Below are 68043 nucleotides of genomic sequence, written 5' to 3' on the forward strand. Positions count from 1 at the left end.
TAAATGCATTCACAAAACCACATGGACTTCACCGGATCACACAACACAAAACCAAATCGATTATATCTGCATCAACAAAAGGTTCAGGAGGACGATGGAAGACGTGAGAAACAAGAGAGGAGCTAATATGGCATCAGATCATCACTTGCTGATCACCAAGATGAAATTGAAACTCAAGAAGCACTGCACAACGGGGCGGACAACACAGAAGTTCAATACGGCCTTTCTTCAGGATACTGACAAACTCAACAAATTCAAGATAGTCCTCAGCAACAAGTTCCAAGCCTTTCATGATCTACTCGATGGAGAAGGAACTACTGTGGAGAGCAACTGGAAGGGGATCAAAGAGGCAATCACTTCAACATGTCATGAGGTCCTGGGTCACAAGAAGTACCATCAAAAGGAATGGATCACTGTTGATACACTGGATAAGATTCAAGAAAGAAGGAACAAGAAGGCAGCAATCAATACCAGTCGGACAAGAGCAGAAAAAACCAAGGCACAAGCTGAATACACAGAAGTAAACAAACAATTGAAGAGGAGCATCAGAACCGACAAACGTAAATATGTGGAAGATTTAGCAACGACGGCGGAAAAGGCTGCAAGAGAAAGAAACATGAGACAATTGTATGACACGGCAAAAAAACTCTCTGGAAATCGCCGCAAACCAGAACGACCAGTGAAAAGCAAGGAAGGAAAAGTAATCACAAACATTAAACGACAACGAAACAGGTGGGTAAAACACTTCAAAGAACTCTTGAATCGACCAGCCCGACTGAACCGACCCAACATCGCAGCAGCACCCACGGACCTACCAATTGATGTTGGCTCACCAACAACTGAAGAAATCAGCATGGCCATCAGACAAATCAAGAGCGGGGCCAGACAGCATTCCAACAGAGGCACTGAAAGCAGATATAGCAGTAACTACAAAGATACCTCAAATTCTCTTCGGCAAAATTTCGGATGAAGTACAAGCACCAACAGACTGGAGAGGACTCGTGATCAAGATACCTAAGATCGCAGCAAGTGTTAAAACCACAGAGACATCACTCTTCTCTCAATACCAGGGAAAGATTTCAACAGGGTATTGTTAACCAGAATGAAGGACTCCGTAGACGCCCGAGTCCAATCGCAATCGACAGGAAAGATTTGGAAGATGTAAAAACCTTTAAACATCTGGACAGTATCATTGATGAAGGCGCGGACCGGCAAAGCAAGAGCAACATATTTACAACTGAAGAACATCTGGAACTCAACACAAAGGTCAGGATTTTCAATGCAAGTGTCAAGACAGTTCTACTGTATGTGGTGGAAACCTGGAGAACTACGAAAGACATCATCCAGCAGATACATGTGTTTGTTAACAGCTGTCTACGCAAAATACCTCGAATCCGTTGGTCAGACACTATCAGCAGCAACGTACTGTGGGAGAGGACAAATCAGATCCCAGCGGAGGAAAAAATCATGAGGAAGTGGGTAGGACACACATTGAGGAAAGCACCCAACTGCGTCGCAAGGCAAGCCCTCACTAGAAATCCCCAAGACTAGAGAAAACACCACGTCGAGAAATGGAGACAGATATGAAAAGAATGAACAAAAATTGGATAGAACTAGAAAGGAAGGCCCATGATAGAGTGGGTTGGAGAATGCTGATCGGCGGTCTATGCTTGACTGGGAGTAACAAGTGTGAGTTATTTGATATGTAGTTAATCATTTAGTGAGATCCTAAAACAATATTGAGCAGTTGATGACACTAAACGGCAAACGTTTGGACCGAACATTGAGGGATTTGATGTGCATCATGTTGAATAAGTGTTTACACTGTGACAGACAGAGCTCAACAAGAACAAGATTTTGGTGTGTAAACATCTAAGCAGATTTCATAAAGCATTATATATGTATGTTTCTCAGTAAAATAAGCCGACTTTTTTCCTCAACTATTTTTCCTATAATTGGTATCCTTTAACTTTGTATGAATAGTGTATTACTATTCAAACAAATCCGTTGGCCAGACACTATCAGCAGCAACCTACTGTGGGAGAGGACAAACCAGATCCCAGCGGAGGAAAAAATTAAACAAATACATATACATTGAATCATTCAAAGCATTTATCATTTATTTAATGCATAAATTGTTTCTTGTTATTAAAATATTTAATCAAAAAAAAATAAACAAAACTTTATATTAAAAAAATAAATCAATTAAAAATAAAATGATGCATAGATTAGATTATTATCATTTTGAAACAATAGTAACATAATATACTACTAACGAAGATCCACTTGTTTTTTTTTTATTAAATCCATCACATTAACTAGAACAGGGAAAGTGACACATAGATACATGACATACGAAAGAGAAAAAAAAAATATTACCTAACGAAAAATATCGATTGAGTGTGAAAAGTTAAAAGAAAAATGCACAAAATGAGTTGTATCTAAATGATGATAAGAATAATAATTATTAGGGGTAATAAGATTACTGTTTTTTCCCCTCCATAACAACCAATTCATTAAGTGACATATGAAAAGGGGAAACAGAATTAGCTAATTGAATTAACAATATCCGTTTTGTAATTGCACCCCCCGCCTGAAAAGTTATATAAATTGATTGATAGAAATTACCAGAAAATATTTAAATAAAAAAGATACTCATTGGTTTTACAGAACTAAAAAGAAATGAATACAAATACAACTTTACTAGTAGGCAGTCAACTGTAGAAAAAAAACAATTAGAATATTTACAAATAGATAGTAGTCAGATGACATACATTAACGAAGTGAATATATGCAGGAGAAATGATTGAATTGTTTAACCCATTATTTGTTTAAATATTAACTACATGTGGATTGTGTAATTTCAGTTGAAAACTTTTTGAACACTCGAATACAACCATTACAATCAGCTGAAACGACTACTTCACCTAAATAAACAAATGTTTCCCGATTTAGATCAGTAGTAGTAATTGATGATTGATTTGGATTTAATAGTCTATGACGAGGAATACTACTGCTACCATCATTAATATAACCACCAGCACAATTGCTATTACTCAAATCAGAATGATTTGAAATAGTGAATGAATTCAATGGTTTTCTTGTTGAACATGATTTATTCAATACTAAATTTGGATTTGGACTGAACACAGCTACTGTAACCATTGTATCATGGGCTTTAATCGCTTCCCAACAATTATTTCTATCTTTACGTATACGTGAAAATCGAGATATTTTGTCAACATCTAAAGATTTTTGCCAAATATAAAAGAATGCATTTTCGGATCCTGAGATTAAATAACGACCAGTTGGACTGTTGTTAATTGTCAAACAAAATGAAAACAAAACAAATAAATAAACATAAAATCCTTAAGAAAATATGAAAGATATAACTCACTATCAATAGACTGAAAATTGAAAATAATATATGAAAAAGTAACCTTTATAAATAATATCAATAAGCATGATCACGAGATTGATCTTTAACTTACATTTGGTCATTGTTATTGATATGGGTAATCGAGAATAAAACCAGATACTAAGGTTATCTACTGTGTGAGTGACCTGTTAAAATTCACATTCTCCAATCGATTAAATTTCAAATGAATTCTAATAATGTTTATTTTAAAATTTGTGTTTATGTTTAGATCTCGATTGAAAAACCTATTCTCCTAGTCAATTGTGTTGTATTTAACTAACATTTTAGGTATGACTTACAATAATAATAATTCAGTTTTACGAATAGTTATCAGTCAGCCAAATAGTATCATTACTTATGTGGTGATTTCAATTCGTGTGACTGTAACTTCCTTACATCACTAGGTCACCGAAATGTAGTAGATTTTCCTACTCGTTTGGATGCTCATTTGGACTTCGTTTTCATTATTGATGTGGGTATATATGTGACTCGTAAACGTGCTTTATTGTCTAGCTCGGATCACTGCATAATTCGTGTTCTATTTAAAGTATATGGAAAGCATGAAAAGAGTACACTCTTACATCAAACCAAGAAAGTCAAATATAGGAATTACTCAGAAGAAAATATCCGAAATCTGAAAAACATGTTTCATACGACTAACTGGGAATTATTTACAGATGACTTACTGGAAATCACTACTGATGTTATCACTTATTACCTTAATTTCTGTTTTGATATTTGTTGTCCCACTGAAACCATTTTTTGTAAGTTTTGATCGACTTCCATCTTCACAACTAAAACGACTACGAACGGTGGAAGAATGTACGAGGATAAAAATTCTAATGAAGTTCGTAAGCTAAATGGTCTAACAAACCTAGAGATTAGACGTCTGAACTCTATGTTTACTCAAAAACTCTTGTCTTGTAAAAACTCTCCAAGTATGTGGAAACTCTTCAAAAAACTTACAGGTGACAGACAGTTTAGGAGCGATAACTAGCTGAATGCTTGTGACTTAAATAAGTCTTTTGTACGTCAGTCATCTGATGTAATGCTCCCTTCATCCACAGGTTTAAAGAATAGCTGTGTTCCTAGTTTCACTGAAACTGATGCACGAAGATGTCTCCAGTCACCTAATTCATCCCGATGTTTAAGACCTGATGTTATCCCAAACCTCCTTTTTAAAAAGTGTGCTGACGTCCTATGTTATCCATTCACGACTATCTTTAACAGATCCTCTTCATCTAATCTCATACCAAAAATGTGGAGAAAGATGAAGATAATCCCTGTACCCAAGAAAGTATCTGGTGATAAGAATGTGAAATTTAGACCTATTGCAATAACTTCACCCTTCCTCAAAACAATGGAAAAATTATTAATACTTCCACTTCAGCCTGCGATAAAAGAGCATATTGATCCTTATCAGTTTGCCTACAGATGCAAAAGAAGCACTTTAGATGCTGTTGCTGTTCTGCATCACAATATAGTGTTCAACTTAGAAAAGGGTGAGAGGTATGTTCGGTGTGCTTTTCTGGGTTATACTTCAGCTTTTGATTCCATACCAAGATAACGTTTAATTAACAAGTTAATCAGCGTCAACACTGACAGCTGGATAACCAACTGGCTATTTTCTTACCTCTCTGGAAGGGAACAGTACACTGTGTTTGGAGGAAAGTGTTCAGAGTTTCTACTGTCTCATGAAGGTGTACGACAAGGAGCTGTTCTTTCACCTCTTCTTTTCACTTTTTTCCTGCATGATCTGCCATCTTCCACAGAAAACACTTTTGTGAAATATGCAGATGATCTCAATGTATGTATACCTATCTCTACCTCTTTACATCCCATAGAAATGAATAAGTTTTTGTCTCGTATTGATTGTTGGTCTGTTGTTAATGTTCTCATACGTAATCCGTCTAAATGTCAAGACTTTAACTTGAGCATGGGACATGAACGGCATCTAAACTCAAATTTGGGATCCCATAATGCTTGTGCCATTGGAGACCTTGATAAACACAATATCGAAGGTCAATGATCTAGGTGTTACCTTTCCTTCTGATCTCTTGATCTTCTCATGTTTTATTGTTATCGAAGAAAGTTTTCCGTCTGACTTACTAAATCTTTTGAGGTCATAATTAATATGGTTGTGGATAGACATCTGAAGTCATGCAAACTCCTGGTAGGTGTTATCTTATAAGATACTAACCATCCCCTTCACTCTGATCTTTCTCCTTATATATCTTCTGGTAGAACGAGACATAATTACATTAAAATCCATGCACGCAAGCAAAAGTATAAAATGAAAATTCCCATTTTGCCATTTGGTAAATAAAGAAGGAACGAATTGAGCGAAGAAATTTCTTTTCAATTAGTTTTTCATCATGGCTCTACACTAATATATATACGTTTTACAATAATAATATAATACTCATCGAGTGGATACGTTACGTAATAATTACATAATGACATTTAAATTAACATTGATTAATTGGAAGGAAGAGGATTATTAATATTCAAAGTGATCAAGAAGTTGCTAAGTTGCGTAATGTAAGAAACAAAGAAGGAACAGAATTTTAACGGATGGTCAATCGGATGGTAGTTACGTAAGAATCAAGAGATGAATGTTGAGAAGTTATTAAGTTCAAAAGCAACAGAAATAAAATTACAAAAGTTAAAAAAATGGAAGAAGTATGAAAAATAGTTCTTATGAAGGAAATCTTAAACTGATGGCCAGGGCAGGGAAAGGAACCTACTTAGCATGAATGGGTATCCCATGAAATTCATCGACAAGCATATGATGGAGAAGAAAACAAGGACAAAGATACCCACCGTCCACAAGAAGGTACTATTCATAAAACTACAATTCATAAATGACACCATTGAAGAAACCTTGACTCAGAAACTAAGAAGAGCCGTACAAAAAACATTTAATGCTGCCAGATTAAATGCAATCTTCTACAACTATCCCAAGATAAGAACAGCCAACAAAGACAGACTGCCTGAATTCGCCAAATCTATGTGTATCTATCGTTTCAACTTCTCTTGTGGAGCCAGTTATATTGGGCGTACAATTCGGCAAGTCCGTCATCGCATTACTGAACATCATCCGTCGTGGTTAAACAAAGGACAGGTAAAAGTGATTAAAAGTTCTATTCTCTCTCTCACTTGGTTGACATAGGTCATCAAGTCGAATTGAATAAAGCTTTTAAGGTTACCTACAATATCCCATCTAATTTGCCACATGGTTTACGAGTGAGCCTCTTGCATATTGCGGAAGCCATCGCAATCCATGTTCACAAACCTGACCTTTGCATTCAAACGAGATTCGTACAACCACTTTCCCTGCCCTGGCCATCAGTTTAAGATTTCCTTCATAAGAACTATTTTTCATACTTCTTCCATTTTTTTAACTTTTGTAATTTTATTTCTGTTGCTTTTGAACTTAATAACTTCTCAACATTCATCTCTTGATTCTTACGTAACTACCATCCGATTGACCATCCGTTAAAATTCTGTTCCTTCTTTGTTTCTTACATTACGCAACTTAGCAACTTCTTGATCACTTTGAATATTAATAATCCTCTTCCTTCCAATTAATCAATGTTAATTTAAATGTCATTATGTAATTATTACGTAACGTATCCACTCGATGAGTATTATATTATTATTGTAAAACGTATATATATTAGTGTAGAGCCATGATGAAAAACTAATTGAAAAGAAATTTCTTCGCTCAATTCGTTCCTTCTTTATTTACCAAAAGTATAAAAGTTCTATAATACCTTACCTAGCAAATATACTCTGTGACGAACATGTTATTAGAGTTAACTTAGTCAATAACCTGCATTCTTAACATGTCTCTAATTTGAAAAGTTGTAGAGTTTCTCGGTTTTTTTTTTAAACATTTTTTTCCTTTCTTTTCTGTCTTTTTGTAAAAAAAACTTGTTGAAATACCTTGTGCTGAGAATTCTGTATCGTACCAAAATATAATATTGAATAAAGCCATTAATAATCCATTGAGAAACTTTTTATACATGGTTTTAAACAATTTGAAAAACGTGTACTATTATATCGATATCTTAAAAGCATCCTACATAACAATTAGAAATATATGAACTCAAAGAGGAAGGTTAACTTTAGTAACTATGAAATGACTCAGTTATGGAAAGAATCACTTTTCACTTAAGATATTGCAATTTTTATAACCATTAAGAAGTTAGTTTCATTCACACTTCAAATAATTTAATACAGATTATCAAATGGTATTTTCTCAACTACTTAATTCATACACTGTATACTTCAATAAGGAAGCTCAATATCGTACTTATATATACACATAATTGTGAAACGGAGTACATAGCACCTAAGCAAATAAAAGTGTTAATTTAAACAAACCTTAAACAGCATAAATCAAATAACAAATTACAGTTAATTTACGATGATAGTAAAAACCAATCAGGAAACCAATGAACACCAATCTCTAAGTGCTAAAAGTTGAGTTGAGAATATTATGATTAATCTAAATTGAAGAAATAACTATTTTGAAGTGCTTGATATTCCTCTTCCCCTCCATCGAATTATCTCCTAAAATCATTTACACAATCAAACGAGAGTCTTCAAACGTAACACGAATAAAAAACGTGCAAATTGTATATGATTTAACAATTCAGCGCTTCAAGCCTGAACTCTACGTGCAAAAACAATGCATACTTCTGATCAGTGAAATGTTTTGATTCTACTACTGTTTTTCATCTTTGAACTATTTATGCAACCGTTTTGATGTACTTGAATTTCTCAAATATTTAATGACAATCTACTTCTATTTTTCAATAGACTGCTATTATAAATACAGTTTCAACAAATGATATCTTCGAAAACGAAATTATCTTCATTGAATCGGTTTTAATCCTTCAACATTCATATTTGTAAACCATTCTAACCAAAATGTATATATTGTTTATCTCAAGTAAAAAATTAGACGATAAACAAAGTATATACTATTTGTATCTTCTCTTTGTTTAATTAAGGTATGTGACAGTTGAATGAGTTTTCATATGAAATTATTAACCAAATATGGATGGTGGCTAGCAGCGGAATTCAGGGTGCTCGTTTCTTTTTATTTGGGACTGGTCAGTTGCATGTATATGCACCCTAGAGTTGATGTTCACCCTGGGACTCGAACCCAGTACCGTTAGCTCAGTACATGATGGACAAATGGCAAGAAGAGACTGATCAAATGGAGCCCTATACATTGGTGGGAGGATCTAAACAACCAATATATATATACATTAACCAAATATTTTAATCATTCAGTCTACTAACTATAAAGCTAAAAGTTCAAAACTGATCAAAAACCAATCTCCATGGCATTAAATCATACCATATAAACAGAGCAATTCAATGTTTAGGAATATGAAAATATATGCATATATTCCGACTTTTGAATTGTAAACGCTGAAAAAGATGTTATTTAGGAAAAAAACAATAATATAAAACAGAATAAATAAGCTAGCAAAGAAGAAAAGACCAAAATAGAAATAAAAATATGATAGAAGAAGAACAACAATAAACTGCCTACTTACCTGAAAGATGCACGTATTTGACTAGTTTCATTTAGAAACCCACGATATTTACATAATGTATGATAGTCACGAGCATCGACTAAACGTAAACGTGAATCATTTGATGTGACTAAAATCTAGAGATAAGCAACAATAATATGATAGTTACAGAATCCTAGAAAACATTTCATAGTACTGGTTAAAATTCAATACTAGTTGACAACTTTTGGGGGGAATCCTATGAAACCTAGTCACATAGATTATTAATAGACTTTCTAGGATGATCGAATATACAACAATGTTTTTCTCTATTAACGATGTATATTTTTAACATTTTGGCACGTTTATTGAATGATATTGTATGAAATTTATCAAATCCTATGTGTATGCCGCGTCTATAGTAATCTGAACTGAAAGTAATGTAGAAAGTAGTTAGTATGCCCCCAAATGCCCTGGTACAACCGAGAGTGGGGAGAGTCAGCTCTCCCTCTCAACATGCTCTCACATGGCCACGTGCATACAAACACTGCCAGGGAAGACCTACTCATTGCCTTCTCGTGGTGGGGGTGTTGTTTACGAAATTGAGAGGACGAAGAGGAAATGTCCGGCGCTTTAACCGGGTTGGTGGATATGGAGGACCTATCTAGAAGAGTTAGCTGGAAAACTCGAATTTTAAACCAATGATGCACATGGGCTCCAGGATCCTAAGGAAACAAATAGCGTATGAACCAGTCGTTGGTCACCGACTACCATGGAACTGCATCTCCTTACGATGCTCCATTGCCTTGTGGATCAGACCTTCAGGTCGAAGGCTCCGAGTGTGGCTCCCTAAGAAAACCACCTGCTTCGGTTTGTGCACCAGGGCAGTATCACAGCCCACACACAAACAAAATGAAAATGACGATTTGTGTGGCGCATATGTATTTAGTGCCTCCTTGTACCAATATTTATGTGTTAAAATAAATAAATATACAATAATAGTAGTTAGTAATGTCATATCCCTAGGTGATTTATTTTAACTTATGGTCAGATGAATGAATTTAATTTTTCCTAATTATTCTGTCACTCATAATATTTCCCCTTAACAATTATTCATGTGCAACTCTGAACATGTATTATACATCTGTGTATAAAAGTATGTAGGCTTCTATCCCCTTTCTGCATTTTTTTATCTGACTTATAAAAATTGAATCACATCACTAGCCTCGGAGTCTATGTATATTACTGAATTGCAAAGCTTTATACAACCGCTTCATCTTTTACTTCCATGTCTGTCATTCAATTTCAGTATGTCTAAAATATACGTAACATAAATACAATTTGTATTCGACACTTGATTAATCGTGTTAAATTGACAGAAAATAATACAAAGTCCAGTGGGATAAAATACACTTCATTAGAATTAATATCGTTTTGTCTAGAATGGAGTCAAACAATGAACATCAAAATACAGCTTATCAAAAATTTTAAACATGCATTCATTGATTAAGAAAGAAAAATCCCTATTTCTCAATTGTCACACTACGATGATAACACATGACTAAAAATCAAATTAAGATAAGACAAAAGTGTACACATCTAGATTCTATTAAAAATAACTGAAATAGTAAGTTATTTGTTGTTACCTTGTTAACTAATAAATAATTCAATACAGAAGTAGATATTATCAATGGAAAATGACAAATTACATTGATTATATATATCATAATCATTAAAGATATGTTTACATTTTCAATGAATTACTGTCAATGTATCAGCTCTTAGCATTTTCTATGTGTAAGACAGAGTGATAAAACACAGGTCAAACCCATCCTTATATTTTATTTGAGCAATTTTGATTGTTACATTTTTATTTTGAAGTGGCAAAATCAAATCAACTTATAAGCAGTATCATTAAAAATAACAAGAATAAGATGAAATAAATTAAAACATGAATACAGCATATATACATACACTATGTACGTACACACATCTACACAGTATCTAATTTATTGTAAATTTCAATAATATTTTTGCCGCCAGTAAACAGTTCATTTAAAAAAAATATCAAAAGATATGAACAAATACTTATTCAATTAAATTGAGTAATAAACAATATTTAAAACAATGTGTATTTATGTGTGTACTTATGAAACATAATGAATTGTGACCTCATATAATTTATAGCAGAGATAAGATTGAATGATTATTATCATTATTATTGTATTTATTATTAATATTATGAGAACCTATAATAATTAATAATATTAAAGATTAATACATTTATCAATCATTGAACAATGAACAAGCAATAGACGTGAATATCTATATAAATAAATAAACTGTAAAATGAATATCAAAATAGACAATTTAAAAGCGTCGAATACAAATGACATTGTACATTGAGACGAAAAAAAATGTAAAAGCAATATCATAAAAGTTTAATCAAGTTAGAGTAGTAGTAGAACTACTATTATTACTGTTACTATTTTTAATACTAACTCCGCCTGTAGCTCTTCTAGAGTTACTGCCGGTCCCAAGCCCGGGTAAAGGAGGAGGGTTGGGCATGGGGTTAGCGTCCCCATCCCGTAGAAAACTAACTCGCTAAAAAAACGCTTACCAGAAAAAATATTTCAAACCATTTTAACTCTGCCCTGAGAGTTAGAAGGTCTTCATGTAGAAGAATTATGACGCTTCATGGTGAAAGCCGAATTCCTTCGGAAGCCACGAGGCCGATGCCCCTTCTAACAACCAGAGCAAAAATTTTTATAGGTACATGGAACGTTAGAACAATGTGGGAAACCGGGAAGACCAGTCAAATAGCAACGGAAATGAGGAGATACAACTTAGCAGTACTGGGAATCAGCGAAACCCACTGGACCCAAGCTGGACAGAAAAGGCTAGCTACGGGAGAGATGCTGCTATACTCCGGTCACGAAGAGGATAATGCTCCACACACACAGGGAGTTGCTCTAATGCTGTCCAAAGTAGCACGAAATGCACTTGTAGGATGGGAATCCCACGGATCCAGAATCATCAAAGCATCATTCAAAACAAAGAAGGAGGGGATCTTAATGAATATTATCCAATGTTATGCACCCACCAATGACAGCAACGACGACATTAAAGATCAATTCTACGAGCGGCTGCAGTCAATCATAGAGAAATGCTCAAGAAAGGACCTCACCATTCTGATGGGAGATCTAAATGCCAAGGTCGGAATAGACAACACTGGATATGAAGATATTATGGGACGACATGGACTGGGAGAGAGGAACGAAAATGGAGAAAGATTTGCAAATTTGTGTGCATTCAACAAATTAGTCATAGGAGGCACAATATTTCCACACAAACGTATACACAAGGCTACATGGATCTCACCGGACCACACTACAGAGAACCAGATAGACCATATTTGCATCAAAAAAAAATTCCGAAGGACAATGGAAGATGTGAGAACCAGGAGAGGAGCTGACGTAGCTTCAGATCACCACCTAGTTGTAGCCAATTTAAAACTGAAGCTAAAAAAGAACTGGACAAGTGGACAAACAGCAATACAAAGGTTCAATACAGCCTTCCTTCGAGATACTGACAAACTCAATGAATTCAAGATAGCTCTCAACAACAGATTCCAAGCCTTTCAAGATCTACTGAAGGAAGGACAACTGGAAAGGCATCAAAGAAACATTGACTTCAACATGTCAAGAGGTTCTGGGCCTAAAGAAACACCATCATAAGGAATGGATCTCTATAGAAACACTGGACAAGATCAAAGAAAGGAAGAACAAGAAGACAGCAATTAACAACAGCCAAACACGAGCAGAGAAAGTCCAAGCACAAGCTGAATACATAGAAGCAAACAAGCAAGTGAAGAGGAGCATTAGAGCCGACAGGAAGAAATACGTGGAAGAATTAGCAACGACGGCAGAAAAAGCTGCTAGAGAAGGAAATATGAAACAGCTCTACGATACAACGAAGAAACTATCAGGGAAATACAGTAAACCAGAGAGGCCGGTCAAAGACAAAGAAGGCAAGCCAATCACTGAAATTCAACAACAGAGAAATAGATGGGTAGAATACTTCGAGGAACTCCTGAATAGGCCGGCTCCAATGAATCCACCGAACATCGAAGCAGCACACACAGATCTTCCTATAGATGTCAACCCACCAACGACGGAAGAAATTAGAATGGCCGTCAGACAAATCAAGAACGGGAAAGCAGCAGGACCCGACAACATACCAGCTGAAGCACTGAAATCAGACGTCGAAGTAACCACAAGCATGCTTTACCTTCTATTCAAAAAGATTTGGGAGGAGGAACAAGTGCCAATGGACTGGAAAGAAGGACACCTCATCAAGATTCCAAAGAAAGGAGATCTGAGCAAATGTGAAAACTACAGAGGCATTACACTACTGTCAATACCAGGGAAAGTCTTCAACAGGGTGTTGCTGAACCGGATGAAGGATGCAGTAGATGCCCAACTTCGAGATCAACAAGCTGGATTCCGAAAGGATCGGTCGTGCACAGACCAAATTGCAACACTACGGATCATCGTCGAACAATCAGTTGAGTGGAACTCGTCACTATACATCAACTTCATTGATTATGAAAAGGCATTCGACAGTGTAGATAGGAGGATATTATGGAAACTTCTTCGACACTACGGAGTTCCTCAGATGATTGTCAATATTATCCGGAACTCATACGACGGACTACAGTGCAAAGTAGTGCATGGAGGACAGCTGACAGATGCATTCCAAGTAAGGACCGGAGTCAGACAAGGCTGTTTACTCTCTCCCTTCCTCTTTCTTCTGGTGGTCGACTGGATTATGAAGACCTCGACATCTGAAGGAAAACACGGAATACAATGGACAGCTCAGAACCAATTAGACGATCTGGACTTCGCAGATGACCTAGCCCTCCTATCACGTACACGTGAACAGATTCAGATAAAGACAGCCAATGTAGCAGCAGTCTCTGCATCAGGAGGCCTCAGCATACACAAAGGGAAAACCAAGGTCCTCAAATTCAAAGCGGAGAATAGCAATCCAATCACCCTTGATGGCGAAACTCTGGAAGATGTAGAATCCTTCACATATCTGGGAAGCATCGTCGATAGACATGGAGGTTCAGATGCAGACGTAAAGGCGAGGATTGGCAAAGCAAGGGCCGCATTCCTACAATTGAAGAACATATGGAACTCAAAACAACTTTCAACCAATATCAAAGTGAGAATCTTCAATACGAACGTCAAGGCAATTCTACTGTATGGAGCTGAAACTTGGAGAACTACAACAACCACAATCAAGAAAGTACAAGTATTTATAAATAGCTGTCTACGCAAGATACTCAACATCCATTGGCCGGATACCATCAGCAATAGCCTTCTGTGGGAGAGAACAAACCAACTTCCAGCTGAAGAGGAAATTAGGAAAAGACGATGGAAATGGATAGGACATACATTACGCAAATCGTCAAACTGCATCACGAGGCAAGCTCTAACTTGGAATCCTGAAGGGAAGCGGAAAAGAGGAAGGCCAAAGAACACATTACGTCGGATAATAGAAGCAGATATGAAAAGGATGAATTACAACTGGAAGGAGCTGGAAAGGATTGCCCAGGACAGGGTTGGATGGAGAATGCTGGTGAGCGACCTATGCTCCTTCACGAGGAGTAACAGGTGTAAGTAAGTAAGTATTTTTAATACTATTGAAGGAGTATTTTGTTTGAGTGACAGCGAAATTCGACCTAAGGCCTCCTCATGGGACTGCTGAGTAGTACGAGCAACCTTGCTAGGCAACTTAGACGGCCGATGAAGATCGGACTGATCACCCACTCTGTTTTATCTTTGGTCGACTCGGGATCCACATCGAGGTTCACTTAACCGCACCGGGCCACCCGATATGTGTGTTTATGTATAAGAATTGCAGAAGTCCTCGGACCTATGTAGTCCATGTATGTATGCATATGCAAAGGGTGCATGCGTGGTGTTGTACAAAGGAAACGCTAGCTAAAATACTGTCTATCCTATGCCTAATAAAATCAGCGGTTTAATATATCGGCTGAAAGACATAATAAAAATTATGGCAGCAAATACTAGGGAGAGACGACCAACAATCTCCCCGAGAGAATGCTTATGCTGTGTGTCAGGATGTACTGGGGCGGTAGCCATATGCTGAATGATACTCGTGTAATGTATAAGAGATAGTCTGGTGTAGTGAATACGTTTCCAAGGGAGTGGTGAACATCTACCCTACCAGGTGGGTGAATACACTTATATATATATATATATATATATATATATATATATATATATATATATATATATATATATATTTGCTATGGGATGCATGGGGTAAAACCTGTATGCATATAAAGTATATTTGTTAACAGGGTAGGTATACCTGTAGGTAAACCAAGGAATATTCGGATGAAAATCCGTGTGTCACATCCTATGTATGTAGACTATACCTATCCAGGGTAAGTAAAAACCAAAAATTCCTTTACTTGCTCTTATTACGATGCTGGGATACACGTACAGACCTGCGGAGCCGCAGTTCTTCACAAAACGACATTCGCGCGGTGTGTTTGCGAGTCGTGAAAACCCGGAATACTTTCCAGAAGGGCCTATATGCTTTACTGGAAAAAGCTTTACCAACCAATCTAGCTGGAACACCATTCTGTTTGAGTATGGCAGTATTAATAAACTGTGATTGGATTTATGTCTATTGGTCAAATAGACAACAATGGATCTTCTTAGCTTAAACAGTCAGTTAAAAAGTAAATAATATAAAACAAAAAAACTACCAAGTGTTTAGTAGTTTTAAGTATTTTATAAAATAGCAGATAATGATCTTAGATATCTATATACGTCTACCGATCGAAACATTTTGAATAACTGTAACTGTCTACTCTAATACAGAATGATTTACTCAGCATAAAAACAACTGACTTAATTAGTAGATTGGAAAATTAGTCCCTAGAGAATTTAATGTGACTAGACCTTGTACATCTAGAATGACCAAATATTTTATAAAGCTTTCCCCCCTTTTGTTAATAAATTGTAGTTCTACCGAATAAGCAAGCAATCAGTAATAACATTCGATTCATATAATCATACTAAACTTTTCTATTATCTGATTAGTTATTTCATTCAAATTCATATGGTGTATTAATTGTACGGAAAATAACCACCCCAGATTTGTGACAAATATCACCCACTGGCAGCGGATGATGATTGTGCAACTTCAAGAATCAAGTGAAATTAGAACTGCTAAGGATCAGATACTAACACAATCGTTTGAAGGTTGACCGCTCCTCGTTAGGCCAAAAAGTCCTGAGTTAGACTTCTGGTGGAGTTGTGAATGCTCACTTCAGAAACATCTCATACTAGGACAAAATAACCGTTCACTGTTTCCTAATTTTTAATGTGTATCTAACTAAAGTCAATCTACGATGTAAAACTAATTTGTTGTTATTAACATAATTACTATTAATAATATTTAATTTACCTTATTTGAATCAGAAGGATCACATTCAATCGCCGTAACACGACAGTGACGACCTTTTGCCGTACCAGATTTGATCGTTATAAAAGTTATATACGATAGCTGTGAAATTCAACAATAAAACACAAATAAACATAAAATTACCCAGATAGAAAAAAAAGGAAGCTATAAAGTTTCATAAAGATAAGTGAACATTAATGGTTCAATATCACAGAATTATTTAACAATGTTACCCAGGAAAAAATATACCAGGTTAAAGGTAGTTGATCATCTATCTCTAATACTGTATTATTGCATGAAGTTACGTTTTAAAATACTACTTAAAAACAACAATGGCAATTTTTATGTGTGGAATTGTGACTGGATTTAACCCCCTCTACCCAGACCAAAGAACTTTATGATTTCAATAAAATTCAATAATCTCCACAACCCCATACTGAAAGCATTATTTTGATCGAAAGGTCACCAGCGATTAATCATGCAATCAAAAGGGGGGAAATAATGTAGATTGATACAAATTGTAAATTTAACTTAAAAGTTAAGGTAAAAACCGCGAGATCTCAAGGTCCTACATCCCATCGTTAACAGAATTACGAATGTAAATGCTGACATGTCCTTCCTAATATTTATCAGTTATTTAACTAATATCAATCAATGATGAAATTCAACATTAATCAAAACATAATGATATTTTTAGAAATGGTAAATCATTAAAAGGCATAAAGTATAACTAACCTCACTATTAAAAAATAATACACGACCATCATATGTGCCGACAACAACTTTAGTGCCTTCACAAGCAAATGTTGCACAAGTGATCACTGTTTTGGGTCCAACACCACCACCACTTCCCTTTGATGATAGACCCGGTAAGGATGTTGTATACTGTGAACCAGTATATGGATTAGAACGTGTAAAAAAGTTAGCGACAGTATTTGTGGACGATGAATTAGTTGACACTGGTAAAGCACTAGGCACGGGAACTTCAACCCAAAAACGAACTTTTTTATCTGGTATATTCCATAGCCGAAGTTTTCCATCCAGACTACCAGAAAGGAAATAACGATCATCCTAAGAGGGAGAGGGGACAATTGTTAAAGATGAAAGAACGCTAATTAGTTTAGTGATAGTATATGCTTACGAAGTAACCACTTTAAATACCCGAACAGCTCAGCTGAACCTATCGAACTTGAAGCATTATATGCAAACTTACCCAAAGATCATACTCCAACAATAATGGAATAAATTGGCAATGCCGTCGGACAAATCAAAAGTGAGAAAGCAGAAGGACTAGACAGGATATCAGCTGAAGCACTGAATCCAGATGAAAAGCTAACTACAGAAATATTTCACATTATCTTCAAACGGGTTTGGGAGCAAAAGAGGGTACCACGGAACTGGAAAGAGGGATACCTCGTCAAGAAACCAAAGAAAGGAAAGCTTAGTAAGAAAACTTCATTGATTATTAGCATGGAATGCAGTAGACACTTTGGGTTCAGCTGGATGATTCGGATTTTGCCGATGACTAAACTGTACTATATTGTACATAGAAATAAGTTCAGACGGATGTTTCCAGTGCAGCAGGATTTTCCGCAGAAGTAGGCCTCAACATTCAAAATAAAAAAAAACAAGGTCCAGAAGTGCAAGGTAGTGAGCAACAACAAAAACACACTTGATAGTAAAGTTCTGGAAGAGGTAGAAACTTTTGCGTACCTGAGCAGCATGATTGGTTAACAGGGGGAATCTGATACAAGGATTGGCAAAGCGAGGGCAGTGTTCTTGAAATCGAAGGATATCTGGAACTTAAAATGGCTGTCAGCCAACGCCACAGTCAGGATTTTCAATACAAACGTTAAAAAAGTTGGAGAATCACTATCATCATCAACAAAAAGTACGAGTGTTCACAAACAGCTGTCTACGCAAGATACTTCAGATCCATTGACTAGAGACAACCAACAATAACCCATTCTGACAGGGAACAAACCAGCTTAGCAGAAGTTAGGGAAAGACGCACTTTAAGAAAACCAATAAACTACATCATAAAACCAGCACTGATTTGGAACCCTCGAGGCAAAAGGAAGAGGCTGATCAAACAAATTGTGTCTATAATCGTAAGGAGAGTTTATTGAAGATCACTGGTTGGCGCCCTATGTATACCCCCGACAGAGAGAGAAGTAAATAAGCGATTTAAAATAAGTAAGACTATTATTAAAATAATGAAAATGTCAAAACACAAGAACAACCATATATATATATATATATATATATATATATATATATATATATAATGTATACCTTCGGATGAAATACAATTGTTGGCACTGTATCATTATGACTAAATACACATAGGCATTCACGTCGACTAATATGCCATAATCGTACTTGATGATCCATACTAGTAGCTAGAAGGAATAAATTTTTAGACCATGCCAATTCAGTAACAACACCCTCATGACCTCTTAAAACCAATAATGGTTTTGAACGAAATACAGTTCTACGTTCTCGATGGAAATCATTCATTGTAGGCAATAATGCCGTTGTTGTTGTTGTTGTCGGTGGTGGTCCTGGTGCTGTCGTTATTCCAGTAGGTTTCGTTCTACTATTTTTAGTACTACCACAGGAGGATAATGGTGAAGGGAAGTCATCAGTTAGACCGAGTACAGTAGAATATCCTGGAGCAGAACTGCTACTAGACGCTCCATCCTGAAATGTAAGTAAACAAAGCTAAACAAAATAGTCAAATTAAAACATATATACCTAGCCAAATATAAAAGTTAATTAATCTGTAAATCCATTTTACATGGTTATTTAAGATGTACATACAAATGAGCTGAAATGATTACAATGAAAATTTTTTTATACTGATCAACGCTTAGCGTTTAGGCTAGTATTATCAAATAGTACCAAGTAGATTTAATCTACAAGTTGGAAACCTTTTCTCTTTTTCTTGAAGGGAAATTTAGTAAAATTTCACTTGTCAAGATTCGCCTAGTTGTATCAATTTATATTGCCTATCATCCTTAGGGGTTACTTTCCTTCTAGTAACATTTTGAATAGCTACCACTAAAATTTTTATTAGCCACTAATAATGAAAACAATTTTTAAACTCATCAAGTTTCAACACATCAGTCTGATGGTAATTCATTATTCGACCGGTAACCAAACTTTAAAAGATAATGCTAGACACCTACCTCCCCAAAAATTGTAAAATATTAACTGAACCATACGTAAGGTAAGTAACTAAGAGTAGGATTAAAAGAGAGTCGTTCTATATAGCAAACACATTGATTTGAGAAATTAAATAAAGCTAATCACTGGACACAATAATTGAAACAAAACTATGAATCGATTGTATAAAACTACTATTCTCTTCGTTGGCAGTGACGCATCAAATGATCTAATTTGAACAAGAAAAATGTTAGAAACTTAACGAAAAGTGAAGAAGCTTGTGGAAATTAGTCCCATTTGTAGGTAGTACAGTTAAGGTACCACTGCAAATCGGAAAGCATTGGACAGATATTTAATCTTATTATAATTCTCAGTAGCGTTTCAACACACTGGTTTTATAGCTAACCGTTGTTGCGAAAATCGTAGAACCTGGATTCGATCTCAAAAAGATTTATAGATGTGCAATGCCGATAACCTTCATACAGAAACGAAACAGCTACACAGTTTCGTTGTTCTCAGTGATATTTTAACTGGAGTAAATATACAACGAACATTATCTACAAATTCATGGAATGGTTAAAAATATCTTTAGATTGTCAATACAGGTACATATTGCACCAAAAGTACACATTCACTAAATTCAATATAAACAAATATGATTAAAAAACATATCATGAGACTTACCGCTTCACTAACATCAGTTTTACCTGATGTTGATATTGTAGTTGATGCTAAACTTAATGAATCAAAACGATTCTCTTCATCTAACGTTGCATTTGACGTAGTATTATTTGAAGTGTGGAAGTCATTTGGCATAAATCCACCAACTGATCCATATTTTGAACTACTACTGGGTGGTGGAGCTAAAAAGGTCAGAAATTTACGAAAGAAGAAAAATGTGTAGTACTAATATTACCAGTTGGACAACAAAAAGTCTATATTTCTTGTTCTTTTAATAACCAAAGAGAAGATTAAGAAAATATCATATTTAATTTAACACATCATTTACCAGGCACAGATTTATTTACTTGGCTTCAAGTCACACTCTAAGTATAAAAGCTAGTGATACTTAGGGAGAGTTTCAAGCCTATGACTTAGCAAATAGAAGTCAAACGCCTTGATCACTAGGCTACAGCTCCGATTTGCTCTTATATCTAATTACAGAGCAAAAAAACTGTTAACGATTTCTGGAAAAAAACTTGGTCAATAATTAATCAAGAAAAATTGTAAAACATGTGAATAACAATAGTATATATATGGTATCTCAACTTATTAAAAACTGTAAATCATAAAAGTACAGTAGCAGGTGACTATATTAGAAAAGTAAGCTATAAAATAAAATGCTTTGTTTTCCTTGCACTGTTCTTCATATTCAGTTGATTACTGAAAGTAGGATTTGGTAGTCAAACATGTTTCGTTGAGTTATCATTTTAAGTTCGGGTCACAGTCAAACAACGAAAACATGAATCAACAATTTCAATTCCTTTCCAGTAGTCTTAGTGCTGCTAACTTCTGATATTTCTGCTGCTCAGTAAAACAGAAAATACTGAAGAGGAACAATTCGTTCTTATAGTCGATCCGCACTGTTTAGTACAATGCGATCTTTTTTTTTAATATCAAATAAATCCAATCAATTATTCCAAGCAGTTGAAAGTCTGTAACCCCCGTAGGCAATTTAGATTAACAATGACTTTATTCACTGGATAATTATTTGGATGTCTCTCTTGTCACTAAAAGTTTTCCACTCTATTTCTATGTCGACCAGCAATACTGGGGAACTACAAATATTAAAGTGTGTTTCAAAAGTCTTGATAAATTCGAGATAGAAATCTTAGAATTTAGGTACATATACACTTAGATTATATGGTAAAGCTTGCTTAAAAATGTGTCATTTTAATATTTAAAGAGTCAACTTTAAATATCTTAGTATACATGGCATAGTTTGACAGATCATTTTAAAATTGTTATGTCCCATGGCCCGTCAAATATCATGTGACTTTTGACAGAACACCGACTTTTATAGCCTTGTCCCTGTAATAAATCAATGACACGTCAGCCAGTACTAGCAGCCTCGAGTCAAATCGGAATCCTTATTGGTCCGTGAAAGAGTAATCTCTCACCTAGACCTGCCCGTTGAGTCCAGAACACAATACCCAATTCCAATGCATAAACAGTATATTTCAGACATACAAACAGACCAGATAGCATCACATCATAAAATGGAAAATAATAACCATAAAAGATCAAGCTAAAAGTGGCTGTGAGTATAGGAGACTGTAACTAATAAACTGAGAATAAATTAAGAATGATAAATCGTATAATAGTAGGCCAATAGGTCAAATGAAAGCCTATGATATATATATGGTCTAGCTTCAATTGACTCATGATTTCAACTATTGAAATTACTAAAATCTCCACAAAACCCCTTCTAATAATAATCATCTGCTCACTAGTGACTGACTTTAAGAGACACTCCTGGAGTTCTAGTGAGAAGCCGTGACCAGTGGAGTTCAACCAGGTTTGCTGTGAGATATCAGCTCACTGAAGACAATGGTGATGGTAACGCGATTTCGTGAATTGGTTGAAGTTAAACATTAACACCGCTGGGTGCCAGCTTAGTGGTCTAATGGTTAGGCCATTAATAATAATAATAATAATAATAATAATAATAATAAGCGCTCGCGCGAGAGACTGATAGGTCCTGGATTCGAATCCCGCGGGGTACAGGATCGTGAATGCGCACTGCTGGTGAGTTTCATACTAGGACGAAACGGCCGTCCAGTACTTCCAGGTTTTCCATGGTGGTCTAGCTTCAATTGACTCATGATTTCAACTATTGAAATGACTAAAATCTCCAAAAAACCCCTTCTGAAAATGATGAAGTGTTCTACAATTTACATTATATCAAGATACACTGTGCATAAAGTTCACTCATTAATTCACAATAATTATAGAAGCAAATAACAAATCGATAAACGAAAATAGTGCGCATAATATTGAGAAGGTCACGTAATCATGAATATTTGATTTCACATCCTAACGAATGCTATTCATTATTCAAAGGCAAATTTATTTTTAAAAAAAACATGAGAACAATCATATGATAGTAGTGTACTGATTTAATTCACTGAAGCTAGAACTCACGCAATTTATGAAATATAAACGTCAAAAGCTTGTGTGTTTAAATCATTTTAACAACTGTTAAACATTATCAGGGAAAAGTATATAAGTTTATCACTATAAACAGCATTTAGCTAATCGAAGCAAAATTATGTACTGGTAAGTATTTCATTGTAAAATAAACTTTTGAAATATTAAATTGTTATAATTACAGTACAAAATTATAACCAGTGTATCAATTATATGCACCATTTTGTGGCTTAGAAGTAGTAGTAATCATAGTATTAGCGAGGACAAGTTGATATATAATAGATTGAGAAATCAATTTTTAAGTAGGTCAATAATAATGAGGATGGCTGTGCTTCATTATGAATACAGATAATAGTTAAAATGAAATAATGTATAAGCAAAACGATAGTACAAATTATTAAAGGAATAAATGACAAACTAATCTTACACAAGATAAAATATATCAAAGAACACCTAAACAAACGTTTAATAAATAAATATACATAAGAAACAACAGTATCACATGAGGTACGTTCAGAATAGCAAGAAAAACATGATCAACTAGTCAAAAGCCTCTATATGTCTCATTGTTGAATATCCTCTACAGATGGTGTATAAATTCAGTAATATGTCCCTCTATTATTAAATACATAACCAATCGCTGTTTAATCATCGTTTACTTGTTATCATTTATATTTGGTGTATTTCTGTCCAACTTCTACAGGCAACCAACTTTAGCATCGTGTTTTTTTTAATTTTGTTTATAAATTGACAGTAAAGCTGAATAATAAACCATTCTATTCAATCCGGAGACAGCAAAGATAAATGACAAACTTTGATAGAACACAGAGTTAAGATAAGCATTTTAGGAATTTCGCGTTATAGCTGCTGTTAGTTCGTGATAATAACTCCAAATTTAATCCCTATTCCCATTTCCTGACACTACCTCCCAACCCGACTGTAGCTGCTACCATGAAGTGGTGACAGGCTCGCCTATCGTAATGACTCAACCGAGCTATATTGGCTGGAACACATGTTCCTTTAGATTCTAACATGCCTAGCAGGTTGGCTGGAGAACAGTAAACCTAGAACCAGCAACTTAAGGTCTGAGAGCGTAGTCATACTACTAAGTGCAGAGGGATGTGACAATAGTAAGGTGCAGCTTCGTGGCCTTATCATAACGAAAGGAATGGGTTAGAAAAGGTTAAGCCTGAAAATGTCACACATTATCCTACCTTCTCATATACTTTCATCTCCGGAGGTACGGTTTTTTGAGGCGCGGAGCTTAAGCATCAAGAACGTTTCGTAAGTGTCGTGCGTGACTGCTTCAAACAGTTGTCCCTTGGGCTCTATGGTCACACTCTCGGGTCACTAAGACCACCACTAAAACAGTTCTCTTTAGGTCCCTCAAGGAGAAATATCCCTTCTTCCTTTCTTGAATCATACTTGAACACTAATCTTTCTATTGCCATTCATGCTGTTACTACCTCTACCACTCTTGAATTTCCTCTAACAACTTCATCACATAGTACTAATGGGGTATGGCAACTTAAACAGATGTACATTCGTGCCAGGTTATATGTTGGACTTACTGACTGGTTTATATTTCGAATATAAGCCATAACCTCGAAGCATTTTCCACGTTCACAATCAGCTCAGCAGTATAGTTTAGTCTTACTAAATCGTCTTATAGTTTGTTACTTTAAACATTTCTAAGTGATATAAACAGTAATAGAGTTTACATGCTTGACCGGCTGTACAATGACTTCCCAGACATCGACTTGTATTACTGATCTTGATTTAACAGTAACAGAGTTTATGTTAATTTATTGTGATTGACTGATTCGTTACATGCTAACTGCGAAGAATTTTTACGCTAGTTGCACTGTCATTTTTTTTTTACTTGGTTTAGTGTTTATTAGTTCCTATTGATTTGACCAAATTATATTGGATTTACCGTTTTGATGACATAGACTGTGGAAGCTGAGTGACATGGGTTCAAATCCCTTGACAAGTGTCAGTTCCCTCAAGATTACAGGTACACCTTGCTGATAAGTGCTGACTAGCACAAAACCTAGGTCTAGGTTTTCCTGCTAGCTATCTTCGACAACCCAACATTTTAACATATTGCATGCGATTCATTAATATTTGTGAGGACATTCCAACTTGATCGACAAGCATTTTCGGTACATATGAAAGAAATCTGCATTGTTCATTCAGATTTCAATTGAATCAAATGGTAGCTTAATGAATTTGAAGTCTCTGTGCATTTCTTCTAATTGATCTCGAAATCTAACATTAACTTCTGAGAACTACTAATGGGCTAATATTATATATATATTCTTATTGTATAACTATACAGTAACTAGATTATGTATACCTATATTCCTCTTATTATAAGATTTACTATTCTTAAATTATACCCAGTTTATTCATTACAGTCTCCCACGATCACAAACACTTTTTGGCTTGATCATGTACAAATGTTATTTCCTATTTTATGGTGTGACGTGGTCTGTTTGGCTGGTATATAAAACAAGTATGTTTGAAGTAAATGATTTGCATAGTGGAAACTGGTCCTGGTTTTCTGGAATCAACTTGTAGGGCTGGGAGGAAAAAGGGCCATTAGGGACGCTAGGCTGCTCAGAGCGGTCGAATATCATTGGTTTGGTACAGTACTAAGATTGTGTAAGTCGTATTCCGATTTGCAAATAAGTCATATAATAATAACCCGGGCTTAAAAACAACAAAAATACTGTAAACCAAGAAAAAAATGTACGGATATATGAATTCAACCCTAAATAAGTTTTCATATAAAAAGAGTAGTAATATTGCAGAAGTCTTGTTTCATACACAATTGACCTTATGATTGGCAATATATGTTTGCTTGTCTATTGAATGACGAGCTAATGACTGCTTTCCTGATTGGGATAGCGAGTTAACAGAAATAAAAATTTTCACAAACTATATTTTTTATCAGTTGGTTTTTTTCTCAAAATTTAATCTATAGATGTTTATAATGTTTCCGAATACTCCTGAGTATAAATCGATGATAATAATTAATAGCATAAAAGGATCGTTTAATTTTTCTGAATGGATCAAGTAGTAGGTAATTTTTGATCGCTGATAAATTATATGGTTAGCTCTCCCTCTCGAGACGCTCTCACATGTCCACGTGCATACAAACACTGCCAGGGAAGTCCTACTCACTGCCTTCTCGTGGCGGGGGTGTTCAAGAAATCGAGAGGAGGAAAAGCGTATGTCCGGCGCTTCAACCGGGTTGGTGGACACGGAGAGTCCACCTCTGAGAGTTGGAAAAGCCTGATTACAAACCAACGGTACACGTGGGCTCCAGTATCCTGAAGAAACAAATGGCGTATGAACAAACCGTTGGTTACCGGCTACTATGGGACTGCATTTCCTGACGTTGCTCCACTGCTTTGTGGATTAGACCTTCAGGTCGAAGGGTCAGGTTGTGACTCTCTAAGAAAATCACCTGCTTCGGTCTGGGCATCTGGGCAGTATCACAACCCACACACAAACAAAATGAAATGATGATAATTACTGAAAATACTATTCATTTAGTATTCAGACAATTCACATCCATTTTTATTTTCTCTCTTATTCCCACTTTGTGTATCCATATTTTTCGACTTATACAGCAGCTCGCCTATGGTGGAAACTCGGTTCTATCTAAACGTTCTCGAGTGTTTGCCTGGTTGAAAATTGTATGCTAACACCAAATACGAATACTGAAGCAGTTTTCCTGAAACCACGTGCACCATTCAAACTGGCTGCCTTCAACGTTCGCACACTTATGCAGGTTGGACAACAGATAGGGCTGGCTACGTCTTTGGAAAGTCTTCATATCGACGTTTGTTGTCTGTCCGAGACCCGTATTCAAGACTCTGGTGAAGTACTAAAAAGTCGCTCTCCATCTGTCGCTTCAAAAATCTTGTTTTACGTGCGTTTATCCGGGGACTCTGTGGCATCTTCGTCTGGTCTTGCAGGCGTTGGTGTCGCACTAAGCGCTAGAGCTGAGGCAGCACTAGTCGATTGGATCCCCATTAACAGTCGGTTATGTGCTGTTAGATTAGAAAGTTCCATCAAAGTGAGAAGAGATCGGCGTGAGAAACGATGTCTTTTCGTCATCTCCGCCTATGCCCCGACAGATTGCAGCCCGGATGCAATCAAGGATGAATTCTACCACTAGTTAACTGTTCTCCTCCAGAAAGTGCGTTCGACAGATATTGTAGTACTAGCCGGAGACTTGAATGCTCAGATCGGGCGTCTAGGCATAGAAGAGAATCATTTAGGTAGCCGATGGGAACTTGTTGGTCGCATGACAGATAACGGGGACCGTCTACTGCAACTGTGCACAGACCACAACCTGTTTCTGGCTAGCACTAACTTTCGGCACAGTCATCGCCGATGTGCCACCTGGCGTCCTCCCTCTGCATCCCAAGCCTGGACTCAGATTGATCACATCGCGATCAGCTACCGCTGGCGTGGTTGTGTAAAAGACTGCCGCTCCTTTTGGAGTACCTATCTGGACTCTGATCATGACCTGGTCTGCGCCAATCTTACCTTACTTTTCAGTGGACAACAAATTCATCGTCCTAAACAGATCGATGTCAGTATATTCGGTGCAGCTACTGTTGCAACTAAATATCAAACCCAGCTAGGTTCAAGGCTAGCTAACATCCCACCGAAAAGTATAGATGAGCATTGGTTGCAACTGCATGACGCCATCGAAATGGCGAGTAAAGTCGCTTGTGGCTTCGCGAAACGTCCCGCTTCTAATCACTGGGTTTCTTCTGGTTCCTTACAACTCATCGAAGCCCGTCGGTCTACTCTGGGTGACCATCAGTTCGACCACAAAGGAAGGCTGTTACGTAATGAAATCGGGCAAAGCTTGCGTGAGGACTGAGAAGCCTGGTGGTCGGAGCGTGCTGACGAGTTGGAAGTAGCAGCTGCATCTGGTAACTGCCGGAAGCTCTTCCAACTCATCCGAGCCACTGGCAGCAAGAAGTTTGGTGTGAGTGAATCAATCTGTGAAGAGGATGGGAAGCCAATCAATAAAATCTACTGACATCTTGGACGATGAGCAGAGTTTTTCGAGGGGCAGCGCAACTGGTCTGCTGTCTCGGCAACATCGATCAAACTGTACTGCCCTCCATGGCCTGTGACGACTGATCCACCAAGTGAGACAGAAGTCCGCAAGGAACTCCAACTCTTGAAGCGCAACAAATTACCTGACCCGAACGACTTACCTCTGGCCCTTTTTAAAGATGGTGGTGACTTTCTGGTTAGGGAACTGACCGCGTTCTTTACAAAGATTAGGGAGTTAAACAGTGTTCCAACATCGTGGAATGAGTCGATAGTTGTCCCTATCTTTAAAAAGGGTTCACGTCGTTCCTGCAACAACTATCGGGGGATAAGTCTACTTCTGATTGCGTCCAAGCTATTGGCTTCCATCATACTTCGTAGGTTGTTCAAAACCCGAGAAGGATTGACTCGCGAGAAGCACGCTGGTTTTCGTTCTGGTCGAGGATGTATTGATCATATCTTCACCCTCCATTAAATGTTAGAACCCTATCATACATATCACGAGCTAATGATCGTAGTGTTTCTTGACATCAGGGCTGCCTTCAATTCGTTGGACATGACTGTTCTCTGAGATTGTCTGTTGAAGAAGGGTGTGCCTGAGAAGTTTAACATCTTGGAAGCCCTATATATTAACACTTCAGGCAAAGTGATGGCATACAACCACCTCTCTACATTATTTTATTCAAGCAGTGGGGTTAGGAAGGATTGCCCAATCTCACCATTCCTCTTCAACTTTGCCATCGATGATGTCCTGGAAACAGCCCTGATGGATGTAAGTAATGGTGGTGTGGATCTGTTGCCTGGAGAAAGGCTTCTCGACCTTAAGTATGCGGATGATATTGTCTTACTGTGCGATGATACCTAAGCTATGCAATCCGCACTTAATCAGTTGGTAATCATTGTCCATAGGTATGGTATGTGCTTCGCACCTTCAAAGTGCAAAGTACTTTTACGAGACTGACATAGCCCTGATTCTGCACTCATCCTGGATGGTGAACAGATAGAAGTAGTCGAGAAGTTCGTGTATCTAGGTAGCCGCATAAGTGCTGGTGGTGGCATGAGTGATGAGATCAATGTATGAATAGTGAAAGCCAGAGCGGCTTATGCCAATCTGGGCCATCTTTGGCGCCTTCGTGATGTTAGTCTGGCTGTAAGAGGTCGGATCTACAACGCGTCAGTGAGAGCAGTTTTGCTCTATGCTTGTGAAACATGGCCTCTCCGAGTTGAGGACGTTAGACGACTCTCTGTTTTCGATCATCGTTGTCTCCGAAGGATTGCTGACATCCAGTGACAACACCATGTCAGTAATGCAGAGGTTCGGCATCGTGTGTTCGGGCACAGAGATGATAATGCAATTAGTGTCACCATCTTGAAACACCGACTTCAGTGGCTTGGACATGTTCTACGAATGTCGTCTCAGAGCATTCCACGTCGTGCATTATTTGCCGACTCTGGGACTGGTTGGAAAAAGTGGAGAGGTGTTCAGTGTATGACATGGTGTGGTGGTATGAAAGAAATCTGCAAATGACTGGCTTGTGTTGGTCCTTCACGACTCCCTGGTTGGGGTCTGAGAGATGGTGCAACACAGTGGCTAGAGACGTTATCAGATATGGCTCAGAATAGAAACCAGTGGCGATCCTGTTGTAACCTTCTTTTACTTTCTTCATAAAAAGTGGCCGTAACTTCTTTAACTGAAAGAATTCTTTCTGGGTGTATGTTAGGGATGCAGAGGAATATACCAATAATTATCATGTTAAGTCCAATGGTGTCCTTGGACTTTAAATGGACATTTCCTATTGGTCGATATTTGTTCACTTGTTAAATATTGTACAAAATGTTGTGTTTCTATTTTATGGTACGACGTGATATGCTTGATTGGTATATAAGCAGAGTGTGTTTGAAATATAACGATTCATATCTCAGAGGCTAAGACTTGCGTTCTGGACTCAACTGGCTGGGCTAGACAGGGAAGCGGGACCAATCGAGACTCTAGGCCGTCCGTACGTGGTTTACGTGTCACTGAATCGATCGGTAAAGCACTTCACTCTAATCTGCAGTCAAGGACACAACAATTGGGACGGGGTAAAAAGCGATCCAAGTTTAAAGTCATAACAGTTTACCTTTCTGCTTCCCCCATTATTATTACTATTATTATTACCATTATTATTATTATTATTATTATTATTATTATTATTATTATTATTATTATTATTATTTCACTACCATACACTAATTCGTGGTCGTTATTGTTCTTCTTTTCTTATTACACGCACCTTACATTCTTTATCTCTTCCTACTCTCATTGTTATTGTGTGGTGCATATGTATTTGGTGCTTCTTTGCACCAAAATTTATGTGTTCAAATAAATAAATAAAATATGGTAAGAGATTTTACTTCCTGGCTATTTATTACATGACCGGTTAGTCGATTATAGATTGTTGAATAAAGGAAGAGTTTAGAGATGTTCAAGCTGTTCTGTTCCTGAAGTTCTCATGACTAATATATCATTAACATAAGGATATCAGAATGTTAATCCAAGTATTACTTGGCCACACAGTCTTTGGAATGTTAGCGTGAGGCATTAATGAGCTCGAGTCCAAATCGAAGAAACACAAAACCCAATTGTGATTTTCATTTTAAGAACATCTTTCGGCCCAACTAGAATATGATAATATCCACGATCTAGATCAGCTTTCGAGAAATCTGTAGGCTTATATACATTCAAGTCATGAATGTATGGTATAAAATTATTTACTATCAGCCACAGTGTTCAGGTAATCCATCATATAATCAATATTTCACCCGAAGTCTTTAAGATCATTATAACCACTTGAAGTAAACATGATAATACTCACTTTTAGATCTGTAATTTTATCAGAAATTTTGGATAAACAAACTTTACGCTTGCTATGTTCACTATCATTTGAATCGCTGTTATCACTTGCTAAAATTAACCTATTGTTTTGACAACTTCCACTGATAAACTGATAGAGTCAATTTATTTTTAAAGGAAGAGTAAAATACTTACTAATGACGCTAGTTATGAGAGCCAAATGAATTAAGTATAGTAACATCTATAATCAATTTAATTTAAAAGACCTCCGGAAATTCTAATAATAAGTCTAGACGATAAAATTAGTAGACGAAAGAATGAGCAACAATATGGCTTACTAGAACTTCGTTGCATTTCTTTGAAATATCGATAACATTGTCGTAGGACCCATATTCGAATATTTCGATCATATCCAGCAGTAGCCTTAAGTAAAATAAAAATCAATAGTAACAAATGAAAAGAATGAAAAATGACATGTCTATGATGAATTTTCTTTACCAATAGGACATATAATTGTACGTAAAGATATAATGAATTTGCTTACTGATGAAGTATTAACATAGCTTAAAAAAGTCTGTTAAAATTTACACATAAATGAATTTCTTGAATTAATATGACTGAAGGTGTGATAGTGATGGTAGTGATGAAGGGAGATTTACTTTTACCTAACTGGATCAGTAACAACACTGCTTATTTGTTCAGTTGTTTTCGATTAAAATCATGCAGACTATTTACTAAGTGAACATGTTCATGTTGTGTACAGCTTTGAGCTGCACAATTTATCTTGTGGATCATGTTATAAACTTATGCTTTTAGAAAATTTACAGAACTATAATTTTTGTTCCAATTGCATCGGAATTCTATTTATCCTCACTACTTACCATTTTGCCTCAATAAATAATCCCATCAACATATTTCCCGAAAACGTTTGACATTGTAGTTTATACGATTAGAAAAATATTAAGAAACAGTATCCAATTATTAAATTGTCCCATTGGGAAATGCCAAAAGGATGAACAGAGAATGTCGACTAGGTATACTTGAATAATTAATTATCAAACGTAAGGTCTTCGTCTATAATTGTTTCACTAAGATATCGAGACAAAAACAGGTACTGTTATTTGATTAAGCAATACTATTTCATGATGTCACATCAATTTAGATACAGAAGTACAAACATATAGTTCAGATTCGAAAAGTATTTTAACAACATTATGTCCATAGGGTAATTTTCAGAAAATAAGTGATTAATCTCTAGGTAAGTTATAAGGGTGAGCAGTTAAGATGTATTCAATAATGCTAATAATAATTCAAGAATTTAACGCTACATTTTCCTGCTAAACATAATCGAAATATATTGAAGATAATAAGTAATTTGTAAAAATGATTACTAGTGAATAAGAAAGGATATAGGAAGAAAAGATAGAAGAAAAATGGGAATAAGTCAGATCGATAAATGACTTTATTGTTGATATCATGCAAAATAAATAATAATAATTCTTTTATTGATACAGTGAATACAAAATATCTTCGTAATGTATGGGAAAAAAGCAAAGTGGGTGTTATTGAGAATTAATCGACTGGAGCATATGAAAAGTGTCATAAATGATTATTACTATATTTTTTTGTGAACAAAATTATAACTTACCAATAATCGACCACATGGTGAAAAACGCATAGCCCATATCGCACCCTAAAGTGAAAGAAATATTAGTAACAATAAATTATAGAATTTAAAGATGATACTGATATTGAAAGGAAACTCTACACTATATAACACATTAAAAGTATTTTAACTTTAAATAGGTACATAAGTGAAGAGAATATTGAAGTATCACACCAAGATTACTTTTATGTATATAATACAACGCATAATTATATAGTTTTTTACGATTGTGAAAAGTGATTAAATCAGATAGTTCATCCAACTTCACAACCAAGAATAAGAGCTTATGGATTTACTTTCAACTTGAGAATCAAAGCCAAGCCGTTTACATGACAGGTCATATATATATATATATATATATATATATATATATATATATATATATATATATATATATATATATATATAGTAAATAATTTAATTCCTAAAACTAATCAGACGTACAGTGATTAAGAAATAGACAATAAGAAAAGACAATCAAAATACGTATCAGTATATCAAAAATAAAGCACATTTCTTCTACGTTCGTGATTATTTGATGCAAAATAAACTCAGTAAGTTAACTTACGACCAAAAAGGAGAATGAATTAAAATTAATTAATTAGAACATACTAATGTTAGAGCTTCATAAAAATGCATAAATGGATATGGACTATGAAACTAGAGATTATGGGGGCTCGTAGAAAGTAACAAAAGTATGCCTAGTGACGTCCAACATAAAATCATAGTAGTGGTAAGAAGATTTAATGGGAGTGAGATAACTTTTATAGTCTACAAATCGCGGTTAATAAGACAGTAAACAGGTTACCTAGTTTTAGCACTATTTTGTCCAATTCACATTTATTTATTTAAACACAAATATTGGTATAAAAGGACACAGAAATATATATGTGCCACAAAATAAAGAAACGATAGCGAGCATAAGAATAAAAAAGAACAAAATGAATTAGTGTATGAGAGTGAATAATAATAATAATAATAACAATAATAATAATAATAATAATAATAATAATAATAATGGGAGAATCAGTTCAGTTAATAAAAATACAACCAGAATGGATTCTTTGAGTTAAAGAAGATCCTCTCACCTATATGAATTAAAAGAATAGTACAGTAGGACCGTCACGGGCTTCTATTTTGAGCCATGTCCGAAAACGTCTCAAGCAACTGCATTGGAAAATCCTAAGAACGCCAGCCAGGGAGTGACACAACCCGGTTACTGGAGTGCACATGTGGTGCATGCTACTTATATTGACAGATATGTAAAGGACAATTAATGGAAGATTTGCCAATGAAGTATTTAATGCATGGTTTTCACAGTTTAGGAAAGAACTCTGTAATTTTGCGTTAAATGTGTATAATTTGGTTTTCCCCATCTGGCATTTCTTTCACTACACATATAATCATGTCGAGCTTGAAAATCAGCAATAGAATTGTTTTGGTAGCTAACGTCTTTGCTAGTTCAGAAGGGGTTAAATAAATTTGGGCCCTACGTATAATTTATCACAATTATCACGTGATTTAATGGCCAAAGCATTTAAGAACACTTTCGGTATGTACCATATCTTTTCAAAATGACTTGAACCTACATTTTACCTATAATGAAGGTTAAAAGTACACGTTGCCAACCCTGACGTCAACATGCTATATTTGTATTGAAGAGTTTTTAATTCCATCGTTTGTTACCAGGCTGAAAAATACTAGATAAACAATCCTACTATTAATGACCAGTAACCTCCTTTTGTTATTCTGATCATATAGTTTCAAACACAATGACAAATACGTCCAAATTTACTGAACAGGGCTTGTACTCGTCTCGTACATGTAAATGAAACTACATAAATTATAGCTAAAAAATCCAGTCTTTATGTTCATGAAAGGTTTATAAAATATTCATCCTTCCACTGGCCTAAAAGAACCTAACAGATGATAGTATTGTGGTGTGTGCTACTAATATCCGTCAATCGGTCAGCTACAACGTAGGACCAGGCATATATATGCATTGGTCCAAGTTGCCACACCTCATTAGCACAACAAGATCAACACCGAATTCATAGTAGTTACTTCAATTGTAGTAATATATAAAAGAAAGATTTTAGCTAAAATATTAGTCAACCCAATCGCTAAAACTAGACCACCATACTTAAAGACATCTGGAGCTAATCCATCTGGACCAGCTGCTCTTCCTCGTTTCAGATTAGCTACAGCCTTTTGAACTTCAGCTAGAGTCGAGGGACCTACTCCAATGTTCCATTCAGGCTGTTTGAGAATGGTGGGTAGTAGAGTAACTGAAGACCAGCTGAACTGCTCCTTAAAATGTTCCGCCCATTGTTTCCCGACCATTGCTGCTACCTTGACGTGATGGTCGGGCTTGCCTATCGAAATGAACCAATCGAGCTATACTGGCTGGAACAACTGTTCCTCAAGGTCCTACCATGCCGTACAAGTCGGCTGAAGAGCGGTAAGACTAAAAGCAGCAAACCCAAGTTCTGAGGGCGAAGTCGCACTTTTGACTATACAGAGGTGTGACAGCAGTAAGGTGTTTCCTTCAGACAACCAGCATGACAACGATGCTGCCTTCCCACAAGGAAAGGTGGGGTTAGAAAAGGTCGACCCGAAAAATGCACACCTCGCCTTATCCCATGGGTATCCGTCTACGGCGGTAAGGTCTCAACAAGTACGGGGCTAACACAAAAATTACTCACAAAAAGGTCGTGTGTGACCGATCTCAAGCAGTTGTTCCTTGGGCACTGCGGTCACGCTCCCAGGTCACTAAGACCACCTCTAATCCAATTTCCTTTTCAGGTGCCTCCAGAAGAACCCTTCCACAGTGTGGGCAGCCGGGAAGTGATAACCACCCTTATACCTCTAACAGCACTCAACATCACTGTATTCATAAACAAATTAGGATTTTAACTCGATACTATTATTATCACCAAGAAACTAAGCGAAAACAAATAGACTAACCGTGTGCTCATTTTTCATTTCCTGAACCAATTTGATCTGTAGAAATTCTCGTCTTCCTCTTGCTTGTCTAGATGATCTTAGCTGCAGATGTGAAGTACAAAAAAAACAACGTGAACATTATATTCCTCAGGGTTGGTGGCTTTAATCTTGGACGAACGTTTAGAGATAACATCTTCATCTAATCTTTCAGGGATTAATTTCCTACCAGGAGGTTACATTATTGACTTAGAATGCGTAGATGACACAGTTTTGTTTGATGAAGACAATAAAAAGATGAAGTCTTTTGAGCCGCTTGAACGGCAATGCAAACATTTTTGAGATTCAAAAATATAGATTTATTTTATTCACTATGTCACTTGTGTCATGAAAGGGCTAGTCGTCTACCAACAAAAGGGGAGAATTACACTGTTCCGCAATTTGTTCAGCACAAGTCCAAAGCTATGAAACAGTATATGGAACAAGAAATGGGTAAAATATCAGTACTTGATCATAAGTATCTTCGAAACCTTGATCATGTGTGAAGAAATAACCGAATAAGTGATAATGAGGTACGGTATGTGATGCTAGGCGAAAATAACATATCAGTTAATTTGATTATAGATCTTTATAAATCTCGGCCGTCGGAAAATATATAATTTATTTCATCCATCCCCAACATTAACCTGGAGTGACAAATAGGTTGGAAAACTATAGGTGGCTAAACCAGGTAAAGATTCTTGCAACTGATTTCGAGACTAACTATAAACATAACGGTTAGCGAAGCTACCTCATTGGCCATATCAGAGTGGATGAAGTGGAGTTTGAACACTTGAATTAGCGGTCGAAAGTCGAAGCCCTCAACCATTGAGCCACTCCATAGCTCACCATGAACTGCTATGATAAAAATTATCATATTTGTTACTTTACACAACAGCTAAATAGATAATGAAGAAATCTATGTTTAGAATACGCTTAGGATTGCTCCAACTTCAAGGGTCATCGTCTTGTAGGTACATCTTTGAATATTAGCATTATAGCAAATCGACCCTGTAACAGCTTTTACTGTATTGAACAACTATGCGGTTTGTTCTAAGTTTGGCATATATTAATTATTCTAACCTTTCCAATCATCAATCATTAATATGTGACCTTGAGCACGAGTATATGGTAGTATATAGGTATCGATATACTTGCATTTCTGATGCATAATGTTTTAATTAGGTTTGCCTTATCTGCTCCTTTTTGGATTATCTGTCTACACCAAAGGATGAGTGAAATATATGTATCCAAAATTATCTTTGATTTGTTTTATTCTGTCATTCGCTAACGCAAACTAAGTCAATAAAAAACATACGGAGTCAAGGGGGATATAAAATTTACTAACACCATCATCATCATGCGATCATAATGGAATCGAGTCAGATAATAGGCACTAAAGGTCCATCAAACTTGGTTACAATGTGGAAGAATTTTACAAGAGGCAGTAGAAAATACTTTTTTAGTTAATGTAACTTAATAATTAAGTACAATTCTGCGTACACATAGTTCAGCCAGTTTTTTTATGCAATAGTTAAACTGAAGTAGGTTAAGTAGGGTTATCATAACCTTATTGATTATTGAAAATCGGATGCTTAAATCATTAAGTTATTGGCAATAATACAAATAAAAATATAACCTACACGAATGCCTTGATTTCCGATAATTTCTTCATCTTCATCAGATGACTCTTCATCGGGATTGAAAACTTTTAAAAAAGCAATGTTAAATAACATTAATAAGACTAAAAGTTAATTTGCACTTAAAGACCAGTCGATAAAAGTTTAATGATATTAGATAAACTGGATATAATTAACAGAAAGCTGTTACGCGTTAGCAACGGTTACCAGCAGTCTTGAAAGCACTAATTCTCCTGTGTTACACAGTTTGAGGCGTAATTAATGTAAAAGTCTCAGTCCCAAAGGAAGCTAGTTGAGGCCTGAACAGCTCAGTGGTAACGTCTTTGGCTGTGAAACTCAGTGATAAGGATTCTAATTCAACAGGGAGCATCGATTCGCTCAGGATTGCAAATACATCTCTTTGAAAAGTGAGAAATGATACAAAATCTAGGTTTAAGGCATCATTTCGACCGCTGGCAACCACCAAACATCAAAAGATAATTCACACAGGATGTCAAATCACTTGAGCTTATGGCCATATTACAACTTGATGTATGGAATTCAACCAGCATTCATGACTAAAAAACATAACACAGATTACTACTCGATAGTTTAGTGTAAAAGTTTCATAAAGACGGTGGAATAGATAGTGATAGCTATGAAACTAAAAGATAATCAAAAAACATGGTCTCGATGTGTTGACATGATATGATTACTTGGGATGATGCATATTTGTGTCACGCTCTATCTTGATTACAACCGACTAACTGACTGACAAATAGATACATATAATTGTTCATAAGACTTTGTTAGCGACAGACATTTTTATCGATTTCGAAGCTTGATTTATTACTGAATTTTGATCCCCTCAATATTCGTACATTGATTACGATCAAGGGGATGGAAGACTAGGATTCAATCACGAAAACCATACCCATAATGAACGATAATGTCTTTGAAAGATTTAAATTAAGAATATAATGATATGCAGGAAATAGAAGTATGTAGATATGAAAACATAATTCACGTGAGTTTATTCGTTAAACAGATTAGAAAAAAAACATGTGAAATCTTAATGATGTTAATGAATTATTAAGCACAAGAGGAAGTTATATACAATTAGAGTAGTGTACTATTAATAAGTGTACCTAAACCAAAAAGATGATTGATCTAATTTTCCCGTTTTAAACATTAGAAAATAGAGTTTGGAATTGATTGCTAATATCAAAATGACACTAGTGAACTAGAACAAAAACAATTTCGTACAAATATATTTTGACGAGACTATAATTTATGAATGAACCAATCAGATTGAGGATAACAGGTCCTGAGTTTTGGTGCGGAATTCATTCATCCATTTGGTCAAATAGAGTCTTGACATTATAGCTGATGTCAGTTCGTGATGAAAACCTTAAATCTAATTCTTAAACTTGACCATCAACTGTAAATCATAATCCTTATTCTTCAAACTACTTTATAACCCTCATTTAGCCCTAGTAAGTAGCTAGATACTGTCAAGGTCACTTTAGCGTCGTTCAAAGGTCGTCCATAAATTACAGTCTCACCGATTAATAAACGAATAGTAAATAATTTAAATTGTTTATTATTTACAAATTAGATCAGTTTCAATGATAAAACATCACTAAACATAACAATGATGATTAAAATTGAAACAAAAACAAACTAACTTTTATTTTTTGTAGCAGATTTCATTGCACTCATAGCGCCACGAAAATATTTATGAATTTTTGTCATTTTGCTTCATTTTAAGGAAGAGAAAATTAGAAAATGTAATTTTGCATACATTATAAAACTAATGATAATGAGTACTTATATAATAGTATATTCAAAGAAGAAAATAATAAGTGAACTCAGATCCAAAAACTTGATTTACCTAAATTTACGCTATATCTATCTAATTTCTCTGCAAAATATTGTGCATTTGTGGCAGTGTACTTATTCAAACTGTTTCTATTGCTTAAAATATCTCAATAAGTTCATGGATGTCAGACTCTTCACAGATGACTCGTCGTTTCATGTTTCATTGTACTCAAATCATTCCAGAGCTCTCAACCTTCATTACTAATTCGCAGTTCAAAAACAAAATGAAGCGAGACTAAATCTGGTAAATAGAGAGGTTGATCTGAAATAATAACTGAACTGTAGTCCATAAACTAGCGGAAAATCAGTGTTGAATATGAAAGCATAATATCAGGATACAGCAACTATCCACTGAGACTACACAGATTTGATTTAATATGATTCTTTAAGTACTTGGGAATTTTTATATAGAAGACACCAGACATTGTCTGATCTACAGGAAGGAATTTTCGGCGGTGATCAAACGACTCTAAAACTATCGTAAACCTTTTAAGTGACATTTTTGCGAGGAATAATGAATTCTTAAGTGGCGATGGTTCAAAAGTTATGTATGTAACTCCACAAAATTTCTTTCTTTCACTTATCTAAAAATTAGTAAAGCGAAAAAACCCCCTTAAGGTTTCAAACTGTCATATGGTGGATGGGATTTCATCCATTCTCAACAAATATGGTAGACCATATATTCCACTACTTATTCTAAAACTGTTTACTCTCTCTCTCTCTCTCTCTCTCTCTCTCTCTCTCTCTCTCTCTCTCTCTCTCTGGAAACAAGTAATTACCGTTACTGTTGAAAGACCGCACACGTTACACAACGTTACAAATCCGGAGGTAAGACTGACATGAACAATAATCGGCGCATAAATATTACTCCAAGACAATGGAAAGGATTGTTGGTGACGAACTCTCTAACTATTTACTCACTAAAAAAACTTATCACTGACTCTCAACATGGTTTCCCTAAAACTCGATCTCGTATGAGCTGCCATGGTGACTTCTTTAATTTCGTTTCTACTCGACGTAACCGTTGGTTATCTAGCCTTAAAGCTATACCTTGATATTTCTGAAGCTCTTGACATAGTTAACCATCAGCTTCTTATAAGAAAACTCATCCCTTATGGGATCAGAAAGCCTCAGTGTGCTTGGTTTCTTTCTAGTTACCGACACCAAATATTCAAAATAAATTACTCCTTTTCGGATGCTGCCGTGGTCAAAAGTAGGATAATACAAAGTAGTTTCTTGAACTTTTTGCTCTTTTCAGCTTATATAAACGATATTTACGATAATAACACCTCGGAATAGTGATAATGGATATATCATCAGCATAGATCACTTGCACCACAACTACACAATGTATTGCATGGATGATCGGTGGTGAACTAAAAATGTCAGATGTGAATTTAAATTATTTTGAGTATACAATTCTGTTTGAATAAACACAATGATAGAATAAAGGTACATAGCCAAGGTGCAAACGCGCACATATTTTTCGAATGCCTTTTACACTCCATAAACTTTAAAATAATGTTGCGGAGTTAAAATACGTCGATTACTGTTTTCTTAATACTAAGTGACATGACTAAAACATTTAAACAACTACATATTTAGAAAACCACATCAATTACTGGATGACTGATGACTTAACATTTTTTAATTATCTTTAAAACCGTTGTGGTCATTACTCAATTTACCTATGATTGATTTATTTCCTATTGAATATAGTTGTGTTAACATCTGACATTAGGGGAAAAATAAGAAAACGATGCAGAAAATTGGAAAACTTTTAATCTAGTTTTGAATCCCACCTGCACTTACTTACGCCCCTCTCACAGAATAGAACTCATAACCACACACTTAGAGTACAGAAGCCCACATCGCTGAATCTAACCGACTTCCTATATTTTTATTTTTTTTGTTTACTTGTAATGATGTAGACTTCTGAAAACAAAATAATTAAGGGAACATACTAACCTCATTACTCCAATCGAGTTCTCTTGAGATGACGTCGAGAAATCAATGGATTGTTTGTCACCCAATGAAGTCAACGGTAAACTTGAATTACTGAATACAAGACATAAAATAAAAAATACAACAAACTAGTAACAGTATTGTAAACGGAAGAGCAACTGAATAGAATCATATATTGTCGTAAGCGAAACTATGACGGTCGATGTCTTATCTAGTTGTTAGTGTTGATACAATTATTTATTTATTTATTTGGACACATGAATATTGGTACAAGAGAGCGCCAATATATATGCGCCACACAAAACAATGAAAATTCGAGAGGAATACAAAGAAAAAAAAGCTAAGGAGCGCAACAAAAAAAAGAGAGAACAATAACGAAGAGATTGGTGTAAGGTAATGTGCTAGTAATCAGGGAACCCAAAGGTACAATCGGAAGAAATCTTTCAGGTAAGGGAGACAGAACCACTTTTTATGAAGAAAGTAAAAGGTTACAACAGGATCGCCACTGGTTTCTATTCTGAGCCATATCTGATAACGTCTCTAGCCACTGTGTCGCACCATCTCTCAGACCCCAACCAGGGAGTCGTGAAGGACCAACACAAGCCAGTCATTTGCAGATTTCTTTCATACCACCACACCATGTCATACACTGAACACCTCTCCACTTTTTCCAACCAGTCCCAGAGTCGGCAAATAATGCACGACGTGGAATGCTCTGAGACGACATTCGTAGAACATGTCCAAGCCACTGAAGTCGGTGTTTCAAGATGGTGACACTAATTGTATTATCATCTCTGTGCCCGAACACACGATGCCGAACCTCTGCATTACTGACATGGTGTTGTCACTGGATGTCAGCAATCCTTCGGAGACAACGATGATCGAAAACAGAGAGTCGTCTAACGTCCTCAACTCGGAGAGGCCATGTTTCACAAGCATAGAGCAAAACTGCTCTCACTGACGCGTTGTAGATCCGACCTCTTACAGCCAGACTAACATCACGAAGGCGCCAAAGATGGCCCAGATTGGCATAAGCCGCTCTGGCTTTCACTATTCATACATTGATCTCATCACTCATGCCACCACCAGCACTTATGCGGCTACCTAGATACACGAACTTCTCGACTACTTCTATCTGTTCACCATCCAGGATGAGTGCAGAATCAGGGCTATGTCAGTCTCGTAAAAGTACTTTGCACTTTGAAGGTGCGAAGCACATACCATACCTATGGACAATGATTACCAACTGATTAAGTGCGGATTGCATAGCTTAGGTATCATCGCACAGTAAGACAATATCATCCGCATACTTAAGGTCGAGAAGCCTTTCTCCAGGCAACAGATCCACACCACCATTACTTACATCCATCAGGGCTGTTTCCAGGACATCATCGATGGCAAAGTTGAAGAGGAATGGTGAGATTGGGCAATCCTTCCTAACCCCACTGCTTGAATAAAATAATGTAGAGAGGTGGTTGTATGCCATCACTTTGCCTGAAGTGTTAATATATAGGGCTTCCAAGATGTTAAACTTCTCAGGCACACCCTTCTTCAACAGACAATCTCAGAGAACAGTCATGTCCAACGAATTGAAGGCAGCCCTGATGTCAAGAAACACTACGATCATTAGCTCGTGATATGTATGATAGGGTTCTAACATTTAATGGAGGGTGAAGATATGATCAATACATCCTCGACCAGAACGAAAACCAGCGTGCTTCTCGCGAGTCAATCCTTCTCGGGTTTTGAACAACCTACGAAGTATGATGGAAGCCAATAGCTTGGACGCAATCAGAAGTAGACTTATCCCCCGATAGTTGTTGCAGGAACGACGTGAACCCTTTTAAAGATAGGGACAACTATCGACTCATTCCACGATGTTGGAACACTGTTTAACTCCCTAATCTTTGTAAAGAACGCGGTCAGTTCCCTAACCAGAAAGTCACCACCATCTTTAAAAAGGGCCAGAGGTAAGTCGTTCGGGTCAGGTAATTTGTTGCGCTTCAAGAGTTGGAGTTCCTTGCGGACTTCTGTCTCACTTGGTGGATCAGTCGTCACAGGCCATGGAGGGCAGGACAGTCTGACGGATGTTGCCGGAGCAGCAGGCCAGTTGAACTGCCCTTCGAAAAATTCTGCCCACCGTCCAAGACTTCGATGGATGTTAGTGATTGGCATCCCATCATCCTCGCAGATTGTTTCACTCACACCAGACTTCTTGCTGCCAGTGGCTCGGATGAGCTGGAAGAGCTTCCGGTAATTACCAGATGCAGCTGCTTCTTCTAGCTCATTAGCACGCACCGACCACCAGGCTTCTCGGTCCTTACGCAAGCTTTGCCCGATTTCCTTACGTAACATCCTTCGTTTATGGTCAAACTCACGGTCACCCGGAGTAGACCGACGGGCTTCAATGAGTTGTAAGGAACCAGAAGAAACCCAGTGCTTAAAAGCGGGACGTTTCGCAAACCCACAACTGACTGTTCCCGCCATTTTCATGGCGTCATGCAATTGCAGCCAATGCTCATCTATACTTTTCGGTGGAGTGGTAGCTAGCCTAGAAACTAGCTCGGTTCGATACTTATTTGCAACAGAAGTTGCAACCAGCTTGCTAATATCAATCGTTTGCTGGCGGTCACTTCGTTGTCCACTGAAAAGTAAGGCAAGATTGGCGCAGACCAAGGCATGGTCAGAGTCCAGATAGGTACTCCAAAAGGAGCGGCAGTCTTTTACACAACCACGCCAGCGGTAGCTGATCGCGATGTGATCAATCTGAGTCCAGGCTTGGGATGCAGAGGGAGGACGTCAGGTGGCACATCGGCGATGACTGTGCCGAAAGTTAGTGCTAGCCAGAAACAGGTTGTGGTCTGTGCACAGTTGCAGTAGACGGTCCCCGTTATCTGTCATGCGACCAACAAGTTCCCATCGGCTACCTAAATGATTCTCTTCTATGCCTAGACGCCCGATCTGAGCATTCAAGTCTCCGGCTAGTACTACAATATCTGTCGAACGCACTTTCTGGAGGAGAACAGTTAACTAGTGGTAGAATTCATCCTTGATTGCATCCGGGCTGCAATCTGTCGGGGCATAGGCGGAGATGACGAAAAGACATCGTTTCTCACGCCGATCTCTTCTCACTTTGATGGAACTTTCTAATCTAACAGCACATAACCGACTGTTAATGGGGATCCAATCGACTAGTGCTGCCTCAGCTCTAGCGCTTAGTGCGACACCAACGCCTGCAAGACCAGACGAAGATGCCACAGGGTACAATGAGAGAAGTGAAATAGTTTTTTCGAAAAAAACATGTGAATAACACATTACTATAGGTCTGAAAACTTTCGATCCCAACTGTCAGCATTATTGAGGACCAAATAGGTCATAATTTTTGTTGATTCACAAAACTCGTAATATTGTCAAAATATTTTGCTGAGATAAATCATTTTACTAGAAAATAATTAATTAATTCTCTATTACTACACTCAGTATAGGTCGTTAACAATTTTCTGCTTGGTAAGAAATACTTAGAAGGCACTAAAGATTGTATAATTAAAGACTTCTAACATGAAATAATCTTGACAATTACACCTCAAAATTCTGTAACTGGGATGAATGTACATCAAACTAAACCTTTAGTAGATAGACAAATAAATGTCTGGCTGGTATAATGAGGGCTAAATTAGCCAGCCACTACAAGTAGTAAGATAAGTAGACCCTAATCAGCTATATGTATATATAGAAGAAAATATTGCTTGCAATGGATTGAAAAATACTTAAAGAATAATAAAACACCAAAATGATATTTATGAATTTTGAGGGGAATCCTAGATAACAATCGAGAGTCCTGAATCGTTTACCTTTCACATCTGATTGTGGCAAACTTATACGTCTTACGTTCATTAATAACCTCTAACTAGATACCTATAGTACTTCACTGACTATCACTTTTCACTGTGTTTTTAATTGAATCGTCGTGAGAATTCACATAATCAGCAAGCCGTAAGATTCTGTTTTTACCTACTTCGAGAAAACATACCAGTACTTCCAATTAGCGAAAAAATGAAACTAACTTGCCTTCTAGTTCGATCACGAAATTGTATCTCAATAGGATTTACAGTTTGATATTCATTGTTCAATGTGGCTGAAGCAGATTTCACAATTTTATCACTACCAATAGTGTTGTTGTAATCCGTAGGAAACTTATTCATTAAAGTGTCACGATGGAAACGATTTAATATTTGTTCATTTGAATCATTATGCTTTTCATCTACATTTAAATCCGTTTGCACCATAGTACTAACTAACCTACATGAACGATGATGAGGGCAAGGATCCTGAATTTCAGAAGTTTGATTGTAAGGAGGGGCAGAGGAAGCCGTGGTTGTTGTATTTATTGCAACAACAGCAGTAGTAATGATAGAAGTAGCAGTAGCAGACTGTGGAAATAATGATCCGAATCCCGTACGACCTAATGCTGTAGTATACAATGAATCGAATCCGATTGAGCTCATTTCGTCTGTTTGATGTTGTGGAAGGTTATTATTTGCTAATTAATTATAAGCCAAAACACAGTAACAAAAATAATTTTAAAAAGGTCATAATTGAGTCATAATGTTTCAAAGACTAAAAGCTAATATAAATTAAATGATGAACCCAATTTCAATAAAAAAGCTGGTAACTCAATAACGACTAACTGGTTATCAAATAATACAATGTGGATGAAGCAATTGAAGCGACGGCTAAAAACCAATATTTATTGGTAGTTTGATGACGGTTATCTTCACATGTAATTAATTACTTGTTAACTTATATGATCACAAATTAAGAGGATTTTCTACTGTCTGAATTCTGCAGTACGGATTATGGTATGATTTTACAATGACGTTAGTCAAGAACAAGAACGATAAATGACAACTTCGAATAATATGAACTTGCTGGGAATCTCAATAACGGTATGAAGGTCGGAAGGATGACGATCACATATATAATGTAAATACTTAGACTAATATAAGAATGCTTCTATATGAACTTGCCATCTTGGTTGGGTTTTAGAAAACAAGTAAATAACACTCGTAAGACTAAAATAATAATCCAGACATTTCATGAGAACTATGTTCCTACATTACTGACTGACTCAAGTTTTAACGAATATGTAATTCGTAATGATGTTATGTTGGCTACGTGTTCCTTAGTGGTTTTAAATTTGTATCTTTCTCATCAATGAGATCTAATATTTGGCCCTGAGTATTTAGCTATTGAGTCACCGCAATGTAGTATTAATCGACCATCACCGACCATTTATGGCATCACTAAAATAATTATACAGGTCTTTTCACTACATATTTAAACTGATAATATATATAAACACGGAAAATTCACAGTCCAATTTGAATCATCATTAGTCGACGCTCAAGTAGCCTGTCGGTTGATATTTTGGACTAATAAATAAACTGCTGCTTTATTTGAATTGAATCATATTGCTCTCGTTTGTCCCATAAATCAGCTGTATAAGTCCTGATAATACTACCATAACGACAAATCGACTCCAAGTTTCTCACATGAGCAGACTAATTGTTCCGAGCTTGAGTTTAACTCGGAAGATATTTAACATTGGATAGTGAATAAGAAATCAGACGTAAATTTAAGGATTAAGCATGATATGACCAACTGTATGGTTTGACCCAAGAAAATTTATAAACGAAAATAGATCTTGAAATAGATTTATGAACTCACTGATACGATCTAATGTAACAGTCCCGTTAATGGATGGAAACGGTCCAGCGCTCTGAAATAAGGAAAGAGTAAATTAGTAGCAATATATTATGCATAAAATATGTTATTGACTAGCATGAGTCCTTGATACCTACCCACTGCAATTAAGTGTTATTTAATCATAAGTGGTCCAAACAAGGACGGTCGTTCCTACAAATTTGGAACTAGACTCTAAGGCTGCATGTCAATTCTCAAACAATTTTAATCATGGTCAGCTGTAACTCAGCAAAAATTAGTGCAAACTTGTGCACTCATTTTAAGCTAAACAATAGTGCGAAGGTCAATGACACGGACCGGTTATCGAGACCGGGGTAAGTGGGATATGGCTCTATTCAACGATACAAAGATGAATGATTCGGCCAATAAGCCACTGTATTGCGTAGTACCAAACAAACTAAGAGGTAAACTTCTCAGGGGTGAACGATACAAAATGGTGAAAATATCCTAAAAGATTATGGTTTATTCAACTTATTTCGCCAAACGATCCTGTCAATAAAAAAATAGTGGGAGTGATCATATGATATGTAAAAAGCTGACATGTTTTTGTGTTTTACACTGAAGCACAAACCGGTTGCTAAGCTAGGTGCTCATCGCCCGACAATTAATACATAAGAAGGAAAGTAGTATGTCAATAAACATACTAGTGGTGTTGTTCCAACAGCAGACTAGTAGCTTCTTTCATACTATAGTTGTTAAACAATACATTTTGTTTGTTATTTCATCAGCAAGATAAGATCGAGAACAGCATCGTAAACAAAAACACATCTGTATTTATCATCATATGTTCAAAGACTAAGTTAAATGAAACTTACATATTGTTTAGCCGCACCCAGAGACCAAGATTTGACATAATCCAAGAGATGTCTAGCTTCATTATTTCTATTTGATACCTCAGGTGCCGAAGATACTACCTGTGATCTGAGAAGTTGAATGACTGGAGGGTCTGCACGTTCAACAAAATTACAGTCTGCAACTTCATTCATAATAGGATGTGTATATTTATATACTGTTGGAGTACCAGGTGCCGCATTTGAACAACCACATATGCTAACATTCATAGGAGTTCTGAAGCCACATTCATTGGGATACCTTAAGGACCCGTTGTCCCGGAAAATAGTCTGTGTTTGTGCAAACTGTGTTTTCGATAACTTCTTTTGAGTATTGTCAGTATCCAGTAAGTTTAAGTGACTATTTATGGATGGTTCTTGAACTTGAATGTATGTCGATAAACCTCAAAAAAGATCAGTAAGGAGAATAAACCTTAAGGGATAGGCTATGAACACAACCAGATAGGTCACTAAGGTGCTGATCATTTATTCATATAACCCTACACTTTTGAGAGCAATACTAAATAATTTAGCTGACATCATTATGACTAACATTACAGTCGACAACAGTTGATATACATTTTTACAGATCTTGTGTTTAACTGGTTACGGTTTTTTTACTTGTATTTTGGCCAAAGATGGAGTGGGAATTAAATATTTAACCTGGTCTTTGAAGGTTGAAAGCTTTAACTAGTAGGCAAACTTTCCACAAACCAAAAGCTGACTTTGTGGTCATACATACTTTCAAAACATTTCATGTGAGAACACTTATTTATAAAAGGAGTCTCAGTGATGATACAAGAGACAGACAGGTGTTGCTTGCTGTTCTATGAGAAAAGGAAAAAATAATATTACTAAAAGGTCTCTATGCCAACCAATAGCTGCACTCAAAATTAACAATGAGTGATACGAACAAGTGGAGAATGACCTACTTACTTGGGTTTTCCTGTTGAGAGTTCAAGAAGCCAAAAGCAGGCTCATGATGCAGTTTGATTCTGCGCAATAACTCCTGATCTGAAGTGAACTCATTTTTACTGCCTGGAAGATTCAGAACTCCAATTTCAGACTGATATGTCTCAACCGTCGGAGAGATGTGATCGCCAACATTTCGGGATAGAATCTATGTTTATACATTAGGAAAAATTTATCAATAATTCATTTGTAAAACAAAAATAAGGTTAAACAGTACATCAAACAACCAAAGACAATTATCACTGAACTTGTATATAATAACTATAAAGTTTAGGTAGTCATACTTACTCAACATTTTACCGATTCTTGCGATATTAGGACTCAGTAATCTACATCTAAGTAAAACGATGCACATTAGGCAGCTAATATTAAGTTATTAAAACATATTTATCAGCTTAAACTTCAAATTTAAATGAACGGAAACGCTACGACAAACACGTGAATATACAGAATCTTTATCTATTCATAGAGCGGCCTAATAATTTGAAAATAAAGGAGTTAAAACTCACGAACGACGACTGACAGACATTAAAGTGGCTTTTAGAAATGTTAATCATTCAGTGTCAAAAAAGGGTTATAAATTAGTGTGAAGAACAGAGATCTCAAGTTATAGTTAGACGTCAAAGATTAGGATAGAGTCTTCAATACGAACTACCACCAGCCATAAAGCGGATATGCTATTCAGTTGTATAGACGGATGAGTGTAACCCAAAAATCCAGATTTCTGTCTTAAATCTAGATGGTTTATCCAAAAGTAACACGCACCAACTTTGATGTAAAACAGAAAATTGAACCATGAGGCTACTTACAAGCATAAAGTTGTATTTAAAGAAGGCTAGATGAGTACAAGATTGTTACTAATTATTGTATTTAGGCAGAGAACTTTTATATACGGTGAAATAAGTGCATACGTCAATAAATTAAAAACTATGAAATAGAATTATGTCTTGCATATACCTCTTCCGTAGTCTCTAAACTGTTAATTCCAGATGCATGTCCGAGAGAATATGATTTTTCCAAAAGATTCTTCTTAAGAGATTCCACTCGACTTCGTCTACGAGCATTTTGACTATCAAAATCAAAGTAAGTGCGAATCAACTCGTCGTCGCTATTCAAATAAGACAGAGACGAAGCAACATACTTGTCACTCCACTTCCGAACGTTGCATCCGCATCCTAAAGCCTCAGGTGCATCGAAAAATTCATCCTCATCAGAGCTCATTTGCGCAACGCCAATCCAAACAACGCACTTCTTAAAGGTCAGTAACTTCAAGTGTAGGTCAACGTAAAATGAAAGTTTTATTCTTTCAAAGAAATTGAACGATCTCTATTATGTAAAGTCATGTTTTTTCAATCTTTCAACGAATCACGAAATTCCTTTGCTCGAAATTTTTTTAAAGCTATCTTTAGTTCATTTTTATCTATTACGAGTATATTCTCAATAAACCGCTCAAGTCACAGTTTTACTTCGTCAGAGATAGTAGCTTTTAGACTGTGTTGAAGAAAGAACTAACAGATGAATGAGAAACGTGGATGTTAGAAAAGGTCAACGTCGAAAGTGTCTGATCTCCTTTTACTTCGTGGACTTCCATCTTCGGAGGTAAAGCCTTTCTATTTGGAGAGCTTCAAGCATCAGAAACTTACCATAAAAAGGCCATACTTGACCACCTTTGAGCATTTATCTTTTTGGCTCTGCGTCCACGACCCCAGTTCACTAAGACGACCACCAGCCCAGCATTCCCTTCAGATCCGTCAAGAATTATTTTTCGACGATATGGGCAGCCAAATAGGACATTTACACTAATACTAGTGATAACATCGGAAATCACCTTGTTGCTGATCAATTCCCTCAAATGCACCTTTATAATTCCTCCATCTTCATGATTAACCCTTCTTGCGTGTTTTGATCACAACGCATCATCAATGCTAATGATTTGGGTTCACGGAATGTTATCCTCGGTCTCCACGCTCTAAACTACATATTGCAGCCTTTAGGGATTGAACTCTGTGTCAGATAGGACAACAGGCTTCTTTGGCTTGGACAAGAGAATCTCTCGCCATCAACGTATACCGCGTCTCTGAAACGCGCGTACAGAATCCTAGTACTGTCATCTGTTTGATCTCGACCTATCAGTACGAAGAATCGTCATGATACTGACTTCGTGTACCTGAATAATTCAATTGTACTTCCCTTGAACTCGTTTGTTTAAAAGTAGCTTTAAGCTTACAAAGCAGAACAAGCTGTATAAGACCGGATTCCAATAGACAGTAGATCGTTGGCTGTCCAACCAAGCAGTATAGTAAGAAATCGGGAAGTTGAGGACAAACGCCTACTTCCGACGCTCCCACTGATTGCAGCTTGGACTGAGTCACAGGTTAATTTTATAGAAATATTCTGACTACCTCCAGAAAATTAAACATTCTGATGTTATAATAGTCGAGGGTGATTTTAATGATCATGTAGGTAGACTAAGTCAAACAGAAATGAACTTCGGTCTCGTGGCTCAGCGAACAAATGATGGTGAACTTCCGATGAAACTACCTCGTATAACCCTCGATTCCTAATAAGCACCAACTTTAAACATAAGGAGAAACATCGTCTCACGTGGTGTTGTAGATCATCAACGTAGATGATCTATGTCGAAATGATTGGAGGCCGACTCGAGTTAGACGTGAATAATGTGACGAACCAACTAACGTCGAAGTCACACCTCGTGGTCAGCACCTTACGTGGACTACCCCCATTGACGTAACAAGGTACTATAGATGCTTTGAAGACTGTACAACACAAAGGACGTTATTACAGAAATATATTAGTTAAGGTAGATACAGGCGAAAGTAAGACCACTGCCGCATGGGCCAGTCCATGGCGTATGATTAACCAATGCGCGTTTGTTGTACATGACCTTGGCAGGGAGCGATGATCTGTTCGACATTCAGTGATCCAACTGCCGGATGATTTGGCTAGGGCTCAGTGACATTTCACTGGCCCTACAATACTCCCCACCAGATTCAACGGCCGTTTGAATCTGTACCAAACATGTTGGGAGCAGTCGCGCGCCAGAGAGTGCCAAACGAATATTATAAATCCTCCAGGTATTGCTTATCTGTAAAAGAAATGGAAAGGAGGCGGCAGAAACTGGTCGGGAAACAGCGAGTCATAATATGTTAGTAGGATGTTGGTTAAACGTAAAGCGATTAACCATAGAAATAATGAAAAGAACAAAACGTTTTATTGTTCTATCAAGTCGCGCTGAAATATATAGCCTTGAAAAGTAATTCAGTTCCTCCGATGACAAACGTTAAGTCTGCCGCAAGAGTAATGATGCTATAGCGATAGTAGGATAAGTGTATTATCAATCGATATCCATATTTGTACTGTCATTAGTTCAAAGTTGTAAGTCGGACAGTGTCGTTGACAGCTATTAATTAGTGTCAAATTCTAGTTATATCTATATCTAACAGACTAACCGTAAGTACAGAAGTATAACAGTGAAGAGTGGTCGTGATTTCGTTGTGCGAAGCTATTGACCAACTTGTAGTCACAGTTTGAAAAGTCGATGACTGCTGTTACAGTCAGTAAGGGTTGAAGGCTACAAATCGACAGCAAAAGGTGGCACGATGAAGTCTCTAAAAGATGATAAACGGTGAATGCTGCGTGTTTGTTCGGTTAGTGAACAGAAAAATATCGAAAAGAACATAAGAAACCAAGAGTGTCACTCTGGACTCATGTCAATGATACCCGTGAAAAACGCTGTCAGTGTTGGGATAGAGGCGACAATATCGTTTTCAGTTTGCAGGAGATTCGCTCGACTGCATAAACTGATGATTCGCGCGAATGATATTGTCGTCAGACCACCAATTGAACTGTACAGGTTGTAAATCGTCGAGTAGTTGAACAGCCGATTGATGTACCGGAATCATCTGTTAAACAACAGCCACGAGGAAACAATACTTCATAAAATGAAGTACGACATCGAAGTAGAACAACTACAATAGTTCAGATGTGTTACAATGTCAAGTCTAAATAACATCGTTCTTACGTATACTGACAGTTGCACTGAACGTTCGCTTAGGTATGATTAGCGTAACAGTTGGATGTGTGAATAAAAACATATACGAAAACTATGGTTGGGTTCGTGGAGAATTTTCGAGGACGTTTAGATATTTTCCAAACCCGTATCGCATGTAAATAAACCGAAAATAGAATTAAAACGACTGTTGTGTAATAAGGAAATCGAGCCATGATTTAACGTGAGAATTGTTAGCAAATACAAGGGGTATAATAAACATTAATTAAAATGGTAACCACCAATGTAACTAAGGTTTAGAGGGTCCAGGTAACGTGGCCATTTCGTAAAAGGATGATACAAAGAGCTTATTACCTAGCATTAAGTGACATATTAAGTACGACAACATGTGTACTTGGGACATGGACTAAGCGTGCTCGTGTACATGCAATATGTTTTACCACAGTATGTCGACTAACGAGTCATAAATGTACATGATTTCGACTGAAACTTGACGGCAGTGACAGAATATATGACTAGTTTACGTGAAAGCAACTACGAAATGTTATCACGCATCATAAATATAGTACGAAATAATCTAATGAAATTATGAAACTCGCCTGGGTTACTCTTGCCTTTAAGTAATGAAGTAGGCAGTAGTTTGAATCTGGATTATGTACGAGGTACTGTTGATTAAATTTTTCGATTAACACAGCGTTGTAGACTGACGAACAGTCTAAACGAGATCTAAGATCGCAGGAAATTTATAGTTCAAACTCACCGTGAATTTCTAGCATTCGTATCCTTTGTTTGGCCATGGAACTCAGCAATTGGAAATTAGGCAGGCAGTGGTAAAAAAAAAAACAGAACATTCTAGTGGATAGTGGTTAAGCAGAAAGATGAATTTATAGTCGACAGTTAATCTTGTCTTATTTATACCAGTGGATAAGGTACAAAGAGACATGCGTTCGTGTTGCCTTGTGGCTATACTCACGAGTGGTTGATATTTTAACAGACATATTACACAGGAGCATTTACATGCTCCTAATGCTTGTTAAAGAACCACGATAGCCGATTATAATCGTAGTTGATTGGTTAGTTCTGTCGATTGAACGAATTATCTAGGTTTAAATGCTAATCAACATTGACATGAAGCAACGAAAGTTCACAGTAACAGATTAACATAGGCGATGATAAAAATGAAAAAGAATAAGTATAGAATACAATAATAAAGATTATAGTGATAGGTTGCGTTATTCGAAGTCTTGCTCACCAGTGTAGATCATCAACGTAGATGATCTATGTCGAAATGATTGGAGGCCGACTCGAGTTAGACGTGAATAATGTGACGAACCAACTAACGTCGAAGTCACACCTCGTGGTCAGCACCTTACGTGGACTACCCCCATTGACGTAACAAGGTACTATAGATGCTTTGAAGACTGTACAACACAAAGGACGTTATTACAGAAATATATTAGTTAAGGTAGATACAGGCGAAAGTAAGACCACTGCCGCATGGGCCAGTCCATGGCGTATGATTAACCAATGCGCGTTTGTTGTACATGACCTTGGCAGGGAGCGATGATCTGTTCGACATTCAGTGATCCAACTGCCGGATGATTTGGCTAGGGCTCAGTGACATTTCACTGGCCCTACAGTGTCTTCCAAAATCGACTCATCGATGAACTCAAAAAGACCACATTACCACCAGCCATTGTTAGAACGTTTCAACATCATGCTCTGATTCGAGCACTCACTTGTCTTTGTCTTACCAGTAGAAGAAATGGCAGCAATAAAACCCCTAGTGTTCAGCTTAATGATGAGATAGTTGGGAATATATTTCAGGAACAACTGTAGAAGGATTTAGTCAACCAATAAAATGATTTCAACTGGTAACTTAAGTCAAAAGATAAGAGAAAGTCAGTTGTCAACTGAACTAATAGTTGCTTGAAAACTGACCCCATCTGTGTTCGAACACAATGAGTAGCAGAAGCAGCTCGAACATTGCATTTCGTCGAGTGGTGTCACCTGTCGCGTAGACTATATTTCCACCTGTCAAGTGAGTGATAAGTTTACTGAGCAGCAATTCGTTCAGTCCTTTTTTATAACTGTGAAACATGGTCATTAAAATAGAAGATATTTGTAGGTAACTTGTATTCTATCATAGGTGTCTTCAAAGAATTGCTCGAGTATTTCGGAACTACAGTGTAAGCAGTATGAGTTGGAAATAGGGTACTAGGTAACCGAGGCAAATAGATTGATGAGGTAGTACAACTTGAACAAGTGAGGTGAACCGAGCATGTATTACGTACGCCCGACCACTATCTAATTCGACGGGCGATATTGTCGGTGTTGTAAGTTGGAAGAAATCCAAGGACAGCCAAACGGAAACATGGCTCCAGTTTATGAAGTTATCTACAATTGCACTGAGCTATGCTGATAAGTGTTGACTATCTGGTTGGGATCCGCATGGTTATCATAACAGGCTGCTTAGAATTTTGTCATATGTAAATAGCCGGTTCAAAGCCGTGGCGACCTTCGGGGAGGATCTGGCTTTCGTCTGGATGCTGAAACAATTCCGTCTAGGTTATCCTTTCTAGAATCCTGGCAGCCACTCTGGTTAGGCTTACTGGTCGATAAGTCTGAGGTTTGGATCATGTTTTAAATACAGGAATTATTATGGCGTTCTTTCTGTTGTGCTGTAACAGCTCAGGTTGGTTGGTTAAGAGTTGACCCCAAACAACCAAGCTTATGCCGAAACAGTATTGTTCAAGTATTCATTCACTTCCTTATTTTTTATAAGCGTTATATTCCCTATTATCTTGAATGTTGAGAGCCTTTGTTTGTCTGAACAGATAATCCCACGCTCCACTGTGACTGCGCGAAGATCGAAATAAAGACATATTCACTACTTCTCTGGTTTCTTCTATCAATAGCACGAGGGTTACCTTAAGGCACGAAATTGGTGAGCCCTTTTGAACACAAATTTAACCTCATTTCTGTTATTAACATTTTTTTTTACTCAATCGTAAAAGTAGACCTGATTATCCGTAAACTAATTTGAGTATATAACTAGTTTATTCCGTATTATCTTAAGTTATTCGTGTCATAGTAACCACTTTTTGTGCTAACTTTATTGCTATATTTGTCACATACCTCATGTCAGACTCAATAGAAACCCATAATCTGGAGGATTTGTCACCAGTGGAGATAGACACTGTTATGACTACGAAATCCCGACTTCCAGAATTTGATCGTAGTGATCCTGAGTTGTGGTTTGCTCAACTAGAGCATTATTTTACGAGACACAATATCAAATCTGAAGGGATTCGCTATAGAGACTTGTGTTCTATCCTTCCTCCTTCAGTCGCCAAAGAAGTCCGTGACTTGATTTTAAGTCCACCATCACCACAACCATACACCATCTTAAGACGAGAGATAATGAACCGTTTATCATTATCAGATAGTCAAAGAATCCAAAGACTTTTTCAAGGTGAAACACTAGGTGATCGGTCGCCGTCACAGTTTTTACGTCACCTCCAAGTCTTAGTGGGTGATAACACAGTGGGTGAAGCAGTTCTAAAACAAGGATGGATACAAGCTCTCCCATGCTACGTCCAACACTGTTTGGATGCACAAGATCCTGAAACCTCATTATCTCACTTAGCGCGTATAGCCGACAGAATAATGGAAAGAGGTCCTCCAACTGGATCAGGCACAATAAATCACACACAAAAAGTAGAATCAGCAAAAGACCCCGTAATAGAAGGACTCATTGCGAGTGTTAAGAGTCTCACTGAGGCTGTCACCAGAATGCAAATGGGTCATAGAAACAGGAGCAGGTCACCACAACGACCACGATCCAAGTCACAAAACAGGTCACAAATGTCCAGACAATCTGGGCAGTTTTGTTGGTACCACTGGAAGTTTGGTGTCAACTCAACCAAGTGCATGCAACCATGCGCCTGGCCTAAGCATAATTCTAAGACAGCGGGAAACGAGTAACCCCTCCCCAGGTCGCGACGACTGAGGAGGGGCGCCTAAACAGTCGCTTGTTTTATGTTAGAGACAGAAACTCGGGCTTGAATTTCTTGGTGGATACTGGCGCTGCTCTTAGCATCATCCCTCGAAATAAAACTGAGATTAGTCGAGAAACATCATCAATTACACTTCAAGCTGCAAATAAAACTAAAATTGCGACATTTGGGCAGAAAACTTTAACCCTAGATTTGGGGTTCAGGAGGCAATTCCCTTGGGTTTTCACGGTAGCCGACTTAGATCTGGCAATACTGGGGATGGACTTTCTAGAGAGATACGAATTTCTAGTTGACACCAAGAAACGGCGATTAACACTAAAAGAAACTTCGTATTACACAAAAGGCAAAGAAAGTCACATCAGCTCTCTTAACTTGATTCAAACTCCCCCAGTAACAACAGCGAAATTCCAAGATGTACTCGCGGAATTTCCAAACTTAACTAAACCAAACCCACAGCCTTCTAAAGACAAACTAAAAGTAAGTCACACTATCAAAACCGAAGGTGCACCGGTTTTTGCAAAACCCAGGAGACTAGCACCAGATAAGCTCAAAATCGCTAGGGCCGAGTTTGATTATATGCTACAACTGGGTATTATCCGTCCCTCTGATAGTCAATGGGCATCCCCTTTGCATATGGTCCCAAAGAAGAATGAAGGTGACTGGCGACCGTGCGGGAATTACAGAGCCCTAAACCGTCAAACCGTACCTGATAGGTACCCAATACCTCATATCCAAGATTTCACCAACGGTTTACAGGGTATGAACATATTCACTAAAATTGATTTAGTCAGGGCATATCACAATATCCCGGTGGCTGATGAAGATATTCCCAAGACAGCTATTACTACACCCTTTGGCTTATTCGAGTTTGTACGCATGCCATTCGGCCTGAGAAATGCGGCACAGACATTTCAAAGATTCATAGATAACCTACTTCGAGATATGCCATTTGCGCAGGGGTATATAGACGACTTGTTAATTGCCAGCCCCGATTTGCAATCACACGAACAGCATGTACAAGCAGTGTTGAAAAGACTGGATGGACATGGAATAAACATACATCAAAGTAAGTGTGTTTTCGGTGTTCAAACTTTAGAATTTCTCGGTCACACAATAAGCCCAGAAGGGATTAAACCTATAAAAAAAGAAGTGGATACTATCAAACAATACCCCGTACCTAGTTCTCTAACACAACTGAGAAGTTTTCTAGGCCTAATTAACTTTTATCGCAGATTCATACCAGGTTGTGCACAATTAATGCAACCTTTGACAGATTCACTTAAAGGAAAACCAAAAGAATTCAAACTGTCTTCTGACGCCATCGAAGCTATTAAACAGCTTAAAGATAAACTGGCTCAAGCAACTACGTTGATATATCCGAATTCTCTTTCCCCACTTGCTTTGATGGTGGATGCTTCAGATAAAGCAGTAGGCGGTACCCTTAACCAACTGGTTAAAAACGCCTGGAAACCAATTGCTTTCTTCTCGAAAAGACTCGCTCCAGCCGAAACAAGGTATTCTACCTTCGGGCGAGAACTTCTTGCAATCTACCTGACCATTAAACACTTCCGACACATGTTAGAAGGTAGGGAATTTATAGTCTTTACGGATCACAAACCTCTGACGAATGCTTTAAAAGCGAGAGCCGATAAATACTCACCTCGAGAAGTCCGACACCTTGACTATATATCACAGTTCACAAGCGATATCCGACATGTCAAAGGTCAGGACAATCAGGCGGCAGATGCTTTATCCAGACTAGAAATGAACGTGCTACAGCAGTCTACAGTAAACTTCGAGACGTTAAGACACGAACAAGAGCAGGACCTAGAATTGCAAAACCTACTTAAAACAAACAATTCAAGTCTTAATTTAAAACAATTCCCATCACCTATCGATGGTATTCTAATTTATTGTGACACGACCAAGGCAATGCCGCGACCTTTCGTTCCCAAAAATATGCGAAAGTTGATATATAATAACTTTCATTCTTTGTCTCATCCTGGCGCGAAAGCTTCAACAAAACTAATCAATGCCAGATATATATGGCCGAATTTACAGAAGGATGTACACAAATGGGTTAGAGAGTGTTCAGCATGTCAACAATCAAAGATTAATCGTCACACAAATTCACCCATAGGTGTTTTCTCGCAACCAGATGCACGTTTTGCCCATGTGCATATCGACTTGGTAGGTCCTTTACCACGTTCAAACGGTTTCAATTATCTTTTTACATGCATAGATCGATTTACCAGATTCCCTATAGCCATCCCGATAGCGGACATCACAGCGGAAACAGTAGCCAAAGTTTTCATGCAGAACTGGGTAACCATTTTTGGTACACCCATAACAATAACGACGGATAGAGGAGCGCAATTCGAATCCGAACTATTTAATAACTTGGCTAAACTTCTAGGCTCCAATAGGATACGCTGCACTGCATATCATCCTCAGGCTAATGGGATGGTAGAACGTTTTCACCGTCAGCTAAAAACCGCCCTTATATCTCACTCAAACCCCAATCAGTGGACAGAATTCCTACCATTAGTTATGTTGGGAATACGAACATCTGTCAAAACTGACGCACAGTGTTCAGCTGCGGAACTGGTTTTCGGAACAACTCTGAGACTACCAGGTGAATTTATTAACCCTAATACTAACAGTCAAAAACTTAATTTAGAAAATTATGTAGATCAACTACGGGACCACATGTCTAAAATTAAGCCGATTAATACTCGTGAACAATCGCGTGCCGTATATGTACCTAAAGACCTAAGCAATTGCACGCACGTCCGGATAAGATGTGACAAAATAAAAGCACCACTTAGCCCTCCATTTGAAGGTCCTTTCAAAGTCGTCTCAAGAAAATCTAAATATTTCGTGATAGAAAAACATGGAAACATCGACACAGTAAGTATTGATAGGCTAAAGCCGGCTTATCTAGATCATGAACCACCATACGTGTCGTTAGATCGTTTAACTGACAAATCCATTACGGAATCGAAATGCAAAAACGATAAATCTTTACAAATGACTAAAACGGTTCGCTGGGCACATCCGATTAGCCAATCAAGGATGTTGACAGTTTCAGCTGCAGGATAAAATCTAACCACGTAGCTAATCAGACCCTGCATCTACTTAAAAATAACTTTTCTCCTCATTCCGCCTCACCTACAACTCCCCAGACCTTTTGCCTTTGATATATAAGTGTTATGTTAAAAATTTTTTAAATACTGGACACAAGCTAGGTATTCCGAAACGATGGCTGCGGATTTTAATCAAATTCATACAACTAACACTGGCAAATACAACGAATTCAAAAAGCAACCCAGGCGAGTTTTATAATTTCTTTTTCTGGTTAATTAACTATGTTGGCTGTACTTCTTATATATCTATATACATTTTTCACGTAGACTGGCTATACATATATACCATATGAACTAATTCTAAAAGTTTTCGGTCGAAGATGTGTTCAGTAGCTTGATACGCTTAATACTACTATTATTAAGTGGTTTTCTAGACAAAACATTTTGGATTAAACCATGGTCAAATACTTATTAAAGTTCTCATCATTTTTTTTCATGTTTAGGAAACTTACATAATGACTTAACCAGTTTTCCTACAGCATGCTTTTTAGTGTGATCATATAACCCATCATTATTGGCAATATTCAAATTTTTTTTAAATTTCTGACATTTAAGAATCAATAACCGTGAAGATATAGTACAGTGCGTTATTGTAAGGTTACTATGTTAGCCGCATTGATTCCACATACCTAATTTTAAACACAACTTATAAGGGAACTGTTAAGTAATCACAACATTGAACTAATATGAATATCACAGCTATGCTAACGTTAAACCAATTATTATTAGTGGTCCATACAAAATCCTGGAACTTAACACTAGCGTTATAAAAAAACATGTTATGTCAATAACTTATATATATATATACCTTTTTTTTCTCGTTGGTTTAATTATAACGTAAAATGGAAATCTACCACACTTGTAGTTTTTTTTCTATAGCATTATTATTAATAAAAACAAAGAACTTGTACTATTCCAATATGGCACTTTGACATATCAATCCGTCCTCCTGTTATCTTTCTCTCATATCTGAGCAACATATGGCCAACAAACATCGTATTGAAGGGGGTTTTGGTGAACGAAAACACTAGCCCCACACGCACTCGAACCTCTGCCCTCCTGGATGCTAGACCGTGTGCCTAGCCATTAGACCACATCAAACCACGGGCGAATGACTGCAATCTTTCCTTTTACCGATTAATCATATATAATACTAACGAGTAATAGGACTTACACATTTCTAAGGTGCAGACAAATTCGTTACTTGGATGAATTGACGAAATATTGCTTCAATATATCATACATACTTAGATCAAACCAGAAAAGAGTATTTGACACAATTGTACTTAATCCTCATAATCTACACAATTTTTCTCCTCCTTAACCGTATATTCTTTTCCGTTTTGTGGAGTACAACTATGCACCCTTGGTTACGTACCTGGTTATAAAAGGCGGTCGTCATAGGCCCAAGGTCATACATTTGATCGGGTTTGACAATGAGTCCAACTTCTAGCAAGTTTACACTTTTACATATATGCATTATAAAAAATTTTTTTTGTGTTCATACCTTTTCGTACATAAGATGGCTACACTATGTCTATTTTCTTCCAGAATACCAATCCTTTCTGGAGACCAATCACTTACGTGGAACCGAACAATTATAAATTATATTTTTGTATTTCCATTTTGTATCTTATTATTTTTATGCAGGCAGTGGAGCAGTTATTCAGGTGTGATTGGTTTTCACCATTACCTTTGAAGTAGATTCTTCTTTACTTTTTACTTGAGGGCGACTAAAGAGGCAGGTGAGTAAACACCTGATAGCCGGTCTGAGCATGGAAAAATCGTACCTCACCAACATGGTGTTGGGTAGCCCGCTCGCGGCACTTCCTCAGATATTCTTATTCCACATTCTCACACTCTTTCTCTTGAAAGCACGCAGTAAACCGTCAGCGATAGTTGTAGAATAGATCACATGCTACAAAATAAGATGACAAGCTAGTAAATGAGGAGACATCCATGGACTATCGTTGACAGCGTTAGTCGTCACTGATTGTAAGTCAAATAGTGAGCGAGTTGATAATTTTCCCTTGGGATGAGAAATAGAACTAAGGTGTTTTCGATAGATAGGTTAATCGAACCGACGTTCCTACGGAAGTCGATTCTAGGGGGAAGCTAATGTAACAGCTCAGGTTGGTTGGTTAAGAGTTGACCCCAAACAACCAAGCTTATGCCGAAACAGTATTGTTCAAGTATTCATTCACTTCCTTATTTTTTATAAGCGTTATATTCCCTATTATCTTGAATGTTGAGAGCCTTTGTTTGTCTGAACAGATAATCCCACGCTCCACTGTGACTGCGCGAAGATCGAAATAAAGACATATTCACTACTTCTCTGGTTTCTTCTATCAATAGCACGAGGGTTACCTTAAGGCACGAAAGTGCCTGTTGTATCCACGTATCCCTCAATTTTTTCGGTTCCTACTATTATACTGCCTCTGAACTTGGCTCAATAATTAGCCCAATCTTTTGTGAAGAAAAGCTAATAAATAATTTAATTCCAGGTTAGTATAAGTACATCAGTAGACCAGTACTACGAACTTGCTGTGGTTCGACAACCTAGCCTAAGAGACCTTACTTGAAAATCATACCATTGTCTATTCTGTTTCGCCCCATAGTATTGTGGAACCATCGAAGAACACATCCAACGTAGTGATGATTTATTTAAAACACAATTATATGGACGAAGAATATCCTTTCCAATAATTCCTCATCAGGTCATACAATTATAAATCCAAATTGATAATACATAAAGTTGGCCAGATTTAAGACAAAATACATCATTTAAAATTGTAATATGTGAATCAAGAATTGTTTGTTATATAAAATTAAATCAAATCGTTAATGTTGGAGCTGAATAATATGGAGTGTTAACTTAAACCAATTTATAAGCGAAACGAAATTGTTAGATAAATGACAAAACTAAATATGGTCAACATGGGGTGAGAGAAAATATAACAGAATAAAAATCAGAAGATTATCTTATACAAAGAGCAGGAGGATACCTTGGGTGGTCAGGCCTCCATGGCTTATCCGTGCCGTCTCGACTAAGTGATCTTCTGTTACCCTTTATTGACCTTATCTAAGTGCTTGGTGGCTAATTTTAGTCTTCCCAGTTATTGTAACCTCACCTCCTACGATCGATCGGTTAACAACGAATGTCACAACATTAGTACCAAATATAAGACATGATATAGGAATTTCCAGATCTGCTTAAAGAGAACCCCATTAGATTTATATGGGTGAGCGCTTAGGAACATTCAAAGACCGTGTAATGGAAAGAGAACGATGAAAGTCCTTCTGCAGCTTCTTTGTTGAATAGTATTGTCATTTATTTGTTCCTTCTCCTTGCTGTGTATTTTAACCTTTGTTCCGATCTCGTTTAACCATATTTTTTGTTCTTCATTCTTCCTCGTTCGAGCCTTTATTATGTGATTTTGATTACAGACCTGTCTTTTATTGCCTAAGTTATCATTGCATGTTGCCGGACCACTGACAGTAAGGTCGTGTTTGACTAAGCTCATGGTCACGGCGTGGTTCGGTGTGTGACTGTTAACCTTCTGACTGTCTGTTTGGGAGGGTTGCTGGGATCCCTGAAGATAGATGTTTGATCCCATCTTGTTGGGAATATTTTTATAGATTATCAGGTATCAAACACCTTAGTATTAACTGTTTCTTTCATTGTTTAGCGCGCTACTTTGCCTTAGAGAAACTTCTGAGTGTATAGCATAGGCTGTACCGTTTGATGTATTTTGTATTTTTGATGTAATTTGTTCTGTTTTCGAAATTAGAAACGTTTCTGTTGAGCACAGAATGTGTTTTGATATAATATAATACGAGTATCTCAAGAACGCGTTGTGAGATATAAAGAGGAACGTGGTCTGGTCTAATCGAATAAATTTTGGGTTCGTCAGTCCGTTGTTCCAACCGAATATTGGTTGTTCGGTCGCTACAAACCGTGAACACATCTAAAGGTAGACACAGTAGAAAAGACAATCACTTTCGAGGCTCTCCGCATCTTCTTCCTCATGAGTGTCACGGGTGTAGTATCAAGAATAATTTCAGTGTAATTGTTCTCGACAGCCAAACCAGAACTAGTGGACGGAAAACGATACTTTGATCTTCTTAGTCACTAATTACAGAAAGTTCATTCACTGGCATAAGAAATACTGTCAACAAAGTTACTTACAACTGTTTCATCAGAAGTACTTCCGCTAAATATTCTCGTCAACGCTGAGCTCCAGTCACTATCTTTAGCTCTAGATACAAAAATAAACATGATCAAAGCCACGATATGGAGATGCTGGCACAAAAATGGAGTGCTAACACGACCAACAAGATCAGTAGTATTCGCATCTCAACTGTCTTGATAACGCTCTTGAAATGCATGAGATAAGGCGTGCCTTCTGAGTCTGAAGGGTTTTAGGTTATCTGAATACAGGTAGGTCAGCGTGGTTTCCAAGCACTCGGATATTAAGACAGCCTGCTGATGTTGGAAAACCATAAAGTTCTCTTCTAACGACGTACATTCTGCTCTTCTTTCTTTAGCTTTTTCGGTGTATATGTCAGCTTGTTTTCTGCTCTGTACCATTTTATGAAAACCGTAGATCGACTGGTTTTGTTGAAAAGTTTGTATCCGCACATGATTTTAGAGATTGATAATCCGTCTAAATCACCGTAATATCGAAGGCTGAAGAGGAAAAGCCTGATAGCTTCTTATTGTTGCGATATCTTCCTTCTGAAGCACTAATTCAACCCGCGGATTCCCAAGAAGCAAAGAAGAGCTTGTGTAACAAAGAACTCTCTTTCACGAAAAAACTAAGCACAACGAAGACTACAGTAACATTTCTTACCAGAAACAGGGACTTCTCTGTTATTTCATGTAACATATCATATACGATAAAACTATGTACTTTCGCTGCAATTAAAAGTGTTCAGGCAAATTCGCACCGAGACATGCGCACTTGAGTAGAGACTATAGATCATCAACACAGACGATCTATGTCTAATGATCGGAGGCCTACTCGAGTTAGACGGGAATGGTGTGACAAACCAGCTAACGTCGAAGTCATACCTCGTGGCCATCACCCATTGACTTATCAAGGTACCATAGATACTTTGAGGGCTGTACAACACAGAGGACGTTATTACAGAAATATATTGGTTAAAGTAGATACATGCGAAAGTAAGACCACTGCCGCATGGGCCAGTCCATGGCGTATGATGAACTGATACGCGTTGGTTGTCCTTGAACTTGACGAGGGCCGATGATTTGTTCAATATCGAATGACCCAACTGCAGGATGATTTGGCTAGGGCTCAGTGAAATTTCACTGGCCCTACAAAACCAAACGTCATTTGCGTTTCATCGTACAAAGCACCAACTCTTAACCAGTTTTACATTCCCTGTGAAAGTTATTTCGCTTTTACGAATTACATACACTGTAACGCCTAACATTGTGAAGTGTTGGCAACTGGTGAATACTGAAATTGATGTAGATATAAGTTGTATCAACCTCAAAAGCCCGATGATTACTCTTTAAAATGTGTGATTATGAATCCCATTTTATGGGACAAGCATACTCTATATGATCCCAGTGATTGCTAGTTAAATTAATTACCATGAGTTTGTAGGATGGCGTCGAATTGAGATTAACTATGAACACCGCTACCAAGAAACACGTGCTAAGTAAATCAGAAGGCGAAGGTTGAACGTAACCAAATAAATCCATAAAATCCCCGAGAAGCCAAATATCAGAAGGCAGTTAATCGACCAAGTCGAGATATATTTGCTGGCGATGTTGTGGTATCGAAAGGATACCGAGATCGTGCCAGGGTACAAGCTTGGTTACAGAACGTAACCGAATTCGCGGGAAGTCACAATCAAAGTGTAAGAATAATGGATGTTTTTAGCACAGTTAAACAAAAGCACATTAAAACAGTCACTGGTACAATTGGTTATAATAATAATTGTTTTCAATAAACCAATCGTGTTCTCGTGATAAATGTGAGTCACTACAAATTTATTAGAGTCCTGATTTGGTCACTCTCAACAAATGGGATATCTACAATCTAAAATAACACCAGACTTCGTATTGATTCTACTGTTCCACACATTTGATCCCCTTTACCATGTCTTATTATCATGTTATGTAATGGATAGCCAATGAACATGAATTTCGTGTATGTTTTTTTATTATGCATCCGGAAAACACATGAACAACTCAGCCATTGCTTTGTGACATGACGAGTGCAAATCAATGTTAAGTAGACACGGAACATTGATAACAGCAAAAAACCAATTAAGGTCTAAAAATGTAGCTGATTTATTAAATTACATTACACCGTATGCATAAGTATAGTTTGATTATGAAGTATACGATGGCTTAATAATGGAAATTTTAGCTGTCGATAGGATGAAAGAGGCTCCTCAAGAAAATGTTATGGCTTCCAAGTAGGCAGTAGTACTCTTCCTAATATCTTTCTTCGTTATTATTGAAATTTCAAAATAACCCGTGTGTTTTTAAAACCACAAGGGGTTATTTAACTATTCAACCACAATTGCCAGGTCCCACTGATGGAAAACTTCCATTAATATTAATTGAAAAAAACATAATCTCAGTCCATGGTTTAACTGATAGTGGCGTCAAGAGCATGTGAATTAACTGAAGCTTGAATGTATTATATCCTAGTGAAGATTAAATTACAGGTAACTTCCGAGGACTATTAATGGACTAATATTCTATAAATATTCTTATTGTACAATCATTCAATAATTATATTATGTATATTTATATTCCCCTTATTATAAGCTTCATTTTGACCTATAATTTATTATTGTACGATTTACGGTCCTTAAGCTATGTTCAGTTTATTAACTACTGCCTCTCACATTCACAGCCACTTTTTGGCTTTATTGTGTACACATGTTATTTTCTATATTATGGTGAGCTGCGGTCTGTTTGTTTGATATATAAACACAGTATGTTTGAAATATATGATTCGCATATTGGAAACTGGTATTTGGTGTTCTGGACTCAAGTGGACGGGCTAGGAGGACATAGGACCAACAAGGACGCTAGACTGCCCATACCGGACGAACGTCATTGGTTTGGCATAGTGCGAATATTGTATAAGTCGTATTTTGATTGTTGGATAAATCACGTGATAAAGTCATAACAGATGGTTTCAAACTTCATTAGGCCAAATTAGGGGATTGTTTGTTCCCTGGTATCTGCGTCCAGGTAATTGAGGGGCATCTTTGATTACAGAAAGGTATGATTGTGTGTGCATTGTTTACCCTGCTCAAGACATATCTGTAGTGATTTTTGTCTGACTATAAATATTGAGTCTCGCTTCATCAAAATGAGTTGGCTCACTCGCCTTCTCAGCTCCGCATTCTCGCTTCTTATTCTGAATATCTGTCTGGATAAACGAGTGCTTGAAATAAATCCATTCAATGCAACCAGTATTTGGTTTCATATTACCGCCGTCACACAAACGGCGTTAGCCTAGGTAACATACAGAGTTAAATGAAAGATTTATGTTCATGAGATATTCACTCGTTCTTTTAAGTTCGAGTAATGTCAGGGGGCTACAAACGACAAACACATTAAAGTATACCAAACAATGATTGCTTTCGATACTAGATATTCATTAACTCAATGTAATAATTGGTTTGTATACTTCCGATGAATAACTCATTCCATTCGAGATATATTCATAAAATACAAAAATCCAAATACATTAGATTCTTGACTTTTATAGCTCTAATAGTTTATTTTCTTTCAAGTTTGATCCCACCAGTCCTATATGATAATTAGAAGTATTGGAATTGATTTGCTGACTAATAATTTCCGAAATAATGCAACTTTAGGCAGGTAGATGAACACAACTGAACGTATTATAATTGTAATTCATAATAAGCACCCAATCAAGCGCAAAGGAATCATCACTTAGCACAGATATCACATCGTATTACTATCAAAGTATAACAACATTATTCAAATGATATTTATTTCGATTGTTCATTGTTCTTAGTAATAAGGTTAAATAAAAATAAGACAAAATGAAAAATACCTGATAATTTATTGTAAAGACAACATTGTTTAGTGAATATTCCAGCGTATATTTTTCTGAATGTTCGAAACGACTGACGGTAAACGATTTAACTTCCTAGTAATAAAGTTTTCATATTCTTTAAATTCAAGAATGATGATCTGAAAAGGTACCTAAAATGATTAAATAAATGAAAGATCTCGGAAGTTAATCTGCTTTTGTTGCTGTATATTTTTAATACCTTTATTTATAGTCCATCATTTATAAAATGCTTGAGAATATGTTTATGATGATGTATATATTATTTTCACAGGCAAATGGAAATTTAGTCATTTGAATATTGATAAAGATGTCTGTGTTGTTTATATAAGACAATGAATACCTTAAACATTCTTGCTGGCTAGCTTTATATA

The 68043-nt window shown here is 36.9% G+C and overlaps 1 protein-coding gene across 1 annotated transcript; it reads right to left on the reverse strand.

Annotated features, from left to right (window-relative positions):
• Window positions 1-2096: 2096 nt before the first annotated feature.
• WDR44 (WD repeat-containing protein 44) lies at window positions 2097-49652 on the reverse strand. Its single transcript, XM_051219160.1, has 18 exons — window positions 49520-49652; window positions 49336-49486; window positions 48343-48526; window positions 47392-47810; window positions 46541-46592; window positions 44882-45353; window positions 40817-40906; window positions 38656-38726; window positions 36992-37056; window positions 35334-35414; window positions 32349-32393; window positions 31039-31123; window positions 20314-20492; window positions 18757-19164; window positions 17197-17532; window positions 16465-16563; window positions 8995-9110; window positions 2097-3313 (listed from the first exon to the last, which is right to left on the reverse strand). Exons 1-18 carry the CDS (start codon window positions 49597-49599, stop codon window positions 2839-2841), a joined length of 3408 nt encoding a protein of 1135 aa, XP_051067580.1. The 5' UTR covers window positions 49600-49652; the 3' UTR covers window positions 2097-2838.
• Window positions 49653-68043: the final 18391 nt, after the last annotated feature.

The sequence above is a fragment of the Schistosoma haematobium genome, chromosome 2 (genome assembly GCF_000699445.3).
Source record: "Schistosoma haematobium chromosome 2, whole genome shotgun sequence".
Classification (NCBI taxonomy): domain Eukaryota; kingdom Metazoa; phylum Platyhelminthes; class Trematoda; order Strigeidida; family Schistosomatidae; genus Schistosoma; species Schistosoma haematobium.

What these genes read in the sequence shown, in the direction of transcription:
- WDR44 (XM_051219160.1), bottom strand. Translation starts at nt 49,599, where the DNA reads ATGAGCTCTGATGAGGATGAATTTTTCGATGCACCTGAGGCTTTAGGA. An exon ending in GTTTAGAGACTACGGAAGAG is followed by an intron (nt 48,527 to 49,335) that starts GTATATGCAAGA and finishes GTATAAACATAG; the next exon opens with ATTCTATCCCGAAATGTTGG. An exon ending in TGTTACATTAGATCGTATCA is followed by an intron (nt 45,354 to 46,540) that starts GTGAGTTCATAA and finishes ATAATTAATTAG; the next exon opens with CAAATAATAACCTTCCACAA.